The sequence below is a fragment of the Podarcis cretensis genome (assembly GCF_951804945.1).
Source record: "Podarcis cretensis genome assembly, chromosome: 12".
In the NCBI taxonomy this organism is placed as follows: Eukaryota; Metazoa; Chordata; class Lepidosauria; order Squamata; family Lacertidae; genus Podarcis; species Podarcis cretensis.
In genome coordinates, this window is record NC_137181.1 from 37,521,293 (window position 1) to 37,592,782 (window position 71,490).

A 71,490-nucleotide genomic window follows, 5' to 3' on the forward strand; every position below is an offset into this window, starting at 1 on the left:
ATTGCAGTCTAAGACTGCAGTCTCTTTATACCCAGTTACCTAGAAGCGCCATTGAACTCAGTGGGACTTACTTTTGAGTAGACATGTAGAAATTTGAAATGTAAGGCTCGCGTTACAATAAAGGAATAAACATTTCAGAGCTCCCTTAAAAAAAGCTGGCTGCTGAACCATTAAAATTAAAGAATTTAAAGATGATTTGTTATATTCACCTTCGAAATGATAGAAAGGGAAAAATACAAAGTATTTCGCCATTTTCTTCATTTGGTGCACATATTGTATTTTCAGTATAAACAGGAATCTTTTTTTAATAGCTCGGCTTTGTAGCACCTATAGCCGACTTCCATTTAGTGACAAATAATATGAAAATGGAGAAAGCCTCCTTATTAGCCGAATTCCTGCTTTCTTTGAACTGTTAATTAGCTCCAATGAAATAGGCTTCGGGTTGGAATAAGGCGGCTACCAGTCTTTGGACATTACCCTGAACACATAAATTTGGGACTTACTCCCGAGTAAGTGTGTGCAGAACGGTAGCCGTGACATATAAACAACCCATATACACTGTCTCGCCCGTTTCGGGAAATTTTCGCCCAGGTTAAAAAATGTTATACTGATCTCAACAGTATTTATTTCAAGTTACTGTGCATATATGGTCACAGCTTCAGAGTTTTAATAACTATATCTGGTTACACACACACACACACACACACACACACACACACACACACACACATTATTAGGTTTTAACCCTTGAATCTACCTACCAGACAGATCAAAGGAAAAGTAAAAACGCCGTTTAAGGGTTATAACTGTGTGCTCGCACTTTATTTACTTATTTTACACAGAGTCTGAAGTAATCAGTATGTTCCTAAACATATCTAAGCAATATAATTGACTAATGTTTCTCTCTCCCCCCACATATATTCCACCCCCTTCTCCCTCTCATTCATGCACACATATATATGTGTGTACACACAGATACATATAGAGTTTTCTCTTTTTAGAAAGAAAGAAAGAAAGAAAGAAAGAAAGAAAGAAAGAAAGAAAGAAAGTCCTAATAAGATTTGGATAATATTCTGTAGGAGGTAATGTATTGCGCACTGATATGGAGAATTCCGGGTTCTTGGGTTTGTCTGTTTTGTTGTGTTTTTAGCTTTTAAATAAGCATTGCTTGAGATAAGTGACCAAACAATCGTAGAATGATTCAGAAGAAGCACAGACTTCATACAGAAGGCTGGCCATGGTAGTTGCTTGCATACAGCAATGCCTTCTTTCTGTATTCATGTGGTGGGAACATGTACGTCCTCTAGATCCAAGCCGTAGGCACGTGCATTCGTGCAAACACAGACACATACATAACCACACAATGTCCATATTATAAGCAGCAATGCCCCCGAAGCACTTACCGTGTGAACTTGCCATTTAAATTATTCGACCGTGGCAAAGGCTCCCCCAAAAATTGACGGGACGGTGTGTGTTTGTGGGAGGCAGAATTAAACAAATCTGATTTCTCCAGCCTTTTTAATTGTTCTCTGAAACGTTCGGAAACTTGAAGGGTGGGGGAGGGGAAAAAAGAATATAAAGGATATTCCCGTGCGTTCCCCAATACCCACGCACCCGTACCCACCGCAGGACATGGAAGGGAGAGGTCTTGTTCATTTACAATAGCTGTAAACAATGTGTGTATCCGGTGTAAACAAGGCGTTGCAGCTCCTTCGCCTCTCGCTGGGCTGCTGCGCATAAATGGCAAGGCGACAGCAAAGCACAGCGCAGCCTCGAGCCCAAGCGAGGTCGCTGTTGCTTATTCCGCCTCATTGGAATGCAGGCGCCCGGACACACTCCAATAATGATCGTAACCGAGGCCTTGTGAGCTACAGAGAAATCCTTGGGGTCCCCCCTCCCGAGTTTTCCTGCCTCCCCGGGCTCCCTCTTTCCGCCCCTTATGCCCTTAGGGTCTGCATTCCCTGCAGACATTGGAAGGACTGTTCTAGCTTCGGGGTGGGGGGAGAAACAGCGGAGAGAAAACAGAGTGATTCTGAAGGCCACCACTGTAAGTAAAGGGAGAGCGAGGGCTGTGTGTGTGTGTTTGCGCAAACGGGCCGGCGGCAAGACCTCATAACACAATATAGCTCAATAAAATATAATGAGAGAGAACCAGTAAGCAGAGCTGGAAATTGCTACCAGATTCCCTCTCTTTACAGCGGAGTAACTGAAACATACCCAGTACGTAGGGAGGAAACAGGGCAACAGATATTTTTGCGAATAATGCGAATAATATCACCAGCAACAGCAGCAACAATAATCAATGTATCCATTGATACGGATTAGACAATAAAATCTGGACATTCCTAAACTGGCAGAGTGCACCTGACCTTGAAGGAAACCTGCATGAGAAAACCCGAAGACAACCGATCCTAGCTAAGCTTGAAGGTCTACTCCAATAGCGCCTTGAAACATTTCCCCCCTCTTCCACCTTGGCTGAAATGCATTAATTGAGGCAGCCGGAAAGGCGCGGGGTTTTTCGGCGCGCAGAAGGCAAACCAATGGCATTGAGACTTAACGCCTGCCGAGGAAAGGTAGCTTGCCAGATTTCTTCGGTAAAAGGCGGTATTATTAGTATTGTATTGTATCGCTATTGCTACGGATGGACTCCGGCGCTTATTCTTATTAGACCCGGTTGATGATTTCAAACTGAAGTAATTAAGGCAGTTTCGTGCTGTAGAGAGAGAGAGATCCAGCCCCAACAACATGAAACTACCTAAACCACCGACCAGTTCTCAGCCTCCTAATTAAGAGGGCTCCCCACTGCCGCTTTCCTTAGGAAACAGGATCCCGCTTCGAATAAACATGAGAGACACCAATGCCCAAAAGAAACAGATTCCGAGCGGGTGGGGTGGGGAAAGCCCCCACCCCCCAAAAAAACCGAACAGCAACAAGACCTCACCCTTCCCACCGCCCCCCTCCGCCCTCTCCACCAAAGTCTCCATCTCGGTCTACAAACTTTCCACATTCTTGTTTGTGTGTGTTTTTTAAAAAATGAAGTTCTTTCTCTTCTTCTGGACCCGCCAAATCATTAGAAACGCCTTTGTGCCCACTTTGTCGTCACTCCGTTTAATCTTACTCTCTACGTTCCATCATAGTTCTCTAACTTAGCCACGATCGAATTAGGGTATGATGCACTTTAAAAATGCAACTTAGAGAAGGGGGCAGCGGGGCCAGACAGGCCTCGAGAGGCAAGAATCCTCGTATACATAGGTTATCGAAGACGATCAAGATGCGCGGGTTCAAAGTCTGGAAAAAGAAATGGCTACACAGCCCTTTCAGGCTCCCATCACCACCGCCTCCACTCCCACCCCTTCCAATCTCCCCCTCTCTCTCCCCTCCCCACCCGATTCGCCTTTGTCTGGATTCTGGAGCTGATCAACGTGCAATGATACAGAACCTTAATGCCAAAACATTCTCCGCTTAAGCGCATCCGCAAGCAGGCAGGTAGCGAAGGGAAGAATAAACATGGCGGAAAAGCTGATCGATCAAGGAGAACAAGGCTCAAGATCCTCGTTCCCACGTGCTCACCTTTTCAGAATCGCCTTTTTTTTTTGGTATGTGGGGGCATCTAGGTTTTCCTCTGGAGTTGAAAAGAGCTCCGAGCGTCTAGTGGGGTAGTTTGGTTTAAAATAAAAATAAAAAAAACAATAGTGGATCCTTCCTCGTGAGTTAACCACCGAGTTATTTTAATAAAATAAATAAATAAAGAGAAGCCCAAGTCCTCTAACTTCTCAAATAAGTAGCCCTTGGCTTCCTCTGTCTGTGCAGCCCCTCAGTCAACTAAAACCACTCGTCCAAGACAGCAACAATCCAGATATACTAGCAAGTCATAAAACTGAACAAAAGCCGACAAACCTTACAGCACCATTGCTATATGGCCCAGACAAATTACGACCGTCTAGGTAATATTTAAATAGATTCCTAAAGTAATTGCAGGGGGCTCGGGCAAACTATTCCTGTTGTAAAAGTTCTTGGAGATCTGAAAGTAGGACCATGAGAATAAACAGTCACAAACGAGGTATTTTTTTTTTAAAAAAAGAGGGTGGTTCATTCCATGCCTTTTATTCTTCTTCCAAGAGAAACATAAACAGCGTCTCCATTTTGTCCTGTGTTTTTTTGTTTTTGTTTTTTTGTTTTGCTTTACTTCCACGCAGCATTACAATTCATTGGTTTTAAGGTAAGGAGGGGATGGACGAGAGATAGAGCTAACATCGAGAATAACGCTATAGAATGCTTTGCTTGCAACAGTATCGGCATTTTAATAATATTAATAATATTAATATTAATAGACATTTATACATATTCTGTATTCATAGATATTTTTTTTCTTTAAAAAAAAAAATCTTCTCTTTGCACTACACGCTTGACCTTTTCAACGCATGTAACTTCACAGTATCAAGGAAACCAGGGGGGGGGGACTTTCACCTCCCTTGCTGTCCCCCACAGTCAAGTCAGGGGGAAAATTTCATCTGGTGGTCCAATATACATAGAATAACACACCTCTCCGTGGACAAAGTCGTATCTCCTCTCCAAAGCGGGGAGATTTCTTCCTTCCTTCCTTTCATGTGCTTGCCAAGCGTAACTAGCGGTAACCCAAAGGTATCCAAAGCAAAAACTACCTCAAGTCATTACCTACAACCAGAAAGTGTAAGATTTTAGCCAATAAAGCAGACAAAGACTTTCCTCTCTACTTTTTTTTGGGGGGGAAGGGGGAGGAGGAGGGGGAAGAGGTCTCATTTTAAAAGTTGTAATATTAAATGTGGATTTTTGTGTACGCGGGGGATTGGGCACAAACATATAAGTGCGCCAGCCTTGGCTCCTGACACCGTATTCTATAACCTGATGTTATCTGGATCGGCTAGACGCATGCTTCCTATTAAGCAGCGGCGTGGCCAGATTTTAATTATTCAAAACCATCCTCGGCTCAGATCCAAAACACCAGCTATCATTACAGTGGGGTGGGAGAGAACGCAAGTTGCCTTCAGTCTTATTTGGCTCAATTTTCTGAAAATGGAGTTTGGGAGAAGGGTGTTGAGAAGGGAGGGACAATAGGCATCTAGGGTTCTGAAAACCATTCCCCCCCCCCCAGCATCAGATTTTCCAGAACCGGGAATTCACGGAGGGCAGTAGCGGACATGGATGGGGTAGTGTGCATCTGTTATGGCTTCATCCCAACGAAATCAATTACCAAGAGGCCATGGAGAGGCTGAGGATGTAATTGAAAGGCTCGGACTCACACAGGTGCGAGTAGCTAGAGGCTTAGGGGGTGGGGAGGAGATCCGTGGGTGGGGGGGTGGGGTGGAACCGTCCTAGCTGTTCAGACCATCAAGATGCGTGCCTAGGGTTCATCAGGAGAAATTGAAGTTGGCTGTGAGCTCCCGGATTCGATTCTCCCTGTTCATTTTCTTCAGTTTCATCCTGCGGTTCTGAAACCAGATTTTGACTTGTCTGTCTGTTAGGTGGACTGTGCGGCTGATCTCTAGGCGACGCTCACGAGTCAGGTACATGTTGAACAGAAACTCCTTTTCCAGCTCGAGAGTTTGGTGCTTGGTGTAAGGGCATCGCTTCTTCCTGCCACTTTTTGCGGTGAGCCAACTGGCTGCGTTCTCTCCTTTGGAACTGCCTAGTTTTAAGGGGGGAAAATAAGGGGGGAAAGGGAAGGTTACCAGAACGACACCAGGAAAACGTGGGCGGCGTAGCGGGGCTGGGCTGGGGGACGCTTCCGTACTTAGTACCGAATATAAATTTGAGAAGGGCAATCTGGCCTTCCTTCAGGGTTCGGGTCCCTCTTAAATTGGGAGCCCCAAAGGAGAGCGAGCATTGCAACACACTCCCTGACTTTGCCGCATCTCGCTGGTCTGAGAGACCGGATCGCTTTTGGAGTTGACACCGATGCGCACAAATGCCTTTGGCAGTGGCGTCTTGCAGGGTTTTGCCTCTGCTTCAGTCCTGGCCGTTTGTTCTCAAAACACTCGTTGCGAGACCGCCCCCTGCTCCCTCCCCTAAATCCAGATTATTTGAAAATGTGGTCGACGCTCGATTAAAAAAAAGAAGAAGCCCTGGCTGGCTGTTTTTTTATTGGGGGTGGGGTCGTTTTCGAATTGTTATGCCTAATATTTCTGGCGAATGAGGGCTGCAATCCCATCTAAACTACTCCACACACCCTTCCAGAGCATGTTCGCTCAGAAGTAAGTCCCACTGTGTTCAGTGCGGCTTACTCCCCGGTAAGCAGGTATAGGAATGTTGCGTTACTGAGAATCAAGCCCGTTCAATTCAGTGGTGCAGCAAACAAGCAAGCATAGGAACGGGCTGTGCGTTTAAAATTCAAATTAAATCTAAACCGTTGGGCAGTTTAGCGCTCAGATGGTTCCTACAAGCACACACAGATGATGCACGTTGTTTTTTTTAAAGCACATATGCATTTCTCTTTATTTTTTGGAAGTACATGTAGCTGGAGGTGGGGTTGGGGCGGGAAACCCAACTCTCTCTGTGTGCATTTAGATAACGATATGCATATGCATATATGTGTGCACACATGTAACATGCTTCATTGCATCCTGTTTCAGAATTGTGGGAGAAGCAACAACTGCAAGCTTACCCTGCGGAGTTCCCGGTTTTATTTTCTTATCATTGTTTTATTATTCCCTTTAATGGCATCATGAAATAGAAAATTCTTCTGCAAAAGCCACTCGCCATCCCCGCGCGTTGAAATGAATGACTGAGCACCGACCAGGAACTCTGGCATTCTTGTACAGCTCCCATTCATTCCAATGACCCTGCGTATATTTCAACACAGAAGCCTTGTGGCGCTCTGGAGAGCCTCTCGCAGCGCAGTCTCCAGCAGTCTAATTTGATAGTGCTTCATAGAAGAGAATTTTAACCCAGCTGCCTTTTTTTTTTTTTTTAAAGGCATCCAGGATCGTAAACTAGAACTTAGCCTGTTAATGGGCTTATTTATTGGCGCTGGCCCCTTGCTTACTTTGGACGCTTTACAAACATCTATGTTATCTCTGCAGTCACCTCAGCATCACTTGAGGCGAGGAAATACAGAGCTGTATTTATCTCTTTTTTCCTTTTCTTCCTATTTTGTCTTTGGCTTTAGGATTTTACCCATACTCAGCTTTTCCTTTCTTTTTGTATGGCTCATAAACTCGAAGGGGTGGCTATATCAATATTTATTTATTTACAGCATCCCAGCGTCCAAATATGAATGGCAGCTCAGCAGGTTACGCTAAGCCGCTCTATGAATGGCCATTTTGGTCAGCGAAGGGGGCTTCCAGTATTCTGGGCGATTCTCACCCCCTTATCGCATCCCACCCCTCCTGGTTTTTGTGGCAACGGGGACGGCTGCCGTGCGCGGGGGCGGGGGAGCTAGGCGGGTAGAGAGTAGTGCATTTATTTTATTTTATTTTATTGCTTACCTAGCGTTTCCTTCTCTGGAGAGGGCTTGCTGTTCTCTGAAGGAGCCGGGGAGAGTTCTTCGGGGGCCGAAGAGGAAGCTTGCCCGTCTTCCTCGCCCCTTTGGGCCACGCAAGCCAAGGTGCTGGGTGGGGATGAATCCTCGCTGTCTTTCCTCCCCGGATCCGGCGGTGGGACTGCAGGAGTCAACGCTGGCGGAGTTTCAAAGCGCACTTGAGGTTGCGGGGCGAACTGGGAAGGAACCACCATCTGCCCCGGATGGTGGTGCTGCTGCTGCTGTTGGTGATGATGTTGATGGTGGTGGTTGCTGTTGTTGTTGTAGCTGCTGCCATTGCTGCTGCCGCCGCTGCTCTTGCTGGTGCCGTAGGCTTGAGACAAGCGGAAGTAGCCTGGGACGGGCACCCCGGTGGCTGTCACGTTGTTCATGGAGCAGACCTCCGAGCTCAGCCTTGGGAAAACGGACAAGTCGGTGGCCGCCGCCTCTTTGGGGCCCTTCTCGGCGTCATAGAGGCAGTAGGAGCTCTCCTCTTTGATGTTGGGAGCGAAGGAGCAGGAGGTCGCCTGCGGGCTCTCGTGCTCTTCCAGGCGGCAGGACCTGGGGGGATCTAGCCAGACTTCCATCCCTGACATGTAGGCGTGAGAAGCCGGCGCCACGCTTGGAGAAGGGCCTTCATTGCGTTTGCTCAAGACCGGGAAAAGCCCGTAGCTTTGCAGCCCATAGGACAGATCGGACGCCTGTGGCAGGTAGACACCGCTGTTGTTGGGATAGTAGCCGCCGCCTCCTCCGCCTCCTCCTCCTCCAACTCCTCCGCCGCCCCCGCCTCCGCCTCCTCCGCCTTCCCCTCTGCTTGAGGCTGAGCTGATCAAGGAGTCCACCAAAAAAGAGTTTGCAGCGGGGCTCTCCGAGCATGCCATGGCCGTGGTGGAATAATTTGGCGAAGAGAGCAGATAGCCCTTTCTGGCTGACATTTCTTGTGCAAAACATTCTGGATATGATTAGAGATACCCCCGCGCCACGGCGAGTGCGTGCAGCCAATGGAATCCCAGCCCTCGCCAGCAACCCCTCCCCGTTTGGTTTCGTAGGCAATGAGCTGCTCTCAGGTCCACTGCTGAATTTTATATATGTGTGTGTGTATGTGTGTGTGTGTAATCGATGGTGCCACATTGCTGCCCTTGCCTAGGTACCCGGGGTACAATTGATGTTGCCACATATAGGCTGCCTTTTGCCTGCGTGTGAGCAAAGGAGGGGGAAAGGCGCGCGTGGGCTCTCGCGCACACGGAGGAAAAAGGGGAGACAAACAATAGAAAACAATTTGCCCCGATTTTAATGCAACCCATAATTTACCCAGGCTTCCTCTTTAAGCATATGCGCTAATATAAAATTGCAAAAGAGCATATTAAGCGTTTAGGTCGTAAAGCGAGCTGTAAGTGAACCTTTCAACATCCCAACTCCTCTCTCTCTTTCTGCCACCTCCACCAACATTCCCCCTCCCCCTTTTGCTCTCCCAATCCCATCTCATACAGCCCATGGCTGTGATGAAATTATTAAAACCTCAGTATTTATTGTCAAGCCCTGGGACATGCTTTTGCTTACCTATTTTTAGTGGCGGTGATTATGGCATCACGGGCCACTGGAAGTTCTAAACCAGTCTGACCTCCTCACTAGCAATGAAGGTTTACGGACATCATAAAGTCACCCAATGTCTCCTCAAGATGACAACGACACTAATGAAGAAAATTCTCAAGCCTGGCTCCCATCTTTGAATATTGACATATACGTGTTTTACGCGGAAGCAAGTCCCACTGTGTTCAGTGTGGGTTTACTTTCAGCTAAGTGTACATATAGAAATACCGGCTCAGAAGTGAACCCCCGCCTGGCAGAGAGGCTGAGGAGCGCCACTGTAAAGTATTCCTGTCTAGCGCCGCAGAAGCAACAGTAACAATATGAGCCCATCTTTGTTGACCCAGTAAGCAAGCATTGCATCGAAGTCTTCCGTATCTGGTCTTAAACTAACATGCGAAGCAGAAATATCTGGTGTGTCTTGTAGGGACGAGGATAGCAAAAGGTCTCACAGAACGTGGATGCGAGATATCCTCAGATTAGCATTAAATTCTAATGATTAGTGTTCGGAATTGTTTCTTTTTTCCCCAAGGGGGAGTATAATAATAATCGCACACCCACTATAGATTCAAAAGTGCGCCACAAGCAAATTATCTCAAAATATCCTCATTCTCAACCCATAAAAGGCTAAAAAGGACTGTCAGACAAAACTGTGTAGCCAGTTCGTAATTGTGGTAGACAACTAGCAGACAAGAGAGTGAGACCGGCAGACGGGGGCAGATAGATAGATTTTTTAATTTGGGGGGGGGGGGAGCGAAAGAATGGCTCCACTTCTCTCTCTGCCTCTCATGTTCTTGGCACGCGTTGTTTGGAAATAATAAAAACTTGAGAGAAATAACATCTCTTATTGTCCATGGAGTCTTTTAGAATTATTATTTTTTAAGAAAAGAAAAGAAATTTTTTTTAAACTTTTTTTTTTTGTTAAAAATCCCTGCGTTAAGTATCTCTTCTTCCAAACCGCCCCAGCTGGTAGGATTTAAATGATCGCCTGTCTCTGCTCCCAAGCGAGTAGGAATATTCTTTTGAACAATTCAATATTGTGCTGTAAATCTTCTGCTCGGTTCCGTTTTGGCACCCACTCCCTCGTCCATAAAGCCCTCAAAAGCGCTAAGAATGCCAAGGGAATCGGGAGGCAAAGGCGCTGCCTTCTTTTCCTGACCAAGCCTTCGGTGTAGTGAGTGCTGCAGAGAGGGTGGCTTTCAGATATACCCTCTCTGGCACGGCTTACCCTTGGCTTTCATACAATGCAGGGCAAGTCCTGCAAAATGCTTATATGCTCATATGCCACTCCGCACATTTCCCCCTTTCCACAGCACGGAGGGGTGGGTAGGGTAGGATTGATCTGCCAAGCCTCGCATGCCTAATAATGCCCTGGTTTTGCCTACAGAAGTGGGGAAATTCCCTCCCTTCCTTCTGGGATTCCCCTCCGCTTAGCTTCTAAAACATTCAGAAGGCAGCAGGACACAGAACGCGAGTTTTCTCCTAGGCAAGTTAACGCGAAGGGGGCCTCCTGAGGTTTCTGGCTTGTCGGATGGGAAGCCTGGCAGAGATAGTTTCAACTTTGCCGGGCCCGTAAAATCTTTATGGAAAGGCAAGACGTCCTTCTTAAGCCACTTCCACCACTGCCATACCCATCACCCTCACCTATCATCTCCTCTCCCACCAGCCAAGAATTGCGCCCTGGGTTTTTCACTTCTGCCGGCTTCCAGCACAAGTTAAGCATGGAGGCAGAACAACCAGAGGCAGGGGGTCAGCAGCCTATAAGAAGAGCCGCCTTCCCCACACCCTGGAGTAATATTGTCCGTGTTTCCCCAACTCGACTTAACTTACACTGTGTTAATGTGTGAGGAACAAGTTCTTATCAGATTCCTAGGAGGGCAATATGACTTCTAGCAAAATTAATGCCATATAAGGAGCACTTTTATGGGCTAGCACATTGGAAACGTATTATCAACGGGCTTAGAGTTGTAACAGCAGATCTCCGCGCAATGAAATGGGACCCGCGCGCACGGCCCACCTTCGCCTTTCCCAGGACTTGGTGGGGCTAAAATCAGGTAGATCAAAACTTCGAGGAGGGGGAATCTCGTCCGGTGCGGTGTGTTGATCCCCGCCTTCACCCCTCATCTACCAGATCCAAAAGAAATGAAGCGCATGCCTTAAAAAATCTTGCTACTAATGCAACAACAACAACAGCCGTCTACCTGGGGAAGGGTCCGTTGAAGAAAGAAAATATAATAGAAGTCTGTTTAAAAATAATAATCACCCCCCAATTTAAATAAAAAGATTGCGAATCTATAGATCCCAATGGAAAGAATTCCATTCCGCCATTCCTCTCTTTAAATAAGTGCTACAGTGAAGGTCGAGCCGATTCGTGAGTCTAGCGAAGGCGAAAAACCTGGAGATACGGGAATGCGCACCTCATAAGTGCACGGGCGACTGACCATTTCCCGTTTCAGAGAGGTCCAGGGGCATCCCGTGGGCCACTTTGGAGGTCAGTTGGACCTTTGGTCAGATCCATCCCAGCAAGACTCGGTTTCTGCTCTTAAGATTCAAGAGAAGACTCGAAGGGGAAACCGGCAGTCGAAACCAGAGGAGCGGGGCTAGGAAAATGATTTGAAACCTCTTCTCTTTCAGGTTAGAACCGTTTGCAGCTGGACACACACACACCCCTCTGCAATCAAGGGTACTGTTGGTTCCTTTTCACTCAAAGTATAAGGCAATAAGGAAGCAGCCCCTCATATCCAGGGCCCCATTTTATGGTTGCGTTTGTGGGACCCAAAGCGTCTGGGCTTTGATGGTCAAGGCACCCAGGGCCGGATCCGAAGCCCGGGGAGGTCAATGGTAAAGAGAAGGCTAGCATTTGACTCGGGGAAGCTTTTGGACCGCGCGAGGAGAAGCTCGTGAACTCGGCTCTCGGCGCCTTTTTTCTTTAATCGCTAACAAGGCCAAAAGCATCGTCAAAGCCAGTGAAGTAAAACTAATAATGTGCACTTGATTTTTAACTATAAAAGATAATGGTCAATTCTAGAGCAAACTAAACTACTTTGGCGTGCATTGTGTGTAGCGGTAACATTTTAAACACTTAACAATGTGTCTCGGACATTAACCAGGACTTTATAGCATTTCTTGAGACTATTATGCAGGGCGCGGGGGGGGGGGGGAGAGAAGAGAAATGACTGCTTTTTCATTCTGCTCCTGCCAACAAACTCGTCTGGGAGATTGGGAAGTGGGTGGGTGGAGGGTTGGCGGGTTAAGCACCAGCAAACAACCAGCCAGCTCTACAACCAGGTTGCGCTGGAACATGTGGGTCGGCAAAGCCTAGAGTCTCCTTAGTTGAGTTATGGAATGGACCGAAGGCTCTCAGAAGCCACCCAAAGGGCTGGTAGTTTGAGGTGAGGGGTGGGGAGACGAGCTTTTGTACAATGCGGAGACACAGATATCCTATTAATTTTTTAAACAACAACAACAACACCACAGTTATTGGTCCAAGAGAAATATAATGGCTGCATTAGTACAGTCGTTAGGCTGTTTTATGAGTTTGAACTGAAAATTAAAAAAAGACTGGAAGAGCTAAGGAAGACACAATAACTTAAGCCAAGTTAGATCGAAGGAGGGATTTCCCCCCCCCTACCACTTTCTGTCTCTCTTCCTTTAAAATCCCACTCGCTGAAGAGAATGATTTATCCACTCCTTATTTCCAGGAGGAACTAAAAAGGTACAACATTGTTAAGAAAGGGATGCTATTTTGTATGCTAATTAAAACGGGCTTTATATTTCTGACATGGGTAAATTGAGGTTTTGCGGGAAAGGGGCTGGCGGTGGCGGGGGGGGGGTGCGCGAAGAGGAAGGAAAAAGTGTAAAAGCTATCATGGGAGTCGGAAGGCTGCCTGCCTTTAAATATATAGCCGCAGATTGCATTTTGTAAATCTCCACCCAAATTAATACAATCAGTGCGCACTTATTTAATATTAAAAGTGTCAGTTGTCAAGAATGTGACTGTGTGCCAAGGCAGTTTTCCCTCTGGAAAAATTTCCAAACAGGCGGCTTTCCATCAGGCGTTTTAAGAACTGCATCTCTGCGCCAAGAAAAGGTGTCAAACGACTACCGAAGTAATTTTTTATCTTCGCTTCGAAATTCTTTCAGGTTAAAAAGAGGGGGGAAGGGGGGAGAGGGCCTGAAGGGTAAAGAGTGAGCGACGATCGGGTTTGGGAGATTTATTTCCTTTAAAATTTGGACTTCGTTTGCACCTTAAGCCCATTTTTTTTTCCTGGCAGCTGGGATTCTGGTCTGGCTGAAATCCTGCTCACTGCTTTGCTGGTGACTACCTTCCTTCTTCTCTCTGATAGGGATGGGATTTATGTGCGGGCAACCGAGCGCAGGATCGCAGCCTGGCACCCCAGTGTTAAACGCGTCGGTCGGGAAGGAAGTCCTGCTGGTTTCAATAGAACATCCTTCCGCGCGAGAGTGGCTGGGACCACAGACGTATATGAATGCGTATTTACTTGGACGTAAATTCAGTTGAAGTCAAGGGCATCTCTCCCAAATCAACGTCTCCTAAGGAATGGGAGCAGAGCACAAGTCTTTTCAGGTCTCAGTGGGGCTCACATTCAAAATAAGGCCATTCCAAAGCCTAAGCTAGAGGATCCGGAGCATAAGAAAGTTATGAAATACTACAATCCTGCGCACACTTAACCTGAGACTTGAAGCCCTATTGAATTTAATGCGACTCACTTCTGGGTTAGCAAGCCTAGCTCCAGGCTAGCAGACACGTATCTAGCATTTTCCGTCGTAGACTCCCGTCTGGCTCTAGTAGCCCATTATGTTGTGCGCGTAGCAACGAAATTTGGAGAGAGTGCATTGATCTGACTCCAGCAAAGTTGGATTTCTCCCTTCGAATAATTTAGGCTAGGCAATAATATGTTGAAGTCAAAGCGAGGCGCATGTCTGAACCTATGCTTCTTCTTTTCTTTTCAACGTGAGTTTGGCACACTATTTCAAACTAGGAGTCAGCAGCTGTTCGCGGAGGGATATCTGTTTGCATTTCTAAGTTACAACGTAAAATTATAATATAAAATTATATTGAAGCTCGGCCATGGTTCGTTCTCAGAGGCATTTTCTTTGCACAGATTTGGGGTGGGATGGGGAATACTAGATATCCGAAGGAGACCTCGAAGTGGAAGACGCCTCTTTAAAGACCTTAGGCAATCGCAGCATATTATGAACTAGAGTCATTTCACCCTCTTCCCCCAAGCACACTATCCCAGCTTATTAGAAATCGAAGCGGGTGGGGAAGAGTGAATATAAGGAATCAGCTACAAGGAAGGTTGCTTTCTGACCTAGATCTACATCAAACTTAATTTTACCACTAGAGGATATCTGGAGACTAACCATTGTGGAAACCTGTTTATTGTTTATATTTTTGGATGAAATGAAAGAAAGAGAAGCAACCAAAACCAAAAAAGTATGCTTCTGAATACACGTATTTATTCATTTTTGCTGGTTTCTTTTTCTTTCTTCTTGTTGTTTAAATGAAGGGGGAAACCTCTCATTTGAGTTTGTTATGCTTAAATTTTTATCATTTTATGTGGACACCATGCTACTACTACAGAAGCACGAGGTAACTGGTGACGTGATCTGCTAATAAGACCTAAGAAATTGATTAAATAAATGCAAGAAAGTTCCTGGGCGGAACGTTCCCCTCCTATGAATCGGTTGCCTTTGTTTCCATAAACACTGAAGGAAAGTTCCCTCGGAAAAGAGGACACCATGCTTCTACCACAGAAGCAGGAGCTGACTGGTGAAATGATTTGCTAATGAGACCTAAGAAACTGATTAAATAAATGCAAGAAAGTTCCTGGGCGGAACGTTTCCCTCCTATGAATCGGTTGCCTTTGTTTCCATAAACACTGAAGGAAAGTTCCCTCCGTCTTCCCGCCTCGCCTCCTCCACCCCAACTTAATAACCGAGTAAAGCTTTAACACTGGACTTCAGAAATCATAGTTCAGTAGGGCGGTGGGTAGTCAAGATAAGAGACTTTCTAACATAACACATGACTCGGACCAAAATATGCAAGCCGAAGAAGTTAATACCACAGGCAGACTGCTAGAATAAAGTTGGGCCTGTCTGAGTGGGGTAAAGTGGGGGGGGGGGATCGCATCGTGAGCTTCTGTAATCGTGAGCTTCTGTAATCTGTAATTTATCCCAAGGTCAGCTCGTCGACTGCTTAAGAAATCAGGACTGCTCCTCCTAACCTATCCTGGGTGCTGCACTGGTAACTCTACCGTTAGCATCTGATCCCAGGCGCTTTACGCGAAAGGAAGCTCAAGAATATCACCTCTGGATGTTGTATAATAGGCAGCAATCTAGAGAAAACTAGGTATCCCTCAATCCTATTTATGTAATTGGCCCGCTCAGAATAATCATAACACGAGATCCCTGGCCAGATGACTTCACAAATTTGTGGTCAGGAAAAATCCATGCCAAATTGCTGTCCTATGAGATCTCGCCCACTGAATTGCTCAAACTGGATCTAAATGTGGCAAAAGGTGTATAAATCAAAGGCTGGATGATGCGGAGCTATACCAAAATTTCGTAGCTGGTGGTGGAGCCTGCTCGCCGTTAAATTTCGGCATAACCCCTGTCTACCGCACTCCGTCCTACTTAACATTGCCTATGGCTGCGTCTCACCGATATGCCTTCATTAGAGCTAGGTTTAATGTCTTTCCAACAAAGGTGCTGAGACATAGATTCACTAAGGGCCAAGTCCCTTCAATGTGTGCTTGTGAAATGAAAACATCTGAATCTCTACATCATGTTATGTTTATCTGGCCTTTGTACAGTTCAGTCCGTGCTAGCATACTAAACTCCATAATCCAGCCTATGGCTGACAAACCAGTAGAACTACAGCTTGCCTGGGTTCTTCAAGATGTGGATCCTTACATTACCCTACAGGTTGCTAAATTCCTAACAGCCATCCTCTCGTACGGAATGGAATGTTAGCTGATTATTGATAGCTATAAGAATTTTTTATAACTACATCGGATATTGATTTTAGTGTAGTGCAAAAATTTTTTTTAATTTTAATCTTAATCTTTTCTTATGAATGGCCAATATTTGTCCTTGTGAGATATGAATTGTGTTATACTATTTGTGGCTTGTACGAGTCTGCTGTTTTATTTGATTTGTTTTTGTTGTGTTGAGTTTCATGATGGGCGTAAAGCCGAATAAACATTTTGATGATGAAGGAGATCCCTGCAAATTCGCTGCAGCAAGTATGCTGATGACCCTAGCTCCAAGTGTCCAGTTAAGTAAATTTCCTGTTATTGTATACAAGGGTAAGGCCTTCCAGATTATGGCTCCGCTCTCAGAATATCTCTACAGCAAGTACACTGCAGATCAATAGAGACAGGATCAACAGAGATATTTTAAATTCAACCTCCACCCAGGAACTGGCTTTACAGATGAGATCCCTCCGAGGTGGGGGTGTTAAGCGAAAGGAGCTTTTACTCTACATCCAGCTCTATCGATTTCCAGCTCCTTCTGCTTAGAGTGGAGGAGAGTGACGCTGCCTCGGAAGAAAAAGGCATTTAATAAATATCGCTGTAAACCAACCATAGGCGGGCGAACTCGGCCAAACTGGAATGAGCAAACCACAGCTCAAGTCCAATAGCTGCCATTTTCAGCCTACGCCGCTATAGATCTAGTTGATAGAAGACACCTAGCGTCCTCCAGACAAACGTGGACATCCATAATCCTGTATTCCCAGGGATGCAGCTTTTATAAGAAAGCAGCCGTCTTGGCCTACCTACGCTTGTTTCACCACCGCGTGAACTGCTTGGCAGACCTTCAACCTGAAAACCTTTTCTCCACTCGTTTCGAGGAGTTGCTCTCTAAACTTAGCAAGCCTTCAAATAATACTTTCCACAGCCAACCTTTTAATGACTGGCTTTCCGAAAAGACACCACACCCCTGGAGTTCCACTTCCAAAAAGAAATAAAAATAAACGTGAAAGGATTTAATCGAGAGCAAGTAGACCTAGAGGTCACCCCAGCTGCACCTTGATAAGAGCTGCTTCCTCTTTAATCAACCAAACTTAGCCTCAAAGGAAATACTCACCCTCTGGAAGCCCGGAGTAGTCAGCCTTGAGAGTGTGTGTGAGAGAGAAGCTCCTGGCTCAACCATTGTGGTTCTCCGTGAAGGAGTGAGCAATCGGCTTCACCTTACCTTTGCAAATCTGAGCGTGGAAAGTCAAATAATATAATGTGCAGCTCCTAGAACGCAAGGGGAACAAAGGCCAAGATTTCAACCCCCCCTTCCTCTCCCCCTCTTCTCCCACTGCGGCTTTGACATTGATCTGAAGAACGCCATCTTGTGGCAACAGCGTTCCTCCGCAGAGCTGACCTGCCAGCCGGTTTCCAAATGCCCCGCGTTAAACGAACGGATGCTAGCGCAGACAATTGCCCTCCGCAGATCTACCCTCCACAGCTCAGAGATGGCTGAAACAAACCTCCGCCTCGTTTATAGCCCAGCTTTCCCAGTATGCAAATAGAAGAGGGGAGGAAAGTCGAGGGCACTTTTATAGCTGCATTGTCCCGGCAACACATATGGGATGTCCCCCCCACCTTTTTTTAACTGGGCCAGGAAATCACCAGCAGCCTCTCCACAAAACTGGAGAAACTCCATGACTCAACCTAGAGATGAATAACCAGTTAATTTTTAACTAGCAAAGGAAGTTGCTGCCTGAACATTTATTGCCACCCGCCTATTCCTCTCCCTGTCTTCTCCCTCTCTTTCTCTTCTCTCCATCTATCTTTCTATCTCTCCCTTTTAAGAGTTGCATTCCTTTGTAGCATGCTAGCCAAATAAACAAACAAGCAAGTGAGCTCCATTCTCTCTCTCCTCTCTCCCCCTGCGCTTCATCTTTGTACATTTCCTTTGACCAGACGCTGTCTGGCTTAGGTGGGGGTTGTCAGCAAAAGCCCAGAGCCAGTTAGCCCTTCACCTCAAGGTTATGGGTGATGTCCAAAGCAATACAGAAGTTCAAAGCCAATAAACAATAGGAGAAAACAGTATGTACTTTCTCTCCTGATTAAGTGTAAGAGAGGAAAATCAACCTCATGCCACATCCTCAAAAAGGTCTTCGGTGGGTTTTTTTTTTTAATTTTTAATTTCCACCCCCGCTCGAGAGATTAAGAACGAAAACCACACACAGCCCATCTGGGCCTCACTCGCAGGAGGAATGCCTCCCCGTCCTCTTTCCCTAGGAGTCACCACAGAGGAACCAACACGTTTCAACCAATATGCTTCATTCTGCCTCACTATCATTGACGTTTTGGGGATCAGATCCTGCCACAAACATTTCTTGGCACTTAAAGGGGTGTGTTCACAAATATGGCGCCCGAGATAAACAAGAGCGGACGAGCCCAGAAAAAATCACCAGCTTTTCTAAAAGGTTTTACACCTGTGAGCAAATGTATAAAGCTTGTAATCTGCAGTGACTGGAAGGAGTGATCGTCCACCCCCTCCCACTTCTACAAACCGGTGAAACCTGGCCTCAGGCTCGCTGCCGTCTGCCTACGCATTCATAAATACCAGACATGTTGCACTGCATTATCCTGAAGGACCAGAAGCAATAGGTGAATGGAATTTCCATGAAAGCATCCCATTCAGGAGCCATGATTCAAACTCTCAGAGCCCAGATCAAGGAATATCCATGAATACAACACAAGGATTAAAAAAAATATTATTATTATTATAAATTTCCCACATGTTTATTTTCGTTGTGCGCCGTACCACTGTATACATGCCACGAAAGACCTTCGCATAGTAAAAGAAACCGTATTTACATATATGACGATACATATCTTCAAACAGTGTTGGAATATAAAGGTATTGCGTTTTGTGAACCGTGTAAAAGAAATCGTGTCCCTTTTCGAAGCTGGTGGTTTTTACAACATTCTAGTCACCTTATCTTTCTTGCACAGAATTTTTTTTTAAAAAAAGGACAAACTCGACATTTTCCAAGGAAAAGGACCGTTAAAAAAACATATACCAACCAAAACGTATCATTTAAAAATGTACAAGTCTTGTAAAACACCATTCTCGTATGAAATATACATTCAGATATTCTCGACAGCAAGCGACTTTTACAATAAAACACAATATCCTTTGTAAACTGATATAGACTTTTAAATAGTTCTTTCTTTTAAAATTCGTTGTTCTCTCTCTCTATTTCTCACTCTCGCTTTGGTTCCTGCAGGGAAATATACTTCTTTTATATATATTTAAAATAACTCCAGGGAACTCTCTGTTCTTTGATTCTGCCGCCTGAGCGATTAAGTAGGGCTTTCGACACTCAATAGTGAACAAAAAGATCTGAAAACCAATCCACCATATTTACATTGTTTGCCTTCTGCTTGGGCTTCTAAGGGAAAGAAAACGCTAGTTATTTTAATGATCTGATCTCAGTGCATTGCACACATCCAGGGTCCAATTAAGTGTTGTGTGGTATTTGCCAAACTGTCCTTCTCCACAGGTATTTCCTGAAGAAAGTTTGTGAGACAGAAGCCAGAAGCTTCCTTTTACGGTTTCCCCCTTTGGAGCTATTAGATTAGTCTTTCTTTCTCCCTCTCTTTCCACCCCACCGTGCACTTTTATTTATTCGTTTGGTTTTTAATTTTCTTTAAGCATTTAAATAAGAACACAATGATTTGTCTCCAAAGGGATGGCCACTTTTCGACAGTTGTTGTTCATTTTTTGTTGGGGGTTTTATAAACGAGAGCTAATGCACGTGGCTATGTGTTTGACTCTTCAGTGATTGTTTCCTTACCATATATGGCGAATTAATACCTGAAATGTTTTCAAAAGGAGACTGTCAAACCTTCCACGCCATAACTCCCTATCAACAGCACGGTTAGACTCAACACTACTACACCTCTACAAACATTTATGATGGGCCTTGCAACTGCTTAAATTTTTTGAACTTGGTCAAGAGGGTAACCGCTCTTGCGGAAGAAGGTTTGTCATTTTAAGGGTCGAGGAGGGGAAGGTGATGGGACCGCGGCTGTGCATTTAGAGGTTGTGGGGACTCCTGTAGGTTTTCTTTTGCAGTAGTCCATCAGGCTCCGGTGTAGCCATGGGTAGCCTTTCAAGCAATGTTCCACAGTAAAACCAAAGTAACATAGTTTTAGACCGACACGAATCCAATAACTCACTCCCCGCTTTTTCACGTGTGAACCCGCGTTGGGATGAGTTGCAGTGTCTATAGGTAAGAGGTATAAAATTGCCCTCGGAGCAAAATATGGGGGTGGCGTGTTTGGAAATGCGGGTCCAGGTGTAAACCGTTTCCAGTTGATATGTCAAGAGCTTTAAGAAGAACTTTTTTAGGGGGGTGGGAAAAGTAGCGGGAAACCCCAGTTGGTTTACATTTTTATGGGGAAGAAAAAAAAATATTAGTGTGGTGTTTTTTTCCCAACGTCCTCCGTCACTTTGCACACCTCCTTCTCATAGGTAACCCTGTGGCTTGACCTTGTCATGGGCGAGATCTGAATTTAATCTCATCTTGAAAAACGCTACGAGTTTTTTAAAGTAGTGGATTAGCTGAGTAATATTGTAATCGGTCCCTGTTAATTTTTTTCTCTTTCATTCTTCTGTTTTGAAACCATATTTTTACTTGACGGTCGGTCAAGTTGAGCATTCGGGAGAGCTGGAGGCGTTTCTCTTTGTTTATATAGACACTGAAGAAGAATTCCCTCTCTAATTCTCTAATCTGATATTTGGTGTAGGGGCATCTCTTTTTACGGGTGCGTTGTCCACCTGTGGAATGACAAAAAATAAAAGGCAGAAGCCATTAAGTCTGGGATCAGATAGGGCTGGGGGGCGACTGCAATTCATATTTAATAAAGGGACATTCTTGGGTTGAACCATTGAGAAAAGGCCTGGTTTATTAGCTACATAAAGTTGACGCTCCGTTCAGTTCTGCAGCTGTATTAGCCTGACCTTTATTTGAGGAACATATTTGCATGTAACATTCCAAAATCCCAACATCTTCACTTCGAAGCATCACTTCAGGCAGTACACCTGAGGCGCTATGCTATGAAATTAAAACCCACAGAGTCCAAACTACTGACTCCCTAGTCAGCAGAATCTGCAGTGCACAAGATCTAGATGGACATCGCACAAGCAGTCTCCGAATAATACAATGCTTGGCGCGGGAAGGTTAAGAAGGCTCATAGCAGACTCTGTAACCTAACCCAGCTGTGACACTGTTCTTGCAACCTAGTTTTGCAACTCAGTTTTAAGAGAGGACATAGAGAGCTCCATCGCTTGTTTCACCCCTGAAGGACATTATGACACCAGGATCTGAGAAGCCAGATGGGCTCCTGTACATTGACCGAGGTTTTTTGTTTTTTTTAATCTTAAACTTGGTTTTGCTTTTGTGTGCAGCTTCCTTTTGTTTAAAAATAACAAAACAGTACCCCAGCGCCTAGGACAGCCACTAGTTCATTACATCTTATCACTCGTATCTGGGGTGTGTGTGTTTTAAAATTAACCCCTATGCTATATTCTCTCAAGTCCTTTCGCTCCTTCATAGCCACACTGGGGTTAATGTTCATGGCCCCCCTCCTTTAAAGTTTAAATGCTTTTTACATTAAATATTGGTCCTATATTTCCTTGCAAACACACATACACACAACAGATCCCCATTTGCTGTTACAGCTCATTACAAGGCTATTTTCCTAGGCTTTTGAAGGTGAGGGGGTGATGAGCAAGAAAAATCTACATTAAAAAAATAAAACCAGGCAGTGACAGGTTGAATAGCAATTGTAAGTAGCAAACTGTTGGGCAGAAGGCAACACATACTTGCCACAGTGTCTTATGAAAATGGCTTCCTTTAGACAAAAAAAGGCCAGCTTTAGGTTAATCTGTTGCTTTAACTATATTGCTACAGTGCAGGCAGCTAGTTTTTCTGCTAAACACTATTCCCGGGCAATCGTTAAAAAACTGGGATGGCTTTGAATCCAAGTTTCTAACTAGGCTTCTGGGGAAACACATGGCTTTTATAAAAAAAAATTCAAAAAAGAGAGAGAAAAATAATCACAGGATTACATGGATATCAAAGGACTCAGAAATCCCCTTTTGGGTACATTTACAGGCGCAAAACGTGCGTTATTATATTTTCAAGAGTTTGACCACAGAGCCTTTCTCTCCCCAACATCCTCTCTCTCTCTCTTTATTCTTTTTTTATGATTTAAGGGGGGGGGGGCTTTTTCTTTTTTCCCTTTTTTTGTTTTAAAAAGGCATCCATTGGCCGGTGGGTATTTCACGGCCAATTTCAGTCCCCGCCACGTGATCTCTCCTTTTATAACAAAGTTTTGTTGGGGGAAATCTACAGGCCCTTCCATAAACCTTATATGCTTATAAAACAGCATATAAAAATTTAACAGCGGCGGTGCGCTAAGATTTCCAAGTCCGCTTCATAAAAGCGCCAGGGCGCTGCCTTTATACGTACTGGAGCTGCTGGATTTCTCCTCATTGTTGCCGGAAGACGAAGCCGGGCTGCTGCTGCTCTCCGTCCGCCGCCGCCGCTCCTTCTCCTCCGCAGCCGAGGCCGCGGCGCTGGCTGCAGCCGCCGCCGCCGCTGATGCCGCGTCCCTGGCGCAGCTCCCGTCCGAACTTGACGTTGCGCCCACGGCAGCGGCGGCGGCGGCCGGCCCGGGAGCGGCTCCCCCTCCCGGGGGCATCTTCTCCCCGTTCTTCTCGCCTGCATAGTCCGAGTGGCTGTCGGCCGTGCCATAAGCCGTCTCGAAGAACTGGTCGAAAGCCTGCGGGAGCACCCCGTTCCTGCCCACGGTGCTATAGAAATTGGACGAGACGCTGGCGGCGGCGGCGGCGGTGGCTGTCGTAGCCGGGTGGTGGCCGTGATAGACGGCGGCGGTGTTTTTCCCGAACATCTCGCTCATGCTGGCGGCAGCGGCGGCGGCGGCGGCCGTGTTGGCTGCGGCGGGCAGGCAGTCTCTGTGCATGATCTCCTCGGCCGAGTAGCAATGCGGGAGGTTGTTCCTGTGGTGCCATTTACTAGCCGGATCAATGGCATACTCGCGAAAGGTGACTTCCCGCACGGGTTGGACCTGGGGTAGGTTGGAGGAGTAGGAGTATGTCATGGGGCGAGAAGACGGGGTCTGGGGCAGGAAAGAAGGGAGGCTGGAGAAATCAGGACCCGACACGTAGTACGTGCAACTTGGCAAATACATATTAGACGAGCAAGGGACACGCTCATCAAAATCCATCATTAGGCTACCTCGGGCTCTCCGCATTAGCCGAGCTTAACATGATTCTCTAATGCAGCTGCCTCTTTGAAGCAGATCCGTGAAGTAAGAAATTTGGAGACGTAAAGCTGACGTGGAAATCTATCCCCATCCTTAGCAGGGAGGCGCTGGTCACGTGACCAAATGTTGAAATTGACAAGCTGCGAGTATGGGCCCTCTCTCCTTCTCTCCCTCCCTCCCTCCTGTCCCCGTCCCCCCGCTTTTCCCGCCCCCTCCTCTTTTGTAGCCATCTCAGGGGAAGCAACAGATCGTCACTTTTGGTCTTCTGGCTAAAAAGCACGAGATCTAAAGTGCAACTCACGCGGGCCTCGTGGACAGTAAGGAGGACAGAAAAGACTGCTGGCCTCTGTCCGGCTCTCCTTCTTTCTTTCTCTTTCTTCCTTTCTTCCTTCCTTCCTCGCTCTCTCTCTAGCCCTGCAGCCCTTCTCTTCCCACCCGCGCGCGCAGTCAAGCTATCTTGAGCCTATTAGCCCGCTGAAGTGCCCACGGATCTCTCTCCCTCTCCCCCGCACCATCTCTTCCCTTCCACCCCCACCCCTTTAAAAGCACGTTGAGTCGCTTTCATGAGATGCCGTGTAATCTCCTAATTCTGCCCAGATCTTGGCTTCTGGGAAGCGCTGCTCCGCAAGCGACGGGGTCCTTGGGAAGGGCTCCTCCGGAAGGTACTCGCCCAACCCTGCAGGGGTTTTTGTTTTTCTCTCTCTCCGAAGGCATGGTCGGGGAAGAATGTGCCAGGGCCAAGTCTGTACTGATTTTCATGATGAATGGATGACATGCTCGCGTTCATGTTCGACTTCCGAAGGCGCTTACGTACTAACCTCAGAGAGCCTGGGCTGCTTCATGCTAGTTCTGCTCTAGGCATTTCACGGTCTTTTATGCTCCCTTAACAAGGCTTTTCCTTTCCGATCCCCGCACACAGACACACTCCCCATCCCCGGCCTCCTCTCGCTTTGAAACCCCTGTTGCTCGATTATTTTTATTTTTTTAATTTTTGTCCATTATTACATGCAATGCCAGGACGTCTTTGGATTGCAGCCCATCAGGTGAAAGAGCAGCGTGCGACCTAAGGGCAGCTGCCTACCTGAGAAACCCACAGCGAGGTTGGATGAGCCCAAGGCGCGCGCCCCGCCCCATCCTGAAAGGTGTTCCTCGGAAGTAAGTGCCGTTCATTGCAAGGGACTCGTGAGGAGCATTAGAATTCCAGCGGGTGATCCGCAGCAAGAAAGAGTCTTGCGGCACCTCTAAGGCCAACGCGTTTCCACGATGGCACAAACTGGCGTGGACTGGAATCAGATGCACCAAGCCAGACATATATCTGCGAGCAAGAAGTATGCAAAATTAGCAGGGACAGGAGGCAGACGAGCCAGGATTTCGGCGGGTCCGAATTTCAGCGTTAACGTTTAACTGCTTAGTGGCTCTATACTGTATAGCAGTAGCCCCAGTCTGCAGAAAGACCTATTTTTTAAAGCTTTGACTATAGTCGGAGGAAAGGCGGCCTTATAGAGAGGAAGACTGTATAGAGAAGTGATCAGGGCCCACTCCACCGATTCAGGATTTAGGCTCATGGAACTCAGTGGAGCTTACTTCCGAGGAAGCCTGCGCAGGAAAAAAAAGGGCAACTGGCTGTGTTTAGAAGCAGCGTCCACACCCAAGAGTAAAAGGAAACCAGGTGGAAGTGCTGCTGGCGGTGTGTGTCTGTGTGTGGAATAATCCTGCCAAGCAACAGGAAAACCTACAGCAACCATGGCCCACCCTTTCCTATGTGTGCCCTCTTAATATGCTTAATTTTAGGAAGATTCGTGTTTTGGCTGGATCTGATTATAGCGGGGGGCGGGAGAACAGAGCTACCACAAGGCCACAGACAACTCACTATGAAATTGGTGTAAAAAGAAAACCCCGCGCACATATCATTCCAGGGGATGTCATGATCTTTTTTTTTGGGGGGGGGGTACCTTTTTTTTTTAAGGGAGGGAGAAATCCTTTTTTAAATTGCTGTTTTACCACCCACCCACCCATGTAACCTCTTTTTTTTAATACATCAGAAGCTCAGAGTTCTACTGTACATGCTGGAGATCCGGGGATTTGAATGTCAAGATCGATTTGTTTATTTATTGCTGAACTTATCGTAACTGACTCAATAACAAATCTAATCATGTTGGGTCCTGGGAGGGAAAAAAATCCTCATTATGTATTTTCTCTGCGTTCGATTTAACTGTACGAAGCTGCAAATATCAATAATATCTAGTAATTACTTTGTAGCGGAGTAAACTAATTTATTAACATTAATGTTTATATGCCTTTTACCTCGCTCTTTCTCTGGTTTCCTATTTTCTTTTCTCTCCCCCCCTCCCCTCTTCTTTTTCTTCTTTTTTTACAAGGGTTACCAATCACAAATCAAACGCTTTGGACATATCCCTTTAATGAACTCTTTATTTTGGATCGCTGGAATAACTTTTATGGGCCTTCAACGGTTGTGAGCTGAACTTGAAATTATTAATTAATCTCCCTCCTTGTCGCATTTGCCAAGAGAGTGGATGGAAATAAGAGATAAGCGTGTCATCAAAGGGCTAGTTACAGATTGCTTGGGTCTGTGTGGGACTATAAAACTGTTTTATTTCTTTTCTTTTAGGGGGGGGGGTAAGGTGCAGAAATATGCAACACTGATGCTTGCCAAATTGGCCTTAACGACAGCCTTTTGATTTTATTTTCCCTCTGCCCCGAATAAAACAAGGTACCTGAGAATTGTATCTAGCTTACATTTGTACCATATATACATATGGTAGAAAATACATAATGAAGATCCCCAGCCCCAGGACCCAAACCATATATATTTATGAAAAGATTGCTTGATTCCTTTCCCTTCCAACTGGGCAAGAGTGGATTTCTGAAGGCTCCCCCCTTTTCCTCCCCAGTGATAACAAAGGCGCCACCATTGCCCAGACTCGCTCCGCCTCTCCTGCCTTAGCAAACAACTTTCTTGCACTTGTATGGAGGGTGGGGGGCGGGGGGCTTTTACAGGCTCTCATTGAACCCGGCGCGTCTAGGAGAACCGAAAACAGTTCTAGACTGGCCTGGGGTTTTATGGCACTTTTGGCAGTCAACTTCAGCTTGTCTCTGAGCGGACATGCCAGATCCGACCGACTGAAAGCCAGGAGACAGACAACCACCTACACGGATTCCCCCCCCCCCTCCCCGCCTCGCTGGTTTCAATAAGTCTGCTGCAGCCTTAGGTGAAAAGGGGGCAGGTTTGGAAGCCCAAGGTTTGTTGTTCGGAAGGACTCCAGGTCCTTTGGGTGACCGAGAGTCTTGCATGTTCAAATCCTTTCAGACAAAGGGGAAATTAAGATGGGGCGGCGAGGAGGATATAGGATGAAGGAAGCCTGTCCAGTTGTCTGCACCTTCAGCCATCTCCTGTCTGGCTTGGGATATTAGTGATGGGTTTTCGTTTTTCGGAAATGAATTAGATACTCGGAGATTTGGGGGCAGTTGCATTTTTGTGCAGAGGAAGAGGTGGCGGTGTGTGGAGGAGGGGTGGGGGACACACGCTATGCATTGACTCCTGGCAACCGCTTACATTTGTGAAGCCATTAAAGGCTATTATGCAAAGGGACAAGACTTAAGGGTGCCGCTAGTCTCAGAATTAGTAGGCACCCAAGGCACACTTATCTCTGCTTTATTTGCTGCTAAGTGATAGGCCGCTAATGTGTGCCTCCAACTCCTCCAAATGGGCCCTCAGTTATGGTGAGCCTGCTGTTAAGGTGGCTATTTTGGGGGCTTATTTGTTTGCTCTCCTTTTTTTAAAAAAAGCCCCCCCCCCCCTTGAAATGCAATATCCGCGACTTTCTCTGCTGAGATTCGGAGTAGGAGGAGGAAAAAGGAGCTGAGGATCATCCCCTGAGCCTGCGCCATCCCCACAATTCACCTTGAGCTAAAGCCACGTAGATACCACGGAGGTGTTTAGTTTGGGGTTAGAAACCGAGGGTCTCAATTTAAGGATTTAAGGATTCAGTGCACGTAAGTAGGGGAAATAGGAAAACACATGCCTCCACTAAACGAGGAAGAGCAGTTTCCATTCCGGAAGATTATAGGCTTTCTCTTCGTCGTTGTAACGAGCACAAGAAGAAAGATTCGAAATGCTCCCTTTGTTCTCTAAAGACCTCGCTTTATTATATGTTAAATGCCTCTTCGCTTTCTTACCTATAAATTGTCTAGTATGGTTATATGTCAGGCGCCCGACGCTCAGATGTATACGATATTATAGAGAATGGTTGCTTCTTTATGGGTATATATTTGGCAGATGTTTGTGAAAATTCGCTTATCACGTCTTTTTCTTAATGTATAATGTGTTTTGCCATTGGGCCCATGCTGCAGAATTTTATTTTATTTTCAACTGATCTCCTTCAGTTCAGATGTACGGCGGTACATGTCGCTGAACTTAAATGGGATTTAGGTCTGCGGCATTTGTCATGTTACTGGGGGTATATGCCCTCTATTAGCTAGCTAGGTTGCATATGGCACCTAAATGGACAATCAGAAGAGATGCTAATGTGGGGTTATCGATGCTGCAAGTGATTCCTGGCTTTTAATTTTCCATTACTTAAAACAAAAGCAGCTATGTAAACGAACTTTCATTTCTGTAGAACCATTTATAAACTATGCTTGTAAATGTATTCTGTCCCATTGGCCAATATTTCCCCTCTATTTGCTGTTCTTAAATGCACACTTGCTGTTATAGAAATGGCCTACAAATACATAAATAAATTCACAGGGCATGAACCAGATAAAATTAAGCATTTTCATTCTCCCTTATTTCAATGGTGAGAGATTTTCTCCTGTTTTCTGCTACTGAACTCAGTGGGGTTTAGAATCACTTGTACACTGGATCATATCCCTGGAAGCAATTATTAGGAATATTGAAAAGAAATATAAGTTTAAAACAGTAGCTTCGGTTGTATTTCCCTAACAGTGAATGAATATTAACAAAATACAGATTGTGGAATAAGGTGCTGGTTTTTCTCGCAATTTGCTCTAGAGATACTGGTGTCAGTATTTACCTTAAAAATTAAAGCAAATAAATGCATTTGAAAATGTATTTCTGTTGCCTGATGAGATGGCGCTAACTGATTCCGACCCTATACATATTTGATTAGAAATAAAGTATGGGCCCGATCCTATCTAAAACTGGAAGTGTTTCTTTGACATCGTAAATCATGGCTAGGTTAAAATTAAGGGTTTTTAGTTGCCATTAGTTTAAGCAAGAAAGATTGACTTTCCTGATTAAGATTATTACAACCCGCCTAAATTACTTTTCCTATCTTAAACTGCGTTTGCTTCCATGCAAGCCCCGTGGCTTTCCACGAAATCTGCTTCCAAGTAAGTACCCTTGGAGTTATGAACAGAATGTTACATGTGCTTTCGAGATACGAATATTACAGACGGCAGTCACAGATGTGAATTTTCTGTATGCCTTTCGTCCACCTCAGTGCAGCGTTCGTTTCATTATAGCACTCAGCAACAGCTTCTGTGATAGACAGGGCGACTGTACTGTACACTCCATAGCGTTGCCTAAACGTTTGCAAATAAAACTGAGGTATTACTTTAGATGTTGCAGTCAGTGTTTCTGCAACCGACTGGCCGGAGAAGGAGCCACATATTCATGCTCTTGTGCTTTGCGTGTGCATTCTGGCGTGTACATTTATCTGACCACTCTCCTTCTCCCACTAAATGAAAATATGGGCAGCGCACACAATTACAGGATTCACAAGTCTTCTTTTGAGTCCCAATACAGAAAGCGACCAGATGCAAGGTTCTCAAGGTGTTTAGAGCAGCTAACTTGGTTTGAGAAGAAAAAGCAGGAGCGTGAGGGGTGGAAAGGTCTGCACGTTCCTTAATGGACAAAACACACCCGGTTCATATCCGCGAAATCCCTAACAAATCAGCCATTGCAGAACGTAATAAGCATCAGCCGGTTAAACCACAGCACTGTAGCGCCTACCTAGGAATTTATATTTCTAGCATTTTTTCCTTCAAGGTTGCGTCTGGATCTGCCCCAGCAGATCTGCTTCTTCAAGAGAGTAAAACACACGGACACCGCTCTTGTAAATTTCAAATACATAATACCCTCTGACATCCTAATGAGAAGTCCAGCCACGGATTCTGAACCTGGTGGTTTTTCCTAAAGACCGTGAGGTCAATGTCTGGTCTGCAAAGGAGACCATTCCCGTTTATAAACAACCAAAACAACCGCAGGACAACATTTCAAGTTTGACATATTTAGACGTATTGTCACAGGTGATGCCTTGAACTTGACCTTAAGTTTGTTAATCAACAAAATCCACGAAAATAAAACATTTTAATGCAATGATTGTGCTCTGTTTCATTATTTACTTAATGGATGAAAAACCGTTCAATTTCTTTCATTTCTCTATTCCCAACATTGAAAATTTATTTCTTGTTCAAGACTGTATATTTGAGCAAACATTTTTTCATTTCATTATACCTATTGTACCTTCAGTGATTTCACTAATATTGTTCTTTGGATACAGAAAAGTAATTTGATAAAGGGTTATTATTTGAGTCACCTGTTAGGTACAATAAGTACAATAACATATATGCTTTTTAAACTCCCCACATGGGGAGTTAAACAACTGTAGAATTAGTACGACCTATTATAACAACATTTTGTTCCAGTAAGAAAACGTTTATTATTTTCCCTAAATCACCAAGTGACGACACAAAGCTTCTCATTATTGTGTGCTGCAAACTCACTGTAAAAGCCATTCTTGATAATCGCCATATTCACCTAACATACAATATTTCTCGTCTCCAGAGTTTCTCGGTAGCTTCAGAATACGAACTTCAGATTTTAGAAGGCCTTCAAACAAATTGCCTGCGTTTTTGCAATGCTACTCTGCAATACTGGACAAAAACGCGAACCACGGACCATTTAAGCTGTAGTAGAAGGGAATAAGACAACTGTATTCTCTTTGGGCCCCGTCGTCCCGCAATCCTAGGAGCTTTGACTTGAGACTAAGGTTCCATTCATCGCACTATAACGTAATTCTGGGTAAACGTGGTTAAGATAGGACTGAATATCATTTTCGCACCACACTGATTAAATATACATTCGCTGCTCACAGAATTCTATAATTATAGGTAGGGACAGAAGGGAGGAGCATTTATTTCCCGAAGAACCAAAGCAAAGCTGCGTGACTGCGAATATTTAGTATGGCCGTCAGGTCCATTTCTGCACCATTTTCATCGTCTTCACCAGAAAGGAGCACGAACATATTGATAACCAGATTTAAACTAGGGATTCGGGGAATGGGAAGGAATCTTAACCCCACTGCTGGGTGGGGGTTATAGAATACGCTTTTCCCACGGGGGTCAAGCAAGGATGATAGTGAATGGAGGGGTCTACTGGAGGGGGGGGCTCTTGTCCCACCCTGGCCCCGCCTATGCTCTTCTGCATCGTTTGCATCAAGACTGCCTCAGTAATGCTCCGAAAAATAATATTAGCTAGAATAAACTCGTTCGAATGAGCTGCAGGGCCGGAGAAAATAGTTACAGTATAGCCCGTTAGCTGCATTGAGGTTGAACTGTATCTGTATCTATCTACACACACACACACACACACACACACAGCCACACAAACAAAAACACACGCACGGAATTACTTTGGTATTATTTGCATCAATAATGAGAGAGTGGGCGGGAACAATAACAAGCAGAATAAATAGGTTAACAATAAGGGCGAGTATTAATTACTCTGTAGTGCCCTGGGTTTGAACTGGATTGATAATCCTGTCTTTGCATCAGCAACGAGCGGGAAAATAGCAGCCAGGAGAAATTGGCTAAAAATACACACGGAGGGGCAGCGCCCTCATCTAACATTTCCTCAACCCTGTCCCTATCTCCACACAGCTGTCCACCCTAGCGGGTCTCCTTGTTGCGGTAAACCTTATTTATATTTAGTCACACGCAAACCATTAACTATAGACCAGGGAAAAAACCAAGGCGTCTTCGATTGCCATCTAAATCTTCCTTGAGGCATCCCTCGCCAAAGTCCAAGGTCGGATAAAAAAGGCTTTTAAACCACGAGGTACCCCCACGAGGATATTTCTGATGTTCCAAATACTCAAAATGGAAGGCGGCTTAAGCAGAACCATGGAAAGTGGGGCTGTTCCCTGTTGTGCCTAGGAATGCTGTCACAAAGATAAATAATTGTAATAAAAGCTGTATTAATAAATTCATGCGCACATTGCGAAAGCTTCCTATTTGACGGCAAATAGATTTTTGGGTGGCGTGGGGAGAGGGAGGTGGGACTTCCAGAAATTGCACATCGAATTGTGGCGTGAATAAAATTGTAGGCGAATTGTTACTTCCCTCTTTCCAGATAATAAACACTTCGTTATTCCATGAATGGGTTTTTGGGGTGGTGGTGGTAAGGAGGGGGGGGCGGTTAGTAAAAAGAAATATGTTGGTGCTTTTTTCAAATATTATCTATATCTAATCTATATTCATCGATAGACAGATAGATATGAAACGTCAAAGCAGAGGGGTGGTGAAAAAATAACGGCTTTGGGGTAAGGGTGTGGGAATAATACTGTAATACATCCCACAAAATGAAAGACAGAAACTCATAGAAAGACAATTTAGACGACACCGATCGCAGCCACGCATTCAGCAGCGGCACCAGAAATTTTATGAATACATACATATTCATATTCACATGGCATTGTCACGGGCGTGGAGATTATCAGAATAATCTTACCCCATTCTCCAAGATCCAGTCTACCGGCGCAAAACATCAAAGAGGAACTGGACAAGCAGGTTTCGGATCTCGCCTCTAAAGCTCCGGATCAACTCGGATTTTAAGGGAGGGGGGAGACCGGGAGAGCCGGTATGCTAATAAAGCTGGATTGAGGCCGGTTGATCTAGACCCCTCCGGGTTTTGAATCATCCGACGATCGGGAAGCAGAGCCCTTAAGGTTAGTCTGCTTCTTCTCGTTACGAACTTGAGCCAGAACATGCGCCCAACATCTCACGCTGACTTCTCCTCTCAAATCCCGCTGCTTAAAGTTCCGATGGAGATGATCAGGCCAACGAAAGTGAGGGAACGAGACTCAAGGGCGGTGGAATCCCATACGTGTCCTCCCCCCACTAGTCCCACCAGAGGGAAAGTCCAAATGTTTTTGATGGCGGGACACCCTGACGTTCCCTCCCTAATTCACCATGGGTCACCGTACAGTAATGACCGTGGTTTGTGCGTTGTAGGACTTGACCTTTACTACGTCGAAGAGGGGCTCTTTCTTTCACGCTGCATGAGGAGATGAGGGACGGAGGGAGGGAGGGAGGGAGGGAGGGAGAGGGGGCGGAGGAAAAGATGCGCTCTTCGGGGATCTTTAATCGGAAATCAGAAGCAAGAGCGGCAAAAGCCACGGGCTTTTTCCTGCACGCCATATTTGGTCTATTTCTCCAGCGAAAACCAGCCAGGACCGTTTCCACCCCGGAGCTTGGAGTTTAAGAATTAAACATATGCAACGCAAGAATAGTGTGTGTTTGTGTGTGTGTGTGTAAATATCCGGGAAAGACTTCTGCTTCGCTACAAAACTAAAACGAAACGAAATCTATCCTCGTCAATAGATTAGAAACATCCACTTTCATTACTGACGCGCCTTTCCCCTTCCTCCCCCCGCCCCCACCTATCATAAAACAACCAGTGGGGTCTTTGGGAGGGAGGGGAGGAGGGAGAGAATCCAGGAGCAAAGTGTGTGTGTGTGCGTGCGCAGGCGAGGGGAGGGTGTTAAAGAGATAGCGACACAATTTATCTCGGACCTTCACAGATCGCTCGAGCTCAGTACCACAGAATGAGCGGCTGGAAACTATTATCCACGATTCTGCTTTTCCCCTGTGCCTAAGAGGTTCTCCCCCCTCCCCGCACTGCTCAGGAAGCCCGTGTTTTCCATTTGTCCGGATCCAACAAACTCAGGTCTCTTTAGGTCTTCCTCACGTTAAAAAAATAGTTACTCGTCTCCATTTGCAGAGGGATTTAGATACTGAAACGTATTTCAGTTAACACACACTGATGCCTTTTAAAAAACCAAATATTTTAAAACACCCATTGACATTTAACTTTCATTTACAGTTGGGCCCTAAAATAGTTGCCCGATATATATATATATATATATATATATATATATATCTAGAAATCTAAGTCTTTTCCTGGATAGCACAAGCTATTTATACCCCAATCATTGCAATCTGAAGCACTAAGCGCTTGGTGTTTTGAAACGGAAGTATGTTCGAGGGGAGAAATGGCCTAAGTTATAGACTCGCAGTATTACTTTAATTCTGATTAGGAAACACACTGCTGTCAAATTTTATTTCCTGTTGAGAAAAACACATTTGTTGCTGCCAGCAGTTTGAGAGGTTAGAATGCGGATTATATTCTGGAGTCCTATATATACTCCTACTTTAGGTGATTATGTAGGAGCTTGCAGTTGAACGTGATGCACCGCTAACTTTCCCAGGATTGGCACCATCTGAGTTTACAGTTAATCTTACTTTGCCGTTCCCTACCGCCATTAAAAGTCAATATGCATAAACGCTAATCGTTTTCCCACATTACTATATTTCCTAGTTAGGGACAAAGTTTAATACCCAAGGTGGTTAGGAATGTTTCCGTTTTACAGGAAGAAGAAAAGTGTGTGTGTGTGTGTGTGGAGCGCAGTATATACTCACAGGCACATCACCCCCCCCATGCAAAACGCAACGATTTAGGAAGGGAAGTTTCTTAAAACTATATTGGTGTGTTAAACACGTTTGCTTTGAGAAGTAACGGAGATTTTCTTATTGAAATTAATGCAAAAAACAGCAAAAAAAAAACCATCTTGGTGTTTGTATGGCAGAATAAAGCAGGACAAGTGGAAGGGTCCACGTTAGCGCCAGGCTCTTTGGAAAGGCACGAATGCTGCGTGGGAACTCGCTGCGAATTCAAAGCAGACATTCGTAGTGGCGGACGCATTTCATTAGTGATAGATGTTCTTATAAAGCAGATATTACGCATATATTTCAGAACGAAGGCGGCAGATGGGGAGAGGGGGCGGAAATGTGACCCAACAGCAATTTGTACCCTGGAAATATATGTGCCAACAGTTTAGGGGTAAATGAAGGCCATAAATAACAGGCACCACACCCTACCGGAACATCTAGGCATTCCTATTACTGAAGCAAAAGAGAATGAATGAGGGGATTTAATGGATGCAAAACCAATAAGAAAATGGAAGTTCATTCTTCAAGCACAGTTTATCAAGCGGCCTGGTCTCTCCAATCTTGATACAATATAATAGGACATTGCATCTCAGGCTGAAATCGTATCTACGCTAAGTGTTAGCTCCGTTGAACGCAGTGGGGTTTACTTCCGAGTACACACATACATTTATAAATAAACGTGTTGCGGGTCTCATCGTGATCCAGTATACGATCATAGATTGTGAGGACAAGGCAGAGCAAGGTGGGATTGTTACTAGGCTTGAGCTGGACCCAGTCCACTGAACCTACAGTAGCAGGATTTAGCCCCATTTCCCACCTAAGGCTAAGATCCTAAAAATCAGTGACCGGGGAGTCATATCTCTCGCAACCATTTGGAATTACTCCCAAGTCAATGTTTTTAGAGCCACGGTGTAAATCTGAGTAAGTCTAAGCAGCCTATTTAAATGGGCGGTGGATTTGTGCAAAACGAACCATTTCCCCTTGGCCTGAATTTCATGGTATGTCTGAGAAATCGCTGGAGATTATACACATCAGAATATGATTTCCTTAACAAATACGCGCGTGAAATGTTAAGTTGAAGCACTAATAAAACCTAGCCCTGAAATCGGAAGCTTCTTGAGCTATTTTAATCAAGCGAGAAACCCGGGGAAGTTCATGGAAGAACACCAGAATCCTAAATATTTCATATGGAAATTAAGCACGTTTGGAATAACAGAATTTGCTCCTTAACAAACAATTTTAGGATCGGGCGTGTAAATCTACTAATATCCCATATATGCGTTTTAGGAGGCTCAGAATTTAAACTATAATGCGGCAAGTTATCCCGAGGAACTTAAATTTCGAAATTCAGGGTCCGCATCCGAAGGGTTCTGATTTGTTATCGTGACCTTTTGTAGAGAATTCACCATGCACCGCACAGCCTGCGTCCGATTTTATTCTCCTGCATTTCTCAGGGATGAGGTTGACAATGACCGCAGCCGAGAAGAGGAGAAAATATCACATGGGCTGCGTTTCCTTTTTTAAAAAAGTCATTTTGCGAGGTGAGGGAGAAAAGGATAACAAACCCTCTTTATTTGCCCATGGCTGAATTTCTAGGGTGTCGCAGACTCGCAGTCCAACTGAGAAAACGTGATGACCAGAGACCAGCTGGCTGACTGAGCTTCTTACGTATTTTACATCCCATGGAGGCATTTTGTAATGGCCTCCCAACGGGCCCAGGAGCGGACAAGCCTTCTTGGGATTGTTAGTTGGGGCGCGGGAGGGAAGAACAATACTCCGTTGGATACAAATACCCTTTTGGCGCGCAATTGCTCCTGCTGCTGCAGCTACTACTACTTCTACTACTACTGCCACCACCATTCCCAATATTACTGCAACATTTGTCTATATTTAGAATTAAGGCCGAAGGAGTCCTGGTTTGGGACTAGAAATGCACACGGATATCTTTAAAAATACTAAGTCTGCAATTAACAGGAATGCTGTGCCTTCAAAACAGGAGAACTCATTTTCAGTCTGCACTCGTCTTAGTTAATCAGAGGAGATTTCACAAGAAGTAGATGTAAAAGAGGTTTTTGTCTCACTCCATCCCTCTTGCTGATATTTTTAAGAAAACTGGAGTTACCTCTGTGTGTAGGTGCCAACCTACAATGGGAATGTTTAGAGTATACGATAGCTCCTGCCTGGGTGCAGAATTGGAAGGATTTTTACTGTTGTTGTTGCTTCAGATATATATATATATATTGCTCTGTGTGTATATCATATTAAAGAGCATTGCATTTATTGGTTTAACGTGGAATGGGTAAACTTTAAAAGCAAAGTGCCAAAGTATGTAGCAGATGGATTCTCAACTCATTTATCTCCAACGAGTTCGTGTAGCAGTCCCACTGAACTCCTAAGGATTAAATCTGGGTTGCTTGTCTTGATTTGGAAGACGATATTGGTTATATAGTTGTTAAGAATGTACTCAGACGTGCACGACTGCACCTCTTGAGTATATCCACAGGCACAGATTTATACATATTTTTCGTTCCATACAATGCACATATATTCCTATACCTGAAATAAGTGTTTTGAATAATAGTTTACGCATTTCCATACATGATATACAAGCTGCATTAACAAAAGATGCTCACATTGGTTTGCGTATTGCAGAACGCACGGGATCCACCTGTAATCCAAGTATACCTTAACATACTTTTATGTGCCACTAAATGCCATACACTCACACGCCAAATTACACACGTGTAAACTAATAATATGTGCCATCATGCTCTCCAATTAATTGTCTAGTCACATTTTTTGGTGAGGCTTTAACCACTATTTTTAATTATTGGAACGTCCAGGAACTTATTTGAAAACACTCATAATTGTACCTAACGCCACAGCATATACAATAAATAGTAAAGAGTGAGGTCAGTAGCGAAAGCAACTTAGAAACTAGGGTCCAGAATTTAGGAGAGGTAACTGGGCGACATTATATTATCCAATCCAATCTGCGCCCTCAGTGTCCTCGGGCAGTGGTAGATCATCTGAACTCCTACACTGGGATTCTTTCCAAGAGGATAAGGACAGTGGGGCACCTAGCCCTGCGAGGGTCAGGGAGTTTGACTACAGACTTCAAGGGAAGCCAAAATCCCTATTTGCATTGTTCAAGGAAGATGAGTTCTGACGTGCAGCGGGCAAGCTGAGACCGAGGCGCACTTTCCAAGGTCACAGCTCTTAACATGCAATTAGTATGCAGGAAACAAGTAGCGAATTACTTTCCCAGCAGCGCCGCAAAGTTCGGAACTCTTACCCTTTCCCTATCCTGGATAGTTTCAGGTGTGGAGAGCCCGTCAAGGCGTCTAGGATCCATCGCTAAAGTCACCTAGAAGCCCCCTAAGTCCTCACTAACGCCATATGCTTTTACTCTCTGTAAAAGCAAAAATATGCTCTGTATGTTTCTAAGCATTAGGAAACAAATTCCGGTTGCTGTTTTGAAAATGCCCTTCCACAGAACCAAAACATCAGTTTATTTATACTTGCATCCCCCTTATTCTCAGTTTAAAGATAGCCGGTCCTCGCTTGCATAAGATCTCTGTTGTCTGCGAGTTTTAGCTCCGTCCGTCTTCAAAGTAAAGCAGTGAACTTGGACCTCATTGGGAAGGGAAGGACCAACCAATCTGAGCATCTCAGTCTCAGTAGCTTGAGAACTGAGGTGGCAGGAGGCCTTAAGAAAAGATTTTTGGAGAGGCTCATTATTGGATTGCCAGGCATTTCTGCCAGATACATTAAAATAGCCTTTCAATTCAATTCATCCATCCATCCATCCATCCATCCATCAATTCATTCATTCTATATTTCACCGAGCAAAAAAAAGAGAGCCCACAATAAAATCCTTCAAACAGTTCCCTTTTCTAGGAGATCATTTCGCGTTCTGAAATACTACCTGAAGGTATTAACAACTTATACTGTATTAAGAAGACCACTTTACTGGGTTGTTGGCAGTGCTCAGTTGTCCCATTAAAATTAAGGGCCATGAATAACTTAGGCACATTAATTTCAATGGATTTACTCTTAGTAAAACTTATTGGGTACCACCCACTGTCCCAGAGAGTCACTTTAAATAGCTAAAAAAAATGGAAGAAAGAAAAGGTCATGTGACATCTTAAAGACTAATACATTTATTGTGACTTGAGCCTCAGAAGACCCCCTGAAGATGAGCAAAAGTGAAATATACATTGGTAGTAATCTCCTACAGGACATGTATGCGTATGTGTATATGTGCACACATATGCGAACATACGTGCATGGATGTACACGCACACATGAGCGTAGCCAATAAAATTCAATAGAAATACATAGCAAACTAAGGTTCTGCCCCCCACAAAGGACTCCCCCCTAACAAAAGGCCTGCCCCCCCATCAAAAATACGCCCAAACATGCACACACATTTTCCCCTGCCTATCACAGAAAGAGAGTCCTTCCACTGTAGCACGTTAAAGGCGAACAGATTTATGGCGGCATACATATGCACACTCGTGCACATCCATATATCTCGACTGGTGGCGGAGATATAGACCTACGAGTCCTGACGTTTTTGAAAAGATCGAAGACGTAGCCAATACCTCAGGGTCGCCTGTGATAAGTTACGACCAGTAGACAAAGTATTAGCGTTTATTTATTATGTCTTTATATATGTAGGGAGCCGCCCAGAGTGGCTGGAGCAACCCAGTCAGATGGGCGGGGTACAAATAATAAATTATTATTATTATTATTATTATTCGCCTTAAAAGTTGCCTGACCGCTCTAATTAGGGTGGCGAACAGGCAGCAAAGAGCTCTTGGAGATATATATAAACAAAATGCAAGGCGCTCTCAGGAGCCAACGCCCAGTCAAGGAAGAAGCGTCTTAATATGTACTGGTCTCCGAGACAAGCCCAAGAGACGGGGATGTGAAATGAGCCATAGACTAATGCCGCCCGGTGTGCTTTCTTGCATCCTGGCTAGTTCGGCTGACGCCCGCCTGGTGAAGCAGGCGCCAGGTGACAGGCCTCGCTGGGTTTCCATCCTTCGCAGCAGTGCCGACAAAGCCGAAGTGGAAACACGAGGTGGCGCCCTTCATCTACTAATCCAGAAGAAGGCTATTCATGAGCTGTCAAAAGTCAAGGTCACAAATTGTCTTTTCTCCACCCACCCCCCATCAAGGTCAAGGTTTAAGGCCTTCCTAGTCCTGTCATTTCAACAAATACCAAAACCTCTCTCTCTCTCTCCTTGCTCCCCCCCCACCCCCCAAAAAACTCTTAACCGGTCCTGCCAATAAACCTTAAATACGACACTCTTGCATTTGTGGTCTCTAACAACTGTTTTTCATTCGGGAAGGGGTGCTCCGGCTCAATGTTTATATCTCCTCCCTCCCCCCCGCTTCAGAATACCTGACTCTTTAACCTTACTGAAACATTTATAGTTTAGTTATCACGCATTCGCTTTCTGGGCTAGGTAATTTACGGGGGAAATATGGACCATATCAGCAATTTAGGAGAAAACATTAGGCCTGCAGGATAAGTACATTCGTCCTGAAATTCACGGATATGTATATATCAGAGGGAGCGAAATAAAGGAGGGTTTAAGCAGGCTTTATTACAGTGACTATTTTTTATTAACAGTATTAACACTAGTATCTATCTACAGCTCTTAGATTTTCATTTTCAGTAAAAATATAAAAAAAACAAAAAACAAACCAAGGGTGCACCAATACATTTTCACAGTGTGCTGATTAAAAAAAAATATTTACAAGATAGCCTCTCCTTGTGAAGGGGGGGGGGGGATAATAATGTGCTGGTTGAAGTTGCAGACTGATTTGTTTCAAGGGGTGAAAGTGCTGTAAAATGAATTCCTATACTTACTAATGCAGCCGGATAACTGAAAACGAAGAAGGAAAAATGTCTACTTACTCATAGTTCAAACTATAGAATATAGAAATCAAGATATCTCTGGGAAGCAAAATATATTTTCATTATCAGGTCCTTTGAGATTGTTTCTCTTAGAAAGGGATTTCTGTTACATCACAATTATAACTCTCATGTCTCTGTTTCTCCCCAAGTTTGGAAAACAGTCATTTATGGGATTTACACCATTTGTTTACTTGATTAATGTCGCTGATACTGAAAAGCTATAGAGTCCCTTTACAAATCTCTGGAGTATTCTATTATCACTGAGTTTAGGGATCAAGAAATGAGCGATTGGAAAGTAAATCAATTTTTTTTTTGTAAGGTTCCCCTTTTTACACCCGGTAGTTTAGACTGGTTTTAATTTCTTTTCAAGGTTCATCCTTCGCAGAGTTTCCTTCATTACTGCTGTCTTTGGTACTTAGTACCTTCCTCCAGAAAGAAAATAAAACAGAAAACACAAAAGGCATTGCTTTAACATACAGTAATTGTACAACCCCACCCACCCCCGTGTTTACCTGAGCAACCATTCAAACATGCTTTTGGGAAGCAACGCAAGAAATTGGATCGCAAAGTGTGTGCATGTGTGTGTGCGCGCGCGCGTATTTTTTTTTTTAAGCCATCTTTCAAATTACAGTCCTAAATAGTGTCCTACAACAGTCACAGTAATACTTACACGCTTTTCTCCACAAAATGTTTATCTTTCTTAACTGAAATATTTCTGGATTGGGCATTTGGGCTCTCAGACTCAGTCACTGAAATGGCCTCTTCTGGATTTCGGGAGCACTGACAAGTCTTAAAGCATTTCTCAAGAACCCATACTTTCTCTCTCTCTTTCTCGCTCTCTCCAAAAGCCATAATTCCAAAGAGACAGAGAGTTCTGGTGAAAGAAGAGGTTCATTGTCTTTTATTATTTTCTTTTTTACTTATTATTTACTTATTATTATTATTATTATAATCTGGACCAAAAAAATATAGAGAAAGAGAGTTGGTTTTTTAGGCCTCTTGGCAGCTGCGCTTTCATTTAATCCGTTAACTCGTCGTCTTCAATTTGTTGATGACTTTTTTTTCTTTCACCCTTCTGTTTTGGAACCAGATTGTGACCTGCCTCTCTGAGAGGTTCGTAGTTGCCGATATCCTTCTGCGCTTGTCCTTGGTAATGAATTTATTTGTAGCATATTCCCTTTCCAGTTCCTTTAACTGAACTTTGGTGTAAGGCACTCTCTTCTTTCGCCCACGCCGGTAGGAGTTGGCATCCGAAGGGTGCGAAACCACGTCTAGAATAATAATAATAATAATAATAATAATAATAATAAAAGAAAAACATCAAAACAGGAAGGCGGGCATTAGCATTATTACGACCATCAACTGATATCAATTTATTACTCTTCACCATGCCTTTCCCCCTTCACGCAGTGACAAGCTAAAATGGACTGTAATCAACAGGCCTGCATTGGCTCCTAAGTCATCACCCAGAAATGCGGGCTTTGCTTTTCTGCTGCTAGCAAGCGCTTAGCTGCAAGCTCTTTTCCCTGTAACACCAAAAGACTGTAGGAAAATTATACGCAGTTATAATAACCGATGAAGCGTGCGAGCTGAAGCCTCGGTGGAAAATTCTTGTTAACCGGGAAGACTTCATGCCCCTTGGCAGACTTGTTCAAGTCGATTCGCTCCTCGGAAATAAATATATAAACAAACAAATCGTGCATATGTTCTAGAATCTAGATCCAGCAGAGCTGAGGTACCCGAAACTTAGTTCTGGTACCGCTGAAGAAGGGGAAGGGGAGCGGAGACTGGTGGTCGAAATAATTTGGAAGCAGAGCAGTCAGAACGAGTAACAATCTTCTGACTTGAAGCTAGACAGCTACTAGTACAGTACTGCAGCTTCTATTACTTTTGTGGTGCAGTAGCAATGTATATGTATATACACACATATATATTGCTAAAGTCGCTGACCGTAGAGGAATAATCTGACTAAGGGAGTTCATGCTTCACCAGGAAGGCTTTATGTTAATCAGAAGGCTAGTAATTGAGCAAGTAAAAAACAACAACACTCTTAAGTTTTATTATATAGCCCAAACCGAGAAACTAAACTGGGTGATAGTGGCGTAAGGAATGGCAGTAGTGATATTAAGGAAGAGGGGACTTAATCATCATAATCAAGTTATTTATGAGAGGCTTGATCTAACGAGTATTGGGAGAGTGTGAATAAGAGGACAAACGCTACAATATTATAAGTATTATTATAATTGCTGCTAGTTGGGTTGGTGATGTTGCAAAAGAGGTAAATATTAATATACCAGTAAACCAGGCATCTTCCCTATTTTGGCTGGAGAGACGGAGAAAGAAGCAGGAACGCGCTTGGTGAGAGAGATGATAGCGAAGCAACAATCGGATCTTTCATGCATTACTCGCAAGTAAACCCTACTGTTTTCTATTGATTCAAGCACACGCACTCTCTCCCTATGAAAGTTAATAACAAATGGCTCATATATAGGTAACCACGTTGTAGAAGGTAAGAGACTGGCATTAAAAACAACTCTCACTTCTACCACGATGATTGGTGAGACAGCCAAGTAAATCGCCAGTCTCAGAGCAAGGGGTTGACCCTGCTGTGAGCGAAATAACCAAGAGGGCTGCAGTTGCACTATGAGAAGTACGGATAGGTGCAGAGCCATCCTGGGCGCGTCTGCTCTGACCGAAACCCTCCTGAGCTGAATGGGACTCACTCCCAGATCAGTGTGGATTAGGTTTGCAGCCTAACTGGGGCGAATTCTCTCTCTGTCTCTTAAGGGAAGCGACCATATTGTTGCTAACAAGTGAGGGATGATGGTGGAGGCTTAGGAGGAGAACGGGCGTTGTTAATTCTACCGGGGCAAGGCAGACAGTGAGGCACTAAGTAAGCATACTCCGGAGTAGAAAAGAAGGGTCATGCAGGTGCAATACCCGGGAGAGTGGATTTCCAGAGGTGGGGCGGCTGGTTCTGTTCCTTGGGGCAGTAGACTTGCCCATTCCAGCCATTGGTGATAGCCCAGGGCTGGTAGCCTTCCATGGGCAGCATCGAGTCGTGCCTGGGCTCCCCGGGGCCTCCGATGGTGGGCACCACGGGCATATCCAGGTAGCCCGGCACCGGCTGGTAGGGTCCGGCGGCGTAGCCCTGGTAGAAGGCGAATTCCTTGGCCCGGGAGGTGAAGTCCTCTCCGGCGGCGCCTACCGACGTGTCCATGTACTTGTCGGCGAAGGAGGCGGCGGGCTGCGCGCACGACTTGAGCGCGGCGTTGTGGTGGCTCATGCGGCACGGGAAGTAGCCGCTGCCGAAGTAGCCGTAGGGCAGCGCGGCCGGCCCCGACGAGCTCTGCACGGCGGCCGAGCAGGGGCTGCACTGCTTGACCGATGCCCCGGGCTCAGCCATGCCGGCGGCGGCGGCGGCGGCGGCGGGCGCCTCGCTCGACGTGTAGGCGGCGGCGCTGCCCGGGGCGGCGAGCGAGGCTGGGTGAGCCATCAGGTTCCGGCACTGGTTGGCCGCGGCGAAGTTGGTGCCTGCGGCCGCCGCCGCCGCCGCGTGGAAACCGGCTTCCATGTTCTTGTTGATCTCCTCCAGGCTGTTGTCGTAGAGGAACATGACGGGCTCGATCCAGCGGGGATGGAGGAGCACGGAGGCTGTCATAGCCCGATCCGCATTGAGACTAGTGGCTCTTTTTTAAAAGCCCCAAAGACTGAAAAAAGAGATACTAAATCTCCCAGACTTGACCAGGGCTGACGCGCCAGTGTCGCGCCACGACGGCGCTCATTGGACCGCCCTCCCCCACGTGATATGCAAAGCAGCTGATAAACATCTAAGGAATAAAGAGCAGATAATTAAATAATGGCCTAATCGCGCCACGGCTTGGAATGCCAGCGGCGGAAGGCACTCGCCCCCGCGCGCGGCCGCCCCTTCCACTCACGACTTTGCGTGGCGAGGGAGGCGCCAACGCGGGTGCAAAGGAAGAGCAGGTATTTCGCCTCCCTCCCCACCCCCCGCTCTGCAAAGTGTGGATTTCTTCCCTCCCCCTCCCCCTCCACTCCCTCTAGCACATTGCCTCTAGGAAATTATTTCAACAGGCTCTCACTCCACGGTCTTAATGTCAAAGCCTTCTGACTTTCTGTATTTTTCTTGCTCATCAACTGGTGGTTGGTGGTGTGTGTGGTTTTTTTTGGTTTTGGTTTTTCCTGGGGAACGTCCCGCCCTCCCCTCCCCCTCCCTCCCTCACTAGACTTAAACTCGTATTTTCTCGTGTTATAGGACTGCAAACTGCTTGTACCATTACGAGGTCAAAACACCTCTTTCTAAAACCACAACGCCTGTCAACGCCGGGTATTTCACATCTTCTCCTGACCTGTCCAGATACACACACACACACACACACACACACAAACAAACAAACATATATGTGCGTTTTGAATGATATCACTCCTCCTTTGGACAAATACATCTGAAAAAGAGGAGCAGTATCCAGAACGTAGGCAGCAGATTTGCCACGGCAGGATGTGGAAGGGAAAGAGTTAAGCAGACCTCAGAAATGAATCAGCCTCCCTGTATTATTTGTTATTGCAACAATAAAACGCGCAGCCTACAATTTTTTGCTTGAATCATCCCCGACCATAAAAATATTGCGTGGGATTATTTATTGTCTACGAGTGACCATAGGGACTCCCCCCTTATCATCGTTAATAACAAACCCTTTGCACCGAAACGCTCTGCGTAAGCACATGCACCAACACGGAAAGCCATTATGTCAATAAAAGGGCACTTCCTTGGAGTATTTTCTATTAATTAATTAATTAATTAATTAATTAATAATTTATTGTTATTATCATTGGCACATACTCTATTACGAGTATATGTTATGCAGACACGACTGCTTAAGGATTTATATGCATCCTGCAAAATGCAAGTGGAAGTTAATTCATGGTAATATAATCACGCCAGAGAGTGGGGATTTGAGAGTTACTGACCTCCGACCACAATGAAGGGAGTAAACTTGTCTTTGTAAACAAAAGCAAAAGCAAGGAAAAACAAAACAAAACAAAAAACCCACCGCACCCAAACCTCTGTCTGCTTGTTTGATGCACGCTTGACAGGTATTTATGAACTATTGTGCGAGCGGTTGGGGCTTGCAACATTGTTTTCGCTGCAGTGCTACAAGGATGGAATTCTAAATCGTGCATTGTTTGGAGAGACTCCCAGTCCCTTGTATGTAGGAAGGAACAGATCTGTCAGTTCGCCTGCCTGTCCCCCAGTCTGCCCTGCCCTGGCCCTTTTCGCTGAGAATGGCATGCGACAGAGGGGACTCTTGTCACCGGACAATATTTCAGCGAATTCTCTTAATTGTAACCAATAAAGGGCTCCTTTCCTCTCCAACCCCAGCCTCCTTCTCCTCCTGGATGGTCTTTTCCGCATTCCTCCTCATGGCCAAAGGCAAATATTTATTCCTGGCATATTTTCATATCCCCACCCCCCACCCCGCTTTCCGGGCTTCAGCCGTTAGGAAAAATGTAGGCTTCGAAATCTTTCCATTATTTGGCAGGGAGGGGAGGGGAGGGGGAGCTCCCCTTCGCCTTCCCTTTCCTTTTGAGGAATCTCATTCTTTCAAACGCCTTGCAGCGGAGCCAAAACACAGCACACTCAGCCTTCCCCAACTCATTCAATTCATTAACCTACCCCAGCAAAAGGCTAACAGGGCAGCGCTCTTTTAGGGAGGGAGGGGAGACACGACTAGAGGCCAAGGTCAAGTTGAAAGCGGCAACCTAGCCAATGCCAGGATGGTCATTCAGAGCCGGAGGAGTCTTGTCTGATTTGCTACAAAGAAACAGAAGAAGAAGAAGAGGGGGGCAGCCAATTACTCCTTTCCAACCCCCCCCCCCCGTGTGTCCTTTTCGGCCTTTCTGTCTGTCACTTTCCAGACAAACCCTTCCCTCTTCTGGTTACGGAGAACTTTGTGTGAAACTGTGGCTCTTTGAGGGTGAAGCAGGATGCAAAACAAACAAGCAAACAAATCAAAAGATGTACCAGTAGAGGTGGGGATCCTATATGCTGTTCGTTTGTTTCCTTGCTTGGCTTTGACCAGTTCTGATGATAAAAAACAAACAAACACAGGCTGTGTGTGAGAGAGATAGATGAGGCTGTATTCACATCATTGCTCTGGCTCCCAAGAAAGGCCGAGTTTTGCTGGACATTGATCAGAACAGAAGCTTCTTCAAACTCAGCCTGACCTGCTGCGCGGATAAAAGAATGAGCATTTCTAGGGGCGTTTCCATTTGTCTGGTTCAGAAATGGATTTTTGAGGAATAAAAACATGGGGCGGTTATCGCCGTCGGTCCAATGCACAGTTTTTTGCTTCTCCGGTCATTGGGGTGAAGAGAGGCGTCCAAAGAGTTCAGCTGGAGGTCCACACTGAAAGCCAACAGATAGGTGCTAGAGAAAGCAGCAGGCACAAAAAAGCGAGGTTGGATGTGGACGTTGCTTTTTGCATGGTCTAAAAACTACCTGGCGATGAGCCGAGCAAACAGGAAAACCGTAGGGCTTGACCATGAATATTAGATGAGTGCGTATAATACGGGCGAAATCTGTTCTCTACTGGACGAGGGAAAAATAAAGTAAGAGAAAAAATGTAAAGCCTCTTTGCTTTCCTAAATGCAAGTAGAGCGACTGGTCTAGGGTAGCCAAAATGAAGCTTTTGGTGGTTTGACGTGTGTTTGTAGGTTTTAAATTGATCTGTTCACTTCAAAGATCGTGTAATCGCTTCTGTGTATATGTAGCAAAAGGGACAAGAGTCCACGTAAAAACTCTTGCAGAATTCCGCCATCCCGCTTTTGTTGATTTGTCTGTGACAACCCCAAGAAAGACCCGCCATAGCAGACGGACCCACACCTATGGCGTGTGGGTCCTCTCCGCTTTTGCGGTGTGTATATAGGTGTGTATAGGATTGCGGACACCAAGGATAATAGAAAGTTTGGGTGCTCTGTTCTCTGATGATGGGTCCGCAGGAGGTAGAAACCCAAACTGTACTCCCTTCCTAGTAGGCGGGATTCTTCCACTCCTGTGGAATGCTTAATCAAAATTACGAGATGGTCGCGACATCGCCCTCAACCTGCGGCCTAACGGATTATTCCTTATGCGCCATATAACTGCTAATGACGACGGTCCTCTAAGATCGCCGCATGAAGTAGGAGTGACCCTTGCAGTTGTACTGAGAACTGCGGCCTTTTAAATCATGAATTTGGACTCCATTCTTTAACCGGACCAGAAATTCAGCTGAACACAATGGAAATTGGCCGCTGAATGACGCTTGAGAGGCATTGACCTCACAGAACGATATCTGGTGGAAGAAGAGAGGGACACTTCTAATGTAAAACCAAACCCTTGGAACGCATTAGAAAAGAAAACAGGGAATGATGTGGTTGTATTTATTCAGGAGAACCCGAGATGGTTAAAAGTGTTGAGAGAAAAATGTCACCCCCCTTTGCAACCTCTGTTTATGTATTAATGGAAGGAGGTTTGCAACCGTGAGTGGATGAGCGTAAGAGGCGTCTCTCTTCTCCCTGTGGCTCTAGAGCATTCCTCAATGGCAAATGCATTTTTCGCAGACTTAGGTCGGGGTGAAGACAAAGTTCATAGAAAAACGAAAAAGCTGGCATTCTTGCCCCGCCCCGTCTCTCCCCTCCTCAATAGATGCTACCACTTAGAAAATACTTTAACGTTATATAAAAGCACTGCTAGGGAAATCCTTCCTTAACACCAAAACAAAACACCCAAAGAACCCATGGAATCAACTGTGTTCCATGGAATCAGAGGGGGCTCCCATCCAAATGTGTCTGCAGTGGAGTTCAGTGTTTGGCCCTGATTCACTTCAGACCCACTGAAATCAACAATACTTGAGTTAGCCAGCAACTAACTTGAATTATTGATTTCAATGGGACAGGCCGGAGTAAGAGTGCTACCCAGCTCCATTATTGTTTTGAAAATGGAGCTTTGCCATTTACTTCAGGAGAAAGAGAATACACCCAACATTTCTCTGGATTGTGAAATTTCTCTGATTGTAATAGTGGCATAACTCAGGTCCATTTTAATTAATGTGGCCCTTGCTACCTAATGTCCACATTACTACTACTATTAGTAGTATGAGTATGAGGAGTAGTAGTAAAAGCAGCAGCAGACATAGTAGTAGTCATAGAAGTATACTGAATGGTGTCCAGTATTTTTTATTAAACACAAATATTGCTTTTGGTCTAATCCATGGAAGGATGTTGATTTCTAATAACTCAGTTTCCAGGAGTGAAGAAAACCTTTAAAAGATGATGGTGGAAGTATTTTAATCGGATTTGATTTTCATGAGCAAATGCAGTTTACCTGCCATCACATTATTTTGGAGGAAAACTGTCAAGGCCTCTTCCTCCTCCTCCTCCCATCATTTTCTCTGAAAACATTCCTGAGCCAGTTTTAAGGACACTTTGCATTCAAGGATATTCATGTGTTTCTAATGTAATTAAACAGCTTTACGAGCAGCATTTGCTGGACATCCTAACTCCCTCCCTCCCACTGAGTGCTCTTTTCCCCCCTTGGAGATAATTGGGAAATAAGAAAGATTTTCAAAAGCAAATGCTAAAGGGGGAGAAACGTTCAGGAAGACTTGTGCAGAGATTACACACAGAGAAAGTGCATTCCTGTTTAAAATCAGGGTAGGTAGATTACAACACACACAGAGAGAGGAGTGCAAAATTTTATTTCATCTAGTGTGTTTTTTCTCTCCCTCTGGGTGATTTAAAAACCGGCCATTTTCTGAAACCTCTATTTAGAACACAAGAGAGATTTAAAACGTCCAGGAAACATAAAACGAATCAAAGTCAGACTTGGGATGACTCAGTGCCTATTGTTTGAGTACAGTATATATTTACAGTATACACTTCTGTCAAACCTTTTATCGTTTTCCCACAATTTCTAATGGATCCTCTGAGGAATTTGAGAATTTAAGAACTGGCGGGGCGACGGTGTGTGTATGTGAGTGTGTGTGTGAACACAAATATAGGACTCCCCGCATTGAAGTAGGCGAGAGTTCTCTCATTCTCGCCTGTGTAGGTTAGTTTCTGTTTCTATCTGACCTGCTAAAGCGTTATGTTAAAAGTTATTAGGTGAAAAGATTTTATAACATCGTAGTATGGATAGCCTCGTGTTAAGCAGAAATGTGATATTTTAACTATTTATGGGATTAGGAGTGTCGCTAGAAAGTGATAAATTTATCAATCCACTTAATGTAGTCTTATCAGGCAAAGTGAGATAGTTTGTCCTATATCTTAAGGGGTATGGGGAGAAAAGAAAAGTGCGATGAAAATAATAGCCTGATTTTTTTAGAATGGGCCTGGAGTAGTTGTGTTTTATGTTTTGTTCCGGATCGGTTACAATTTACGTTGACCAGGAATGTATACCGATAGAACAATATTTCTAATTTATTTTAAATTTTTGCTAGGGGTTAGCCACTGTTTTTAAGAAAGAGAGAGAGAAATCAACTCTCTCCCTGGCAATCTTTTTAATTTCTGGCGGGAGTTCAGATAAATTGCTACCACATGATTACAAGCTCCATTGTTATAAAAGAATAATTAAACATATCCCCGAATCTCTTTGTGAGCGCTCATCGTTCTCCCTGAACCCCGGACCCACTGTATTATTTGTTTAGGTATAACCAAATGATTAGGTGAAGCAGGGGGGCGGGCGGGGGGAGGTCGATTTACAGTGTATGAGAACTATTTTCCTAAAACTTTTTTAAACCCCCCCCCCACATCAGTTTCATTTCATTGCTTTGCCTTTACAGAAAGTAGCATCCGTATTGCTTAGTCTCAGGAGATTTAACCACCGAAAACTTATTTGGAAGCTGATTTCGAAACCTAAGTATTCATCTGGGGGGGGGGGTAGGAAGTGCTCTTGACTCTGCAACTCAAATTCCGTTTACTCCGGAGTAAATTTCTTCTGACTCTTAGCACTTGCCTGGAGTAAGTGGGCTTTGTCCTTTTGTAAAAAGTAAGAATAAATCAAGGGGTTGTAGCATATTTCCCCCTGCGATTTTACTAACTTAGCGTGTGTGTGCTCTGACCTTCATTTCCTCCTTTACAGATGAATACACCTCTACTATTTTGACAATATTTCCAATGAAGATGATTTTTTAAAAGGAGTTGGGGGAGCGCTAGGTCTAATGCTCCCCACGTTGAAGTAGGTGAAAGTTGTCTCCTCCTATAAAATGATGGATAAGAGCCACTTGAGGAAGGAGGATAACTCCTCTTCGGAGAAATGCGAGAATCCAGCTAAACTTACCAGTTTTACTGCAGGCTTCTGGAAAGTGGAGAAACAACCACAACTCCTCTGCCTAGTAGCTGAGGGTGGGGAGAATGCATTATTGGGTAATAATACCATCCCGTAACCCTGACCTCAAAAAAATAAATAAATCTGTACTTAGACTTTAAAATATATATATATATATATATGCTGAACATAGGTGGGTTGTGTAGAATTCATTTCCCAGACCAAAACCACGATGCTGTTTAATTTATGGTTCTGGAACACCAGGCATTGTGGCCGTTGCTATAACAGAGTTGAATCGACCGGGATTGTCATTGCAGTTCATGCGGCGGCACATAAACCCGCTATTAAGGCGAAACTTCTCATACACACCAGGTTTTCTCTCTTTGCAACCAACTGGGAGTTTGTTTCTCGGCAGGATCTGGCAGCACAAGAAGTTCAAGGCTTTCCTTAACAGTGAGACGACCAAAAGCTCGTAGTGTTGATGCAGGTAACAGTCGGGAAAAGAGCCTTGATTTCATTCATATCCGAGGGCAGGGCTCGGCCCCTGGGATTTTTGTATTGCCTCAGCTTCCTGATCTCCGGATGTAGCTGGACTACAACTCTCCACCGACCAGGGATTATGGGAGCTGTGTAGTCCAAATCATCTGGAGGGCACCAGGTTCATGAAGCATGCCCTAAATAACTTATCTTCTTCTCTGGGATGGTCCATACCCTCTAGTGTTGCCCAATGCAACAGGTTGTTAGAGTCAACTTCTGTTGTACTTTGCTCCCAGACAGTGAGATGTGTTGGTGTGTATGGCACTGGTACGCAAAATGAACAACCTTTAGTGTAGATGGGGGAACCTGTGGTTTTCAGCTGTAGTTGGGACTCCAGCTACCATCAGCTGCAGCTGGTATGGCCATTGTTCATGAGGATGGAAGATGCAGTCTAGCAACATCTGGAAGGCCACAGGTTCCACATCCCTGCTCTAGAACAATGCCACAGAATTTAATGGGGCTACTGGAGAGTAAAAATAAAAAGCTGTCGCTGGAAGACTTGGACCTGGAAAATCCCTGTACTGGAAATCCTGTCTAAGTAAAAATTTCAGGAGGCCTTGAAGTCTTTTCTTCCTCCCCACCCTGCCTAAGCTTTACTGGGAGTATCAATGAATGAGACTTCTTCCATCCGGTTGTTATGATGGTGCATGAGATCACTGCTATAAAGCACTTTGCAGACTTTTGTAACCTTCCACATCCCCCAAAGTTGGATGGAAATTAGTGGAGGACAAGATCCAAACCATTTGATGGCTGTTTTGCTATACCTTAAAATTCCCCCTTTCTTTGCTCATTCCGTAGTATACTCATCTGAACCCAGAATTACTATTGATGCCATTAGCCATCCATTTATTTATACTCTGTACGCTAAGCACGTTTAGCTGGAAGCAAAACTCAAAAGACTTCAGTGGAACTTGCTTCTAAGTACTGTATAGTACATGTGCTGTCGATAGGAGCATTGCCGAGTTTATCAGTCCCCCTTGTTCTTAAAGGTTTAAGGTGAATTTAAAAAGCCCGTCGACTGAAACGTTTCCTGCCAAACCTCATCCAAACAGAACCCATCGCATTAATCTGGGTGGAATTTACGCACGAGAACTTCTCAACGGATTGCGCTCTGCATAAATTGAAGCTCCCAGATGGAAAGAGTTCTATATTATTAAGGAAGAAGTAGAGATATTGTCAAATCTGTACTTAAAGCTGTGTAACGAACTGAATGTGTTAAGAGTTATCCTATAAAAAGAAAAATAACTGCTCTCGAGTAAGTGCATTGTGTTTTGCAGGTTGGGCACTCTGCTCCTAAATGCTCTCCTAGACACCCCAGGTAAACCCGACTGGCCACAAATAAATATCAGTGGGATTTATTTTCAGTTAAATGGTTTTGGGTCTGGGAAGGAAGACACCGTCAAATGGATCTGGAGTATTATGGTTTTGACTGTAGGACTGTCGCTGTCCCTTTACTGCCGATATTTCTCACCTCAACGAAAATAAATGTGTTTTTCAAACTCCAGATAATCCCTACAAAGAGTTACTGCTTTAATAAACAGGAATTTAAAAATCTGTGACCTTCTGGTGTAACAGCTTGCTGCAGGCGACCATATTTCTATAAAAAAATAATGAGACGGGGTGTGTTCAGAAGTACTGTTACTTAATCCGCACGTTCAGTTCTTGCAATGACCGAGGGCGACTAACAGTTCACAGGAAATATTGTGGAATCTCCATCAAACATGACAAAAAAACACGAAGTAACCAAATCTTCCTTTGGAATGCTTTAAGCGCACTGAAAACGCGATGCAACACAAGATCAACACTGGCAAAGTTGCTAATTCTCATATGACTCAATCTCGTCTGTTGCTTTACCGCTCTCGTATGCTGAAATAATTTTTATTTTGAAATAAACTGTAATCAGGATCGGGAAGGATCAGTTTAACAAGTATGGAACATTCTGGAGCTCTGAAAAGGCACAACACATACCTGTCTAAGTACAAGGAGAGTTTATATCTGAAATCCCTATTGGCTGAAAGTCGGGATGTAGTTTTGTCTGCAATCCTGAGTCCAGTTAGGTTTCGATCCCGTTACCTTCGCTGCTATTCCAGCAGCCACACTATTACATAATTAATTTTAACCAACACATATTCTGAGTTAAGCAGCACACCATCACATCATATTTTTATATGCCAGACATTTGTATCTATCTAGAAGGTGACACCTTAACTTTTGATAAATGGATGGATTGCTATGGCGTTGTTACAGTTGTGCCCGAGGAACACCAATCTCCATTAATGTACTTATGTAAATAATTATGGCTGGTGTTGCAATGCTTATAAATCCTAAGGGTGCATTTTTTAAAGTGACTGGGGCAGGATGGATGGTTAGATGGTTGGGAGAGCAACCCCGTCTCTGGATGAGGATGAGGATGATTCATCCAGCCTTTAACCTGAAAGTTCCCAGGGTAGTGCAGAAACAATTCATTAAAATCAAAGCAACTGAAATCCATAAAACCATATGGCGCCCCTACCTTCCCAGCAGTCATGGAGCCTTTCATATAAGAAAAAGCACTAATTATTTCCTCGCAATATATATATATATATACACACACACACACACACACACACACACACACACACACACCGCCCTGAGTGGGATCTTATCATAGAAAGGCGGAATATAAAGGTCCATAATAAATATATGCTGCTGTCATATTTGGTCTGCACCACCGTTTTGCCTAGAGTAGCCTGCACGGTTTTTTGGGATGAGTAGGACTATTGTTCCCGAGTAAGGAGACAAAATGAACGCTTTGCAAAGAAGGAAGTTTCCTTTTCTTAATCGTTGCGATCCAACTGGAAAGACAAGTGTAGAAACTGTAGTACAAACCTTAGCAGCTGGAAGGAGAAAACAGACCCATACTACTACTACTACTACTACTACTACTTTACTACTACCACTACCACCACCAAAATAGATTATTTTGGGGTGCCCTCGCTAATAACAGCCCATTCCGCAGCTCAGCTAAATTCAGTTCTCTGGAGCCAGGTCAGTTTAAGTGCCATCGAGGAGGTCAGATTAATGATAACAACATCGATCTGGAGTGCTGCTGGAACCAAGGGGTTAGTTCCTTATTGGGCATTTTCGGGTTTATAGTTTGGGTTTATTATATGCATTTTCCCTCTATTAACTCCAACGTCTAGGAGAGTGCAGTGTCAATCCAGCCCCCTCCCCGCACTGATTAGTTTTCTTGGGAACAGGCCCCCATTCCTTTGGGAGCTGGGAGGCTTGCAGAGCCTTTAATGAAGGGTCTCTGGACTGAGCCCGTTCAGCAGCAACTAGGCAGCCAGATGAAAGCAAAAACCCCGTAGGTGAAAGTGGGGGAGACTTTATGATTGAGATAGCGGGGGGAAGAGCCATTTCAACAACAGGCCTCTTGTTCGCGACCTTCTGTGCCCATGGCTCGGTTCAACATAATAGTCCAAAGGAGTTGACTTCGTGCCAGCATCTCAAGGACTTTCTCTCTCTCCCCTCACGGTTTTTATAACCATGCATAATTATTATTTTTCTTTAAAAAATGGTTTAGCCTAGAGTTAAATACAGCCATTTATTTCATAGTCAGGTACCGCTTAAAAAACAAAAACAACACACACACAGACACACACACACGTCTCCATGTATCCAGCTTAACAGCCTTCTGTCGTGCAGATTCCACTGTTGTTGCAGCGGTGGTTGAATATCCGTGGGGTAGCCCTATGGAGACTGCTAGTAATCCACTTCTCTAAAGCTTTGGGTGGGGGGGGGTTAGATATTTTTCTTGTTGGGGGCTGCAGGGGTTATGTCAGGTTATCTGCTATCGCCTGGTGGCTGTCTAAATTGGGGCGCTCGAAGACAAGGGTTCATTTGTCAAGCAGCAAAAAGATATTGGAAGGGCGAAGACTCGAGGCACCAGCTGATTTGGTATGGGCTGCTTATAGCTCAGCAAGCGATTTCCCCCAACTTTAACACGGACTTCGTAGATCAAATCTCACGGGGATTGGGTCTGCTGACCGCTGACGGAGCCTGGGTGTGCTTTTTTTGGGAAGCGTAGTGGAAGCAAGTCAACAAGGGTCTCCGGGGCATGCGATGGCGTAGGGAAAAGCGATGACTCGAAGGAGGTGCAGGGGTGACATAAGCAAGCAAACAAAACGAATAGGTTTCCCGAGCAGTCATCTCAGACCAAGGGTGGTGGTGGGGGAGAGGATCTGACTTGATGACCAACCCATCTTGACAGCCTTCGACTTGCCCACTGTGAAGTTCTTGCCAAAACAACAGCAGAAGAAACACATGACCTACGCATAAGCTGGCGAAACCGGGACCTCGTATGTCAATATTGCAATGAGTGACGTGGATTGTAAGTCTGTCTTTGGGCGTTGAATGAAATGCAATCTGCTGCTGCTTCTGCGAGAGCAGGATGGGAGGGGCGGGAGGCGGTTTCGTGAAAGAGTAAGAGGGAAGGGTATGTGTGCGGATGTCCTGCTAGTCAATTATTATTATTGCTATTATTGCTTAAGTTAACCCTTCTCCTAACGCGAGTTTTCTACGGGTGGGATAATTTTGGCATGTTCGGAGTCAAGTGGGAGAATAAGGAAAACGGTTTGCTGATGGGGATGCAATGGGGAGGGGGAAGAACGAGAAGGATCAGACCCAAAAAGACCGTGCAAAGGACCAAGGGTGGAGTGTTGGAGAAATCCATACAGTATTATGAAAACACTCAGGCACCCTTGGTTTGCTCTAGAATGTCAAATGTTTCCGAAACTTACACACCACGCTTTAGTAGAAGGGGAATGATTATTGAGGTAAAATGGATTTCAACGACATGTACTTCCATTTGCTGTGTTTGACATCGGTGTGTTAGAACTCACATCCATTTTTACGATGCACGTTTGAACCAAAGTCCTCTCTTGCAGGGAACGCCTATACATGCCTACTCTAAAGTAAACACCCAGTGAATTTAATAGGACGTACTCCTGTGTAAGAAGGCACAGGATTGCAGCCCTCGCTGAATGGATAGAAATAGGTGGAATCCAGCCATCTTCTATGTGTTCAAAATCCGCAAAGCGTTTCTTCCTTTGTCATGCTTTCATTATAATTCCACGTTGGCTTCAGAACTGTTGAGCTCACCTGCCCTCTTTGTAGCTGATGAGGAATCAAGCGTTTCAGCAGGCTAACAATCCAATGGAGCAGTCAAATCAAAATGAGCTGGCAGGAGAATTGTCATACGCAACTAAGTCAGATTTAATATTGCAATTGTTGTGCAAATATTTCTATGCACAGGGAGGGAGGGAGGGAGGGAGGGAGGGAGGGAGGGAGGGAGAGAGAGAGAGAGAGAGAGAGTTAGTTTTTAGGTCTTTTGAAAACTTATTCAAATTATGTGCATTCACTTAAATGTGAAAACAACAAGTATCCGGTCGTGTGAGAAAGTTAAAAGGATATGTGACAGCAGCAACAATTGGAACAAAGAGTCCTGAATCAATACCTGAGTTGGGCATGCATTGGGGTGTGTGCGTGTGTGCCTGTGCGTGTACAAAACCCCTGTTAGTTACACTTTTAGACATTTGGTTTCCCATGTGTAGATGTGTTTTTCTGCTGGATTTATTATGGATTTGTATTTGGAAATATGGCAATTGATCTAATCTGGTTCATAAACGAACCACTTCCTTTGAGATCCCCAGGGAACAGAAGGATGATTTATTCAAGAAGAAAAATAGTGTTGTGTGAATGATGAAATAGCAGTGCCTGAAGATCCTGCGGATTAAAAGGGGGGGGGGGGAGCCTTCAGAATTCGTTGCCATGATCTTTGCTTCTGGCTTTCTGCATTTTTAGAAAAACCAAGAAAAGTACCACATTTTAATAGGCAAACAGAGCTGAAACAGCACACATTTTAACTCTTTGAGGTGGCAAATGCAATCCCATACACACTTGCCCATTGAACCCAGTTGGACTTCTGAGGAGACATGTAAGACATGTACAGTGAGAGGACTGGTACGGTTCATTAGTTGCAGTGGAATCCTTTGTACGTTGAGTCAGAAATAAATTCTATTGAACTAAATGTGACCCACTGATTAGTAAGTGTACTTAGGACTACAACCTGAAATTCCTATCCCATGTGGTCTTCTAGAAGCCAAAGGTGAATAAAGAATAAAACAAAATAATAATATATATATGTATATCTATATAGCATTTTGAGAGAAATAATAATAATATCGCTTTGGATTAAAAAAGGATTGAAAACAGTGATTGAAAAACTATGGAAGATATTCATCAGTTACAGCTACAGAAAATAATATAATTCTAGAGAGCCTTTGAATATGGATTAAGGCAAGAAAATAGAAAAAGATGAGGGCATAAAAACCATTTGAAGATATTCAATAGTTATAGGGGGAAAAACACTACTGGAGATATCTTGAAATGGAAGGAAACTTTCAGACAACTCCAGCTGAGATTTGTATCCCAGAAACAATGTTAACAGAGATAAAGTTGAGGAAGTGGGGGATCCATGATTTGGCTATGCAAATAAATCAAGTAACCTAAAAAGAGAGAGAGTACAGAACATACACATTATAGTAATGTGTCTTACAGTGAAATCTTATTCATGTCTCCTCAGACGTACGAGCTTCACTGGGTTCAAGTGGACTTACCCTGGGATGTATAGAATTGGAGCCTTAATTGCCTTGCATTGTTGTCTAAGTTGCACATATCTAAATATTTTCTAGGATATCAACCTACCAGATTAATTTACTTGCAGTGTGATGTTAAGGCATGTGGCATCTTCATGTAAGTACATTACAACAGGGGCCACCAACCCTTCTGGGTCAGTGGGAATATTGAAAATGTGTCATGGCTGCCATGGGGGCACAACGTAAAGCAAAATTGCTGCCATATCTAAAAGGACATCAAAGGAAAAGAGGAGCACAAAATGGTACTGTCCCATCAAGAGAAAAAGGCCTCGACTACACTTGCTCAGAGAGAGACACTCTTTGCACCTCTTCTCTGTTCAGAATGGAAGTGAGTGTTGGTGTTCTGCCCCCTGGAATCCAATGAAATCCATGTACGTTTAAGGGGGCATGTGCAATGTAGGAGAGGCTAAGCTAGTGGAAACAGGAGCTGAACAAGAAGAGCAAACAATTTTCTGAGCTTTGTGGATTTTTACATAGACCTTTCGTGAGTGCCATAGGAAGTACTGTCAGGCCCCTTGGAACCTGCTGGTACTACACTTGTGACCTCTGATATGGGCATATCTACAGCTGGACTGGTGCAACATGCTAGAGTGGGGTCTTCCCTAGAGTTATTAAAACAATACATACCCATAGCCTTCAAACAGGACAGAATTTGATTGCTAGGATTCTGGCTGGTTTACAAAGATGAAGGCATATTATAGTCATTCTGAAGGAGCTATACTGCTTCACTGTTGAGTGCAAATCAGGGTGCTGGTGCTTAACTTTAAAGCCCTAATAGGCTTGGTGCACAGATATGTGAAGGAGCAATTCCTCCTTGTGGGCATGTTAAGGAAGGTAGGGGAGGATATATTGTTTTGATATTATTTCTCCTTGCTCACGCTAGTGAGTAAACAGCAGAGCACGTTCCCTTTGCAACTCATTGGAAGCAAGTTGATGATTCGTTAGAATCCTTTAATTAAGCAACCCAGTCTGGATTGTTCCTGGTAGGTTTCCCTTTATTTCCCTCTTAAAATAATAGCAACACAACACAGTCTTCTTTAAAAGGAAGAATAAAGTTTTACTCACACTCAGTTCACAGCAGTAATCCGAAGGCAGGCTTTATCTTGGGGTTCTACTTGTGGGCGCCATCCTATGTGAAGGTTGAGCCATGTGCTGGTTAAGAGGCAGCGAAGAGCTAGAGTCCAAGAGTCCAAGAGACAGCTGGTTGCATGGCCAGCCCTTTTACCTGGTCGCACACAGGGGGAGGAAGCTCCAGAGCAGGTATGACAGGAAGTCTTCTCTGTTTGGAGCCACATTCCCCTGTGTGTCCACTCTAGGCAACAGGAAAATGTTGTACTTGACTGCTCTATGAATAATACACCCCAGACTCCTTCATCAACTTGCCCATGCATTAAAATGGTCAAAAGTGGTCCTTAGGAGAAGATCATTCCACATAAGCAAAAGAGATGGCCTTCTCTGTGGTGGCACCTTAACTGCAGAAGGCCCTCCAGAGCAAGGTACATGACACCAGGGACATTGTAAGCAGGTGGCTCAGGGAGCCCAGCCCAGGCCTTTCTTCCAGTCCTTGGATTCCCTGGCCCTTTGTCCCTTTAAACAAACAAAGAAGGAAGGAAGGAAGGAAGGAAGGAAGGAAGGGGAAGGGCTGCAGATCCTAGATGATGGTTCCAACTCTACAGTGCTATGCTATGTGCTATTCTTCTTCTTCTTCTTCTTCTTCTTCTTCTTCTTCTTCTTCTTCTTCTTCTTCACCTGCTTTTCCTCCTCCTCCTCCTCCTCCCATCTCATCATAATCACTATTACTATTCTTTGGCTTTGCTTACAGGGTGACTGGGTGTACTTCAAAGCATAGTGCCAGTGAAACACCATCAACCCACCATCTCAGTTTGGCAAGATGCACTTCTTTTACTTTCAGCATGTACATAAATGGCTGCTCTTACTAATAAATTGTGAGTGTGGCAGAGGGTTCAATTCACATGCAGCGCACCGGGCCCACAAAATCCTCTTGGCACTCCATATCTCATGGTAAGCCTTGACAGGCAGCCACAATTTGCATATGTAAAACATGAGTTAACATCTGTAGAATTTATGAACCTTTGTGTCATGGACCTGTTGAATGAATTTTTTCAGTACCTTGCAACACCCTTGCCCAGGCGCTGACATTGTACTCTTTCCAGGGCTGGGTCAAAGCTTATATACTTACCTGGGTATACATAATTATAGTATTTTTAAGCAACTGATCTGTTTTACACCTCTCAAATTTTGGCATTGTTGGTTATGTTTCCTATTGATATGCGCAGTTTAAATTCATATGTATACAAAGGTTACCAGATTTTTTTTTCAAAGAATCCGGGGACACTTTTTTTAAAAAAAAGAGAAAAAGGTTATTTTTTAAATTTATTTTAAAAATAAGATGTAATATATTGTCTTCTGTGGTCTCCTCTGTTGCATGGCCTTGCATGGCCTTCCTCTGGGCCCTGGCCTGTTCTCTTGGAGTGCTAGCCACCGTGGAGTAGGCTCGGACTGGGCCTGGGCTCAGCCACCTGTCCTTCCACTCAGTGGCGTAGCGTAGGTTGTCAGCACCCGGGGCAAGGCAAGTACTTTGCGCCCCCTAACCCGTGGATTTGCGCCCCCTAACCCTAACCCCCAGATGTTGCGCCCGGTGCGGCCGGCCCCCCCGCACCCCCCACGCTACGCCACTGCTTGCACTCCTGAGGCTCTCCTGCCTCTCCTTCTCAGCGGCAGTGGCAGCGGTGAGGCAAGGTCAGGGCTCCCCTTTTTTCTCCTTCCTTTCTCTCTCTCTTCCTTCTCCTCCTCCTCTCCTCCTTCCCCCTGCACTGGCTCTGGGGTTTTCCTGGCCCCAGAGCGCCGCTGGGCAGTCGGCCAGGTGGCCGGGTGCTCTTGCTCCCGGCTCGATTTGTGTGTCAGTGGTTCCCCTAGTTGATGCGCCAGGAGTCCCCAAGTCCCCAGTCCCCCCTCAGCAGTGGCAGCAGCAGCGGCAGTCTCAGCAGCCCGGAATCAGCCTGGTAGCACAGTTGGCTCTGGCTGGCTTCAGGAGCTGCACACTGCTGTGATGCCCGCCATTTTGCCTCACTGGAAGTCCCCATATGATGTGTCTTCTGCCGTTGAACCAATCATGCAACGTTCATTCCCTACTAATAAATCTACAACACTTAAAATATAAATCTGGGGACATTCCAAGGATGGATTTTGTCTGGGGACAAATTTGTAAATCTGGGGACTGTCCCTGGGAAACGGGGACGTCTGGTAACCATAATGTATACTGGCCCTAAAATCCATTTTTTGGATGAAGGTGTCATTTATAGATAAATAGGTACCGTTGCGGTGGGAAGGCAAACAGCATTTCCGTGCGCTGCTCTGGTTTTGCCAGAAGCAGCTTAGTCATGCTGGCCACATAACCTGGAAAACCTGTCTGCAGACAAACGTCGGCTCCCTCAGCCAGTAAAGCGAGATGAGCACCGCAACCCCAGAGTCGTCTGCACTGGACTTAACTGTCAGGGGTCCCTTACCTTTACCTTTACCCATGTTATACAACCCCCCTCAGGAAAGGGCAGGCACCCGAGTATCAGGTGAGTATCAAAGATGGTTGCTGAGCATTTGGATGGGTTAAAATTCAGTTTTCCTGGTTTTATCCTGAATTGTGCTATCCTTCCTGCACTTGGTTCTAATGTACAAAATTGGTTTTGGTAAATTGAATAGGGTTTCTTCTATTGTAACTTTAACTATTTCGTTGGATTTTTTATTTTTATTTTTTGTAAGCTGCTTTGAGCTTATTGTATAAACAAAAGTGTGGTATACATTTTAAACATAAGCAACCTTCTTTAAACGTCACAGCAGGCACCAACATGAAAGCTAAGAGACCCTGTTTGCTTCCATTTCCATGAAGAGGTTATGTGTGAATCACTGGATGGTTTTATTTCTGTTTACCTTCTTGTGCGTTTGCCTTGTTTGTAGATCTGTCATTCATTTGAAGAAATGTGAGTTGACTATTCTGTGAAACTTGCATAAAATTGCATAGAGAGAGCCACTATGGTGTAGCACCTGGAGTGTTGGATTAAGGCTTGGGAGACCAAAGTTCAGATTCTTGCTCAGCCATGAAATATAATGGTGTCTTTGTGCCAGTCACAATCTCTAAGCCTAACCAACCCAAGAGAATTGTCATGAGGATGAAATCAGGAGCAGGAACGTAGGAAACTGCCTTGAACAGATTCAGACCATTGGTCCATCTAGCTCAATATTATGGGATATTTGTTGCAGTCAAACTAACAGTTCATGTTTTGCCAGTTAGGCGCATGAAGCGGTTGAGGCTTACAGAGCTTTCCTGTAAACTTGCTAGAGAGAACTCTGTGAGATCACTTCCTTATTGTGTTCTGACAGGAAGAGAGTGCTCCTCCCTGCTTGGGCACACACTGTATTCCACCATGTCTGTAATGTGAGAGCATCTGTAACTCTGAGCTTTACCTCACACTCCATTTTTAAGCTAGACTTTTGAATGTCTCAGGAACTCAATTAGCATTTTAAGCCTGCCTGCACCTAGCTGCTGTATCACTTACATAGGGATATGTATAGATGCTATACATCTGAGTCTGAGTGGTAGCTCAGGCAGTAAAAAGGTAAAGGGACCGCTGACCATTAGGTCCAGTTGCAGATGACTCTGGGGTTGTGGCGCTCATCTCGCTTTATTGGCTGAGGGAGCTGGTGTACAGCTTCCAAGTCATGTGGCCAGCATGACTAAGCCACTTCTGGCGAACCAGAGCAGAGCACGGAAATGCTGTTTACCATCCCACTGGAGTGGTACCTATTTATCTACTTGAACTTTGATGTGCTTTCAAACTGCTAGGTTGGCAGGAGCAGGGACCGAGCAACAGGAGCTCACCCCGTCGCGGGGATTCGAACCACCGACCTTCTGGTCGGCAAGCCCTAGACTCTGTGGTTTAACCCACAGACAGTAGCAGTTCTCATATTTTTGGTGTGGTGATGAAATGAAGAGTAACAGAGGGAAAAGAAGATGTGCCCTGGCAGGCAAGCAGAATATATATGGTTAGGTCCTCCCTCTCCCAGGGTACAGTGGGAGTGTCTCTATCAGAGTCCTCTCTAACAAACTTACAGGAAAACTCTGTGAGCTTCAGCTCCTGTCATGTGCTTATCTAGCAAACATGCATTGCTGGTTTGAACACATTGTAAATATCCCCACATGTTATTCCTCAAGATGTAAACTGAGTGAGTAAATGTTATTTTCACCTTTTACAGGACGGTTTGGGTATGATTATTATTTTAAGGGCAAGAAAAGGGGGTAATGCTAGGAAAATCTAGTCTGCCTTAAGGCATCCAGGATTACTAAAGCTAAAAGGCTAAAACCAGCCTTTTAAACTGCAAAGGGATTGCACTCTGCTGCACTCACAAGTGTGAGAAAGTTAGGATCATATCTAATAGGTAAAGGTAAGGTAAAGGACCGCTGGATGGTTAAGTCCATTCAAAGGCGTCTATGGGGTGTGGCACTCATCTCGCTTCAGGCCAAGGGGGCCTGCATCCACAGACAGCTTTCTGGGTCATGTGGCCAGCATGACTAAACCACTTATGGCACAACGGGACACCTTGATGGAAGCCAGAGCGCACAGAAACACCGTTTAGATGTGTAATAGATACATCCTCTCCTAGCAACTAATCACATCCCAACATGTCAAAGTGGTGTGATGTGCTTTAAATGTATGGTGTGTATGTGACCTTAAGCTGATGAAACTAAGAAAGTGCAGGGGAAAACCAGGAGTGGATTTAGGTATTGCCTATACTGACTGCCAGGAGGTCTACAGGATTTCATACTCTTCAACATTTCTCTGATGAAAATAGGGACGTTCCATTCCATAATGATAATTTTACTATAGTATTTATACCCCACACATCTTACTGGGTTGCCCCAGCCACTCTTGGCTGTTTCCAACTTATAGAAAAAACATAAGAAAATATTAAGCTTCCTATACTGCCTTCAGTCAGCTCAGAGGTCAGATATCTCCATACCCTCCAACATTTCTCCAATGAAAATAGGGACACCCTAAGGAAAAGCGGGACATTCTGGGATCAAATCAGAAACTGGGACAGCTTCTGTAAATCCAGGACTGTCCCTGGAAAATAGGGATACTTGGAGGGTCTGGGATTTCATGCAAGGAATATTCCCAGCTCTATTTGCAGATGCTGGGGACTGAACCCAACACCTTCAGCCTACAAAGCAGATGTTTTGTTACTGAGCCACAGCCCTTGCTTGGAAGAACCATTTGTGTCACCCTGGGTTCCTTGGGGGAAGAGTAGGATATCAATGTAATGGATGAGTGACTAAATAAATGTGGGGAAAAGCAATTGTTCTGAAGGAGGAAGCATGCTTCTTTTGTTTTTAGATGACACAGGTTTGTGCCATAGGAGGCATAATCTTAGAAGTGCAATTCCTTCTAATGGAGCAGAAAAAAGAGGGAATGCCTTAAATAAAAAAAAGTGCTTTCCATCTGCAAGTCCTCATATAAAAATAATAGATGTTTTTAATCTGTTGGGTGAGTCACAGGAGAATCTTTAAAACCAAACATTTTAAGATCAATTAATCTTACATTAAAATGTTACTGCCTTAGTTATTTGATATCATTGCAGTTACTTCTCTAATGAGGTCACTTCCATGTGTAAGGCCAGGGGAAGTCTGTGGTGCCATGTGGGTAGGTCTTTGGGGCAGATGTCAACAGAATGAGTAGGAGGACCCCTCCAAATACAGCATAGATGATATTTTCAAGGAAGCAAAGTACAGCAACAGCCAATTTAGGCGTGTCCAAATGATGCATGATTGCACACATGGTGCAGAACCTGGAAGTAGCCCCAAAACTTCATAAAGACATCATGGAAGGGGGGAAGAATGGGATGGAATGGGGGCAAGGCAGGGCAGGGCTGAATGGGGTGGAGGAGGCCCCCCCCAACAAAATGAGAATTGCCTGTAATCTGAATTACCATTGGGAGAGCAGGTAGGGTTGTCTGTAATACCATTAAGTCCAGAGTATAAAATTACCTAACTTCACCACTGAGGACAGTTACTCTATCTCCTCCAAGAAAGGCAGATATTTAAGAATAATAAAGAAGATACATACTTCATCTGACCCTTAAAGGCAAAGGGATCCCTTACTCTGGGGTTGTGACGCTCATCTCGCTTTACTGGCTGAGGGAGCTGGTGTACAGCTTTCGGGTCATGTAGCCAGCATGACTAAGCTGCTTCTGGCAAACCAGAGCAGCGCACGGAAACGCCGTTTACCTTCCCACCAGAGCAGTACCTATTTATCTACTTGCACTTTGATGTGCTTTCAAACTGCTAGGTTGGCAAGAGCAGGGACTGAGCATCCTGTTGCGGGGATTCGAACCGCCAACCTTCTGATCAGAAAGCCCTAGGCCCTGTGGTTTAACCCACAGTGCCACCCATGTCCCTCATCTGACCCTTAGGTGCATACATATTCCTAGCTAAACTAATCTATTAGTAAGATTAGTTGTTAATTATTATTATCTATTAAATTTGTATACAATCCTTCATCTGGATATCAGGGTGGTTCACACATAAAAATACAAAATGAGAAGACAAAATACATAATAAAACAACAACAACCAACCAATAACCCTTCTCATCTATGAATAGACCACCTTTAACATTGCCTAAAATGGGATCTCTCATCTGCGATTGGGGGCACAGACCATTTCAGAGGCTATAGCCCCAGCTGTCTTATAATTTCTCTGCACTTACTAGCACTGGGATAAACAATTTGGAATCCTGTCCCCAGGGGAGAAGGAGGAGCCCATCACTTCCATAATGACAGAAAGTATAGCAGTAATATGGTATATATAGATCCCTCATTGTTCTGCGAAAGGGAACTTACATAAAAGGAGCACAGAGATGCAAGTAATGCTGGATTCAACCTGTGCTTGAATTACTCCCTCACCCCTCCAAAATCTTCAGATTTGTCGCGCTCTCTGCTGCAAGCATTTCGTGAAAGGTCAACGCAAACTCACGCTAAAATATCTATTCCTGAATTCAGAGCTCCCTCTGGGAAAGTGAGTGGCACAACAGTGTCGCCAAGTTGAACTCGATCTGGGGCGTTGACTGGGTGTTTGTTGGGCTTGGCACGTCCTGGGGGAGGGGTACCGCGCCGGACTGGCATTTGGAGTTGCTGATCTGAGAAGAGGAGGAGCCGAAGAAGTCTCTGGGACGGGCTGCTCATCACTCATGGGATGGCAAGGCCGCAGCTCTTGAGGAGAGGCTTCGTGGCCGAGGCGGGACGCAGTCGTGCCATTAAACGCACAGTCAGAATGCAAAGCCAGAGGAAAGGAAGAGAGAGGTTGCGCAACCCACGTTCCCGGGTCCGGGATGATCACTGCTCTCTGGTGGAGCTGCAGTTGCAAGACGTTCCCACTAGATGTCTTCCCAGTTAATGATAGTGAGAGGACTCTTTCCTTTTCCAATGTCGGGTGCCCCTCTGCTCGGAGTCCACTATCCCGTTGGGTAACGAAACACGTCTCTTTTGCATTTAGGAAGGGGAAAATGAGAGATATACACACACCCCTGTCTTCATTCTAAGGAAGATTTCTGCAATTTCAAGCTAGAAATTGAGGCTGGATTTATTTTTATTTTTTTGCTGCTCTCTCTCCCCACCCCCGCACTTTTCCTCCAGGGTGGGGATCGTTCTGCTCACGCAAGTGGACTGCTTTTTATTACTTTGTGATTGTGTTTAAATAACACGGGGAAGCTGAGCACACACTCCGGACCACACTTTAATCAGCTGAAGTCAAGGACGCCCAGGTGGTAAATGAGTTTACTTTGCAATTTCTGCTTTGGTACAATATATGGTCCAAAGGTTCATCTTGCTCTTTAGAGACACAGCGTTAACTTAAAGCCGCAAAAGATGAACTCACCTATACGGCTTCTTGAAGCCGGCCGGTTGCTACCTTCACCTCCTTAAAAGTGAGAATAGTTCTCAGGAGGAAACAGATTTCTAATTAAGAAATATCGCCAATGTACAAACAGACACCTTGCCCATATATCCAAAGGGTTTACTGGCAGTTAAGACACCTTTCGCCTTCCCCTGCGCTCTCGGCAGACACACAGTAGCGGACAATTAAGTTATCGCGGCACAGATAAAATTTGATATAGCTATGTAGGTGAGACTGGAAAAATAAATAACGATTGTCCTTCACCTCAGTAAATGAACACTCGGGAAGGTTAGCTTCAGTTATATAATATAAATTAATATAGTCTTAAAATTATTTTAATAGACTTCGGGGAGATGGATCTCCACAATAACAGAGATCCATAGATTTTGCATGCGTATATATTATGCGTATATCACAATCCAGTACATATTTAGGAGCAGTTAAATCTTCCCTACCTGGCAGCCTAAGTCTGTGCTGAGTTGCGACGTGTTATCCCAAGGCGGCTGGTTCAGATGGATGATCCTTCGATGTTTTGTGCATGTGTTTGCTATATTATATTATATTATATTATATTATATTATATTATATTATATTATATTATATTATATTATATTATATTATATTATATTATATTATAGGTTGTCTTTTAATATATGTGTGTAGCATTAAATATTTCTCCAGCCGAGAAATTAAAAATATTTTTCCACTTCACTCTCACAGGCATACATTTGTGCACCTCGCTACAAGGCCGAATATTGATACCGTGTTACAAAGCTATTTAAAAGCTGTGCGATCACAACAGCAAAAAAGAAATAAAATCAAATGTTTATTTGTCATTTGGATGGATTTAAATTTGAGGTTTGACTAGCAAGGGAAGAAGATTCATTCGCTGTTTTAAGATAGACCTTAATATTATTTCGTATTTAAACGAAAGAGGAGAAGGAAAAGGAAGAGAGGTTTACTTTCTCTGTTTTAATTTTTGAAACTAAGGAGTTAATACAACCCACATTTTCGCATAGATTAAGGTATTAGACCCAAATATACGAAAGGCCTCACTGAATTTCAAAGACCTTCTAACAACAGACGAGAGGGTTGTAGCCAAGTAGGTTCTACTCAAAGTAGACCTATTGAAAGTCATGTACCTAATTTATGTCCACTAACTTCAATGTGTCTACTGTGAGTAGGACTAGCATCTGTTATGACACAGAATATTTCTTATTTATTAATTAGTCCCAATCTGGCCACTCTCAGAGAGTCGCATAATAACTGGAGCTGAACAAAACAAAGGAGAATGCCGAATTTTTGCCTAAGAGTACCGGATAACAGCGAACTCTGGGGAAAGAGGCAGTACAATAAAGTTCAGGGAATGTGTGCAGCCGGTTCCCAGCTTCACCAATAGTTTACCTGTCCTGATTCGAAGGCAGTCTGATCGATTTTGTTCCTGGATTATTTTTGCTTCTCGCAATCTAGAGAAAAGTGTGTATGTCGGAAAGAAAGGAGGAATTGTTAATATAAATCTATATCGGGAATGCAAAAGTGAAAACCAAATGTTGTCCTCATTTAGTTTTTGAGCCAAGCCCGTAATTTCTGTTCATCTGTAGACGATTATTGGATCAGATTGTTTTAAGACATACTGCTTTTTATTGTCTAATACAACTGCATACTGCTTCCCAACCGAGAGAAGCAGAAATACAGTCGATTCCTCCCGCCCCTCCATCGTAGCCTGATCCTAAACATTTTTATAGCAAATTCCATTAAATCCAATTGGGTATACTCTCAAGTCAATGCGCAGGGGACTATCTTATGCATGTCCACTCAGAAATAAATCCTGTTGAGCCCAGTGGAGCTTATTCCCAGGTAAGTGAATACAGGAATGCAGACTCAATTGAGTATATCGAAGGCTGCAATCCTGTACTCACTTATCTGGGAATAAGCTCCACTGGGCTCAATAGAATTTATTTCCGAGTGAACATGTATGGGATTTGCAGGATAAGTCTCACCGACCTTAAGTGTGAGAATGAAGGAAGCGCTTCAAGTGTCTTATTGAAATCAGTGGGGCTTAAATGTGCTTCATTCTGGTCGGGTTGCGAAATAAATAAAATGCTGCCAGTACTGATAATGATGATACTGCTAATAATACTAATAATACTCCTACTAATAATAATACAATTTCAGAGCTCCATCGAGAAGCCACATATACTGTGTATATGCGAGATGTACGGTAGCTTTGTTTCATTTCACTGAATTCAGACGAACTAGAGCGAATATGTTTGGCAACTTAAATGGGGTTGTAGATAAGACTGTAATTTTTTAAAAAAATAACAGGCTCTGAAGACACAAAACAAAACTATTTTAATTTTTGGAGTGGTGATGGGAGAAGTAGCCACGTTGCTTCCAGAATTCATTTTAAAAAAATGTTAATATGCTAATAAGTTCTTGTTTGCTGCTCTCTGAAGAAGTTCTGTTGCCAGAGCGGCTTGTTGGCTGCTGTTTTTCGTTTCTTCGGGAAAGGCGAAAAAACACCCTTTTTTTTTAAAGTGTCGATTGTTTCAATTCCGCTTTAATTAAGCTACCAGTCTGGAGGTGGCCGGGAGTAAAGGCGGGGGGGGGGGAGGAGTTCTCTTTATCCTGCCATTTACAAGTTCTTCTGAAAAACGAAAGCCTTGACATGGGAACGTCGCATCAGTCTGCCGTTTGCAATTAGGAAGTTTAGGGTTTGCAAAAGGCACGAGTTGTTTGAAACGCAGACACAGCTTCGCCTCGAGAAACCCGCTTCTTCGGGCGGGGGTGGCGGCGGGGGCTCTGGAAATCTGGAAATAATTAAGGCGCTGAGCCGAGAACATTACGCTGCTTGTGTTGCGAAGGTGTCCTTACACCTTTACAAGGCGCTGCAGAGAGGGAGCTCAACAAACTCGGGACTGTTGTACAGCAAGGTTATGAATTCGACACACTCGTTCCCATGTCAACTTTATGGGAGCTACCACCATTTCTTCAAAATTCCTTTAGTGGGATTGTGTGATAACCGACCCCTCCTCCCTCAGCTTTCCTGCCCAGCGTTAACTCAGCTAGGGGAAGAAGACAAGCGAGTGCCAACAGGGATTCAGAGGCAGGTCTTTGGAAGGCCAGAAGAAGGGACAGGGGGCAGAATCCGTCCCTTGGTCATAGAATTGTAGAGTTGGAAGGGACCCCGAGGATCATAAAGTTTTGCGGTGGTCATATAAATTTTCGGGGTCGTTGCTGCTCCCTATTCCTTACAGCAGGGCTGGCGGAGAAGTAGAGTGGGGAATCCCCAGTGAATTGTGCCCCAGTTTGGAAGGGAATATAAGAGTTGAAGTTTTGAAGAAAGCTGAAGAGAGAGAATGCCCGATGCCACCATGCCATGAAACTTTGGCTGCATTCTGGAGTCAAGGAGGCCAGGATAGATATGGTAGAAAAAAATGGTTGCATTACAATGAGGATGTTGTAGGATATTCCCAGTGGTGTAGCATGGGGCGGGGGGCAGGGGGGTCATGGCCCCGGGTACAAATTTCTGAAGGAGTGCAACAAGGTGCCCTCATGACAGGCTCCCTTACTGAGGTCAGATCTGCAGGGAGGCAAGCCACACCAGGGCTGGGTCAGTGTGGTGTAGTGGTTAAGAGCGGTGGACTTGTAATCTGGTGAACTGGGTTCGCTTCCCCGCTCCTCCACATGCAGCTGCTGGGTGACCTTGGGCCAGTCACACTTCTCTGAAGTCTCTCAGCCTCGCTCACCTCACAGAGTGTTTGTTGTGGGGGAGGAAGGGAAAGGAAATTGTTAGACGCTTTGAGACTCCTTAGGGTAGTGATAAAGCGGGATATCAAATCCAAACTCCTCCTCCTCTTCTTGTTCTTCTTCATCATCATCATCTTCAAGGTTGGCGAGGAGGTGGGGGGGGCATTGCCAGCACCACCTACCAAAGAGGGAGGGAGGAAGGCCGGAAAGCCTTGCTGCAAAGGACAGGAGGGTGATGTGACAGTGGCGCTCCTGGCTTTGTGATACTCTGCCTTATCTCCCAGGTTTGGGCTAGTTTGCAAGGAGAGACTCCCTTTCTTAGAGGCTGGCAGGAAGGGACTGACTGCTTCCCAGACCACCAGGGAGATGCAACACTTGCCCTGCCCCAGGTGCCAGCAACCCACGCTACACTACTGGATAGTCCACATATTTAAAGTCCTAAATAATCCACACATTTAAAGCCCTACATGGCTCAGGTTCCAAGTATCTGAAAGATTGCCTCCTTCCCCACAGACTGCCTTGGGTGCTGAAATTGACAGATCAGACCTTCTTGGTGGTTCCTCTGTCCTCAGAGGCTGTGGTGGTGGTGGAGGACCCTAAGCTATGGAAGTCCACCACAACAGAGGTGCATCTAGCACCTTCACTAGACAGCTTCTGGAGGATGCTGAATTAGTCCCTCTTTATCCTGGCTTCTGGCACTTGAGGTGTACGTTTTCTGGATCCACCTTATTTTTATGATTGTTTTTAGTTATTTTTAATGTTGTGCTTTACTGTTGTATCCTGTCCGAAAACCGTAGGGCAAAGGGTGGGTAATGAATACATAAATGATACTGCAGAACCACTTGGACTGCACAAGGAAACACTGGTTCACATCCTCACTCCGAGGGAAGAAATGAACCCTGTCTTGATGCAACTTTAATTGATCCTAGAGGGGAGCTGTGAGAATAAAATTGAATTGCTACATATAGGCTGGGTTACTGTTATTATTAGTATTATTAGTAGCAGCAGTAGTATTATTGACATTATTATTAGTATACTACATAGTGGTCTAAATGCCTTGAATTATTAATTCTAGTTGGCATGATCCAACCAAAGCTGACCCTTCC

General features: G+C 44.6%; 3 protein-coding genes and 1 long non-coding RNA gene across 4 annotated transcripts; 1 reads left to right on the forward strand and 3 right to left on the reverse strand.

The window, feature by feature from the left end:
• Positions 1 to 4,375: 4,375 nt before the first annotated feature.
• Positions 4,376 to 12,151, reverse strand: HOXA10 (homeobox A10). Its single transcript, XM_079948076.1, has 2 exons — positions 7,464 to 12,151; positions 4,376 to 5,665 (listed from the first exon to the last, which is right to left on the reverse strand). Exons 1-2 carry the CDS (start codon positions 8,428 to 8,430, stop codon positions 5,391 to 5,393), a joined length of 1,242 nt encoding a protein of 413 aa, XP_079804202.1. The 5' UTR covers positions 8,431 to 12,151; the 3' UTR covers positions 4,376 to 5,390.
• Positions 12,152 to 19,843: 7,692 nt separating this feature from the next.
• Positions 19,844 to 23,568, reverse strand: HOXA11 (homeobox A11). The gene is made up of 2 exons (XM_079948083.1): positions 22,593 to 23,568; positions 19,844 to 20,896 (listed from the first exon to the last, which is right to left on the reverse strand). Exons 1-2 carry the CDS (start codon positions 23,395 to 23,397, stop codon positions 20,664 to 20,666), a joined length of 1,038 nt encoding a protein of 345 aa, XP_079804209.1. The 5' UTR covers positions 23,398 to 23,568; the 3' UTR covers positions 19,844 to 20,663.
• Positions 23,569 to 39,658: 16,090 nt separating this feature from the next.
• Positions 39,659 to 43,813, reverse strand: HOXA13 (homeobox A13). Its single transcript, XM_079948214.1, has 2 exons — positions 43,055 to 43,813; positions 39,659 to 41,385 (listed from the first exon to the last, which is right to left on the reverse strand). The coding sequence occupies exons 1-2, from the start codon at positions 43,773 to 43,775 to the stop codon at positions 41,141 to 41,143; spliced, it is 966 nt and encodes a 321-aa protein (XP_079804340.1). The 5' UTR covers positions 43,776 to 43,813; the 3' UTR covers positions 39,659 to 41,140.
• A 6,905-nt stretch (positions 43,814 to 50,718) lies between these two features.
• LOC307199743 lies at positions 50,719 to 53,208 on the forward strand. The gene is made up of 2 exons (XR_013832152.1): positions 50,719 to 50,925; positions 51,965 to 53,208. It is a non-coding gene; the product is annotated as an uncharacterized lncRNA (long non-coding RNA).
• Positions 53,209 to 71,490: the final 18,282 nt, after the last annotated feature.

Bases quoted from the DNA above. Each gene is read 5' to 3' on its own strand.
- HOXA10 (XM_079948076.1), bottom strand. From the start codon at position 8,430: ATGTCAGCCAGAAAGGGCTATCTGCTCTCTTCGCCAAATTATTCCACC. The intron at 5,666-7,463 runs GTAAGCAATAAA...CCTTAAAACTAG, and splicing joins TCCAGAGAAGGAAACGCTAG to GCAGTTCCAAAGGAGAGAAC.
- HOXA11 (XM_079948083.1), bottom strand. From the start codon at position 23,397: ATGCGGAGAGCCCGAGGTAGCCTAATGATGGATTTTGATGAGCGTGTC. The intron at 20,897-22,592 runs GTACGTATAAAG...GTCATTCCACAG, and splicing joins GGAGAAATCCAGCAGCTCCA to GTGGACAACGCACCCGTAAA.
- HOXA13 (XM_079948214.1), bottom strand. From the start codon at position 43,775: ATGACAGCCTCCGTGCTCCTCCATCCCCGCTGGATCGAGCCCGTCATG. The intron at 41,386-43,054 runs GTATTGCACCTG...TTATTATTCTAG, and splicing joins CTGGAAATCCACTCTCCCGG to ACGTGGTTTCGCACCCTTCG.